Raw genomic sequence first — 66,156 nt, 5'->3', positions numbered from 1 at the left:
CTTCTCAAGCACCGCCTTCTCAAGCACCACCTTCTCAAGCACCACCTTCTCAAGCACCACCTTCTCAAGCACCACCTTCTCAAGCACCACCTTCTCAAGCACCACCTTCTCAAGCACCACCTTCTCAAGCACCACCTTCTCAAGCACCACCTTCTCAAGCACCACCTTCTCAAGCACCACCTTCTCAAGCACCACCTTCTCAAGCACCACCTTCTCAAGCACCACCTTCTCAAGCGACAACATCGCTAGCTGTGCAAACGATAGAACCACATCTTTCTCCGGTGACAACAACACCAACTACTGTGCAAGCGACAGAAGCAACACCTTCTCAAGTGACAACACCAAGATCAGTGCAAGAGACAGAAACAACACATTTCCAAGAGACATCCTCTCACTCTGAAGATGTGGTAGAAGATGAGCCAGAAATTTCTCAAAAAAGGAATTTTACATTTTGGGATGTAGAAGTCATTAGTATGTTATCTAATGTCTAATTATATTTATAAAATTTAATTGTTTTACATGATTGCAATATGACATATTTCATTGACTTATGTGTTAGATGAGGCGGGACATATTTCAAAGACACACTTAAGGGTATCAGACGTGCTTGAAGCTCCTCCTAATGTTAGCAGAATAATAACTAGATGGAATTCAAATGGGCAACCGGTAGGATCAGCTGCTGGTTTGTTAGGCGGTTTTTTGGGTGAAATTGCAAGGAAGTTTAAGGATTTTCCTATAATGTACGACAATTGGAAACTAGTTCCATCGACAAGAAAAAATGAAATTTTTAAGGATAAAATACAGGTATCAATTATAAACAACTGAATATTCTTTATTGTTTTGATTGTAAACTAATTTTTTTTTTTTTTTATGATTATGCTAGTCAAAATTTGTTGTCGATGATAAAGACAACAAAAAATATATCCTTTCAAGCCTTGGAAAGAAATGGCGAGATGCACGATGTAGGTTGTTTAAGAAATTTTATAAGTGGGACATTTCTTTGGAGGAAAATCTACAAAATTATCCACGTTCTATTAATCAAGACCATTGGACTATTTTTGTCCAATACAGGCGTAAGACAGATACAGTGGTAACTATTCTTTTCTTGCGTTGTCATTTGTTTTCTATTGTTTAGTTTTTTTATGTCATTTGTTATCATTGTAGGAGAAGGCTGATAAAAATGCTGCAAATAGAGAAAAGCTAAAGATCCTTCATACATTAGGCTCTAAGACGCTTGCAAGGAAGAGGGATGAGTTGGTAGGATTTTTTCAATCTACTATTGATTGCATACTTAATTGAACATGTACTTATTACATGTGTTTACTTGTAGGAACTGAGAGATGGTCGAAAATACAGTAGGGGTGAAATGTATTCAATTTGTCATAAAAAGTCTGATGGGTCATTTGTCAACGACGAAGCCAAGGAAAAATATGTAAGTGTAAATAATAGAAGTGTTATGTAATTGTAACTATTTGTTATTGACCACCTTATAAATCAAAGATGCAACTGTTAGTTTTGGTAATAGTGAGGAATTTAGTTTGCTTTATCTGTTTGCACAGGAACAATTGCAAGTTGAAATTGGGAAGACTCCTTCTCCAAATGAAGCATTTGTTAATGTGTTTGGAAAAGAACATCCTGGATATGTTCGTTGTATGGGACTTGGAATAACACCATCACAAATTACTACATCTACTTCTCACTCTGTAAGATCGATGTCTTCCTCTGAAGCTAATGAAAAGATGGAGAAAATGCAAGCTGAAATTGATAGGCTTAAGAAAAGGGATTCTGAAGTTGATATGTTGAAGGAGCAAATTGCTTTCTTGATGCAAATGCAAAATTCTAGAGACAAACATGTAAAATTATTTTCATAGCAAACATATTTAAAAATCTTGTGAGAGTTGTTTGTCTTTGATTAAAAATATCAATTGTGTAAAGGTTTCTTATAGCTATAAGAGAAATTTAGTTAATTAGTTTTGACAATATTTATCAATATTCATTGAGGTTAATATATACTTTTTTTCTTCAGGCAATGGACATAGAATCGCCAATAGATGGTAGACGTTCATCTGAGTCTAGCCACCAACCTGATGATCGTGGAACAACTTCATTAGGGACTAATTAGATATTTGGATGAACTTCTAAGTTTGATGGAGTTGTTTTGTATTGTTAGCTACTCCACTAATTAATGTTTTGAATATTTAAACTATTTTATTTGTTGTTTTAGTTAACTTCAATGTATGAATTGGTGTTATTTGTTTTGAAAAAATTATATAAATTGGATTTTAGGTACAATAGTTATTAATTATGTATTTAAATTATGTGGATGGTATTTATGAATATTTTTTATTTTAATTGATTAAAAATAGGAAAAAAATTGTATCATATTTTTTTATTTTAAATTATTAGGTTTGCGACGGTTCAAACTGCCTCAAAGTAAATATAGCGACGGTTGATAACTGTCGTAATTGTGCAGAAAAAAATAAATTTGAGTTTGTTCTAAGTGTCGCAAAATATATTTAGAGGCGGTTGTGAACCGTCGCAAAAGTTGGCGACGGTTGGAACGACGGTTTTGGGAACCGTCGCAAAATGGCCTCGCGACGCACGAATCTGCGACAGTTTCAGAACCGTCGCAAACATCAAATTGCAACGGTTAAAACCGCCGCAAACTCTTTTTTTAACCGCCGCAAAATGTTTTTTTTCTTGTAGTGCCAGGAGGCAATTCTACTAAATTTCAAGTCCTGTTAGATCCTTGAGAGAATATATCTCATTGTTTATAACCTCTTACCATAGATTGGCATCTAAAGACGACAAATCTTCTTGAAGATTTGCAAGACCCTCTTCTAAAGCATATACCTTATACTCGGGCGCATAATCTTTTGCAACTCTAGCCCTCTTACTTCTTTGATGTTCTATTTTTTCATGTTTGTTGCTTTAAGTGCCTCTTATCCCAAGAACGTGAATTGTTTCCTTGCCCCCCACTATTTCTCGATTTGAAAGGGAATCTGTTTTCATAAAAGTTAACATCATTTGACTATATGATCACTTTAGCTTGTAGGTCATAAAACCTATACGCTTTGATATTTATTACATACCCAATGAATACTCATTTAAAGGTCTACTGGCGAGTTTAACTCACTTGAGATAAGGGATACTGACATAAGCCAAATAATCCCAAGTTTGAAAGTAAGACAAGTTCGGTTGTATTTTCTTCAAAATCTCATGAAGTGATGTTTTGTTTTTAGATTAGGCAAATTTATTCAAAACATAGCAAACAATCAATAAAATTTCCCCCCATCAATGAGATGCAACATTAGAGTTAAACATGATAACAACTAGTTCAATAAGAGTTTCATTCTTTCTTTCAGCTTTACCATTCGTTTCAGGTGAATATGGTGTAGTTGTTTCATGTATAATTCCATGCAGTTTATAAAAGTCATTAAATAGACTAGAATCATATTTGATTCCTCTATCACTATCAAACCTCTTAATCTTTCTACTAAATTGATTTTCAGTTTCAATTACAAAGATCCTAAACATATCAAGCGATTCACCTTTATTTTCCATTAGATATACAAAAGTATAGTTAGAACAACCGTCAATAAAAATGATAAAATAACGTTTTTCATTTCTTGTTAAAGTTCCATCACATATATCAGAGTGTATTAAATCTAAATGCTCAGATTCTCTAACTACTGATTGATGCGAACTCTTTGTTATTTTAGCTTGACTACAAAAATCACATTTTTCAAAATCATATAAAGATAAATTTGGAATTAAGCAAAGTTACTTAAGTTTGAAATCACGCATTTGTTCATATGATAGAGTATAACATGCCAAATATTAAAATCATACAACATGTAAGCAAAATGAAACATTTTTTTAATTTAAACATGACATCAGTGGCATACCATTTCCCAAAAGTACAAATTTTAAAAATGGTGTACAAACTATAGACTATGTAAACCTTGCCTTATTGAGAAGAAAACTAGAAAGCAAATTATTTCTTATCTCTAGAGTGTGCATCACGTCCTTTAGAATCAAGGTCTTTCCATAGGTGAACTTCAACTCCACATATCCAATACCGACAATATTAGTGGTGTGAAAATCTCTCAACAATACTTTCTTATCTTCAATGGTAGTGTATGTTTTAAACATAGAACAACCATATCAAACACGGCGAGAGGCGCCAGTGTCTATCCACCATCCATCTGTTCCACAAATAATGTTGATTCCAGTTATCATAGCGATAAATTTCTCTTCATTCAGGTTAGCCTGCTGAGCAGAGCTTGGCCTTTTCCTACACTTTTGTGCCATATGACCTGGTTTCCCATATTTATGGCAGAGAAAGTGTGAGCCAAAGTCATTTATAAGAGGTGGTTGCAACTATATAATTGGAACCTTTCTAGGGTTCTCATTCTTGTTGATTTCCTTTAGATTACTGTTTTGATTCTTAAGTGGTTTGCCAGTTGGCTTCAGAACCGCCATATTGAATTTCTTTTTGTTTTTGAAACAACTAATATTTCATCTTTCTAGTCTTATAATTAGGGATGAGAATAGGTTAGGCCATCAGTTAGGGGTCTATGGTCTGACCTACTTATAACTTGGCCTGAACTACTTATAGATGAAGTAACAAGGGGGGGGTTTGAATTGTAAATACTCCTTTTTAAAATTCCTGTTAAAACTTAAGAGGAATAACTCAAGAATGATATTGGTTAAGAAAACAGAGAACGGAGAACGTTCTTGGTTTTTATTATGAAACAGAGAACGTTCCTTGATTAGCTTAAAACAAAAACTCAGTTTGTGTTTTATCTTAGTTAATCAATTAAGTTTAACAAACAAAGAGATAGGATATAGAATACCACACAAAGATATATCCTAGTTCACCCAACATGGGTTACGTCCAATCCTCACACTGTGAGATTTTCCACTAAGTGTTTAAAACAAAGAACCTTCTTGATATTACAGCACCTAGTCTAGATCAACCTTGATCTGTTTCAATCTCTATTACTTTCCACCCATAAAGTAACAACAACACATATCTAACTTTGATAGGATTCAATACAATCTAAACAAACTCTTATAGTTTGAGTTTTTACAATAAGATTGTTTTTTGACAGAATCTGAGATATCTCAACTCTTGTTCAAGATTTGATTCTTTACAAAGAAATCAATAATAATTAAGCAATCTGATATGGGAATTTAGAACTGGTTCTTCTTTGCGAAAATTGAGAACTTCAAGTATGTGAAGTGATTGATTATTGCAATTGACAACACTTTGATTTTTTTTTATTCTTGGATATTGGCCTTCTATTTATATGCTTTAGAAGCATTTAATGAAGGTAAAAAAGAGCTGTTGGTAGTGCTCTGTATTTTTGACTGAAACCAATATTTCAGAATAAAAATAATCCAACCTTGAATTAATTTAAAAACTGCTTTGACTATTCTGTTACAGCTTTGTTAAATCAGTTTTGTCTTCTAGTTAAAGAGCCTTTGAAGTTTCTCCCTTAATCTTGGATGGTATAGTTTCGATCTTGAGTCTTGAATGTAGCCAAAATAGTTTGGAGAACGATTATAAGCCATTGCAGAAGAGAACAGACTGCTGCTAGAGTTATGCAGTAAACGAAGATTGATTATCAATATGGATCTGTCATTTTGATCTTTCTGGAGATTTGATGATCAATTTGAAGTTCCTGTTTTGATCATTCTTAATGTCTTATCATATATCAAGGTTGATCGAACTTTCTTGACAATTTGATTTTAGAGGTTTCAAACTGTTTCACTTTGTCTGTTTCGAGTCCTTTTATTTTAGTGATCCGATAACCTTTTTGAACTGGGATAAATCCTAATTTTAGTGATCCTTTTTTATCCGATAACCTTTCCGAATCTTTGTTAAAGAGGAGGAGAGTGATTGGTCAATATGATGTGACGAACATTCTTGAAAATGAAGATAATTCTCTGTTTTTATGCAAAATGTTCTCGTTGTTGTTTTTTATGCTTTGCTTGATTCTGTTCTTAATTAAATTCACTCAAAAGCACAAGTTAAATTAACATAATATTTTAGAATCATAATTAACTTTCTTAATTAACCTTTGTTTATTTTCATCAAAACTTTAAATTTGGAGTTTGTCTCAACAATCTCCCCCTTTTTGATGATGACAAACATGTTAATTTAGATTTTAATTCTGATTCTAATATCAAGTATTTGAAGAGCTTAAAAGCACCCCCTCAATTTATGCAGTTTTTAATTTGACAGAATTTAAAACTTTATATGCGATAAACTGGTTTTTCATTTAATTGTGAGCAGAATTACATAACTATTTCTATTGAAACCTAGATACAAGATTTTCTAAAACAAATTAAAAGCTAACTTAATTCTCCCTATTTGTCATTCAAAAAGGCAAGAGAAAAACAACTAAGATGCTAAGGAGGGAGAGGATCCTTCCGAAGATGAGGGTTTTCTTGGTGGAGGAACTTCAGGAGGAGGAGTAACAGGATGAAGTGGTAGAGGTGGAATTCCCAGCTTGGGAGCAAGTTGCTTTGTGAGCCAAGTTCTCAGCAGAGTGATTTCCTGATCTTGCTGAAGCTGCCCAACCATAATGGTCTGTAGAGCTTCCATGATATCTGAATTGGAAGGTTCGGACCGACGAAGAGTAGTGCGAAGATGAGTTGTTTGCTGAGTAGTAGTGGCAACAACTGTTGGGAGACTCAAAAATAGATGGAAGAGTGCCAACAGATGTGGACATGGATGAGAGAGACACAAGTGGGGTAGACGAATTTCTAGATGGGGCAGCAGGTTCTATGAAGTTCAAAAACTGACTAATGCTAAAAATAGAGGAACTGGTTTTTTGTGGTGAAACAAAGAGTTGTGACATGGTGCTCATATTTTGATTAGTCAGAAATGTCCCAAAGTCTTGAGTTGGGGAACGAAGAAGTTGAGAAAACGAAATAAAGTCAGTTGAAGAAAAGATGGATGATGTAGGGAGAAAGGTTGAAGGATTCTGGTGTTTTGTTGGAGAACGTTCTTGAGGAGGTGAAAAACGTTCTTGAGTAGGTTCGGGAACTGCTTCTTGTGATTGGTCAGACGAGGAAGATGTAAATGGAATGGGAATTGTGGCAGCCCGGAGTCGAGTAGATCTTTTTCTTTTGAGAGAGGTGGGAAAGGAAGATGTGGTGGATGAAGGTGGGGCAGAAAAAGTCTTTCTCATATGAGAGAGATTTTTAGTGGAGAATTTGGAGATTTTGATTAGAGATTTTTCAGAAGAAAGGGAAACTCCAAAATACCTGAAGACTTTAGTCAATACCATTCCATAAGGAACATTATTCTTCTTGTAGTCTTTGGTTGCTGCACAGATCATGTGTTGGAGAATCACATGAGGCAGGTTCAAACGCTTGCAATTTAGGAGATGGTGGATGAGCAAGGCGTCATTGTCAAATACATACTCATGACTCCCACAATGAGGGATTAGAGTATGCTGGCACATACTGTTGAACACCTTAGGGAGGGGTTTGAGGTATGTTGACAAGTAGCGGGTTGATCCTTCTTGAAACAGATCAAAAAGTACTTCAGTCTTTTGAAGATTCAAAGCTGAGTACCAATTGTTGCCAAACACAGATGGGCCATCTGTGGGCAACTGAAGAATTAAAGCCAGAATGTCAGGGGTTAGTCTGATCTCAACTCCCTTTATCGTGGAAATGATAAGGGATTTGTCAGCAAAAGTCTTTGCATTGCAGTAGAATGCTCAAACAACATATGGGTAGTAGCATTTAGACGTTTGCAGGAGTGAGGTCCATCCAAGAGCATTTGTGTGATACTGGACAACATTGCCTTCAATGACGAGTTTGTCAAAGAAAAAAACTCGTCTGATCCCAACTGGGCGTTGAGCCCATTTGTTTTTGAAGAATTTGGATTTGTTGGGGGAAATCAGAGGCAAAGTATTTTGTTTGGATTTTTTAGGGGGTGGAGATGGTTCAGTTTCAAAAGAAGTGGAGGTAGAGGAACGTTCTGGAGTGGGAGAACGTTTGGCGTGTGTTGATGGAGAAGGTTGTGGACGTGGAGAAAATTCTAGAGGAGAGACGGTGTGAGCAGGAGAACGTTCTTGTGATGGAGGAGAAAATGGAGTTTGAACAGGAGAACATTCCAGAATTGGAGAACGTTCTTAAGGTTGGGGTGGGGAACATTGTGGAGAATGTTCTGGAGAGGCGGGTTGACAACGATTTAGGTTTTGTTTGGGAGCGAGGGTTTTTCTCCTTTGAGGATTTGGGAGATTCTTGCGAGCAAGGAATTACGCAATCGTCATGGCAGATTTTGTTTTTATGGGTTTTGGTTTTGGTTTGGATTGAGAGGGGGGTTCAGTTCGTTTAGGAAGAGGGGAGACAATCTCATTTATCGATCTCCGTTTTTGGTTTGGGGGAGTTGATTATGAGGGTTCAGAGGAGAAGGTTGATTTGGATGGTGTGATAGGTTTGGTGTTTGTTTGTGCCCTTGCTGATGTTGGAGGGGAGGAATCAAAAGAATCACCAGTCTTAGTATCTGAGATGATGAAGTAGTATGGTTTTAGGTTTGAGGTGTTGAGGTTCCAATTCCAGATTGAACCCTCATTGAGCATCGTTTAGGAATAGTTTGGTTACGCAAATGTGGAGGAACCTGAGCAAGGGTTGGTGTGGGACGAGTGTATAGTGGTGGAAGGATAGTAGACAAAGGATTGTAATTGAAGATTTCTTGGTTGTTGTCAGAAGAAGTTGAATCAGAGGAGGCATGTGGTGGTGTTGGTCGTGGTGGTGGAGAGGGTGAACGTTCCACATAAGCAGATGAAGGGATGAAGAGGATGGTGAGCAGGGAGAAGCATTTTTGCGTGCGGATTGTTTAATTTGCGCCATTTTTATCTGAGCGTAAATAATTTTGAGTGAGTGAGATGAAGAAGAAGACTGGTATTTAGAGAGAATGTTGTTGCTGGTTTTGAGGAAAAAGAAGGTGAAGTGGTTGAAAAGGATACTTGTAACACCCTGTTTTTCTAAGCGAGGGTGTATTTTTTTTTCAAAAGAATTAAAATAAAACAGAGAATTAAATAAGGTAAAATACATTTGGATAAATATTTAAGTCGTAACACAACGACGATTAAGTCAACCGAATTTACAAGCAGCGGAATAGTTTTTGAAATACGAATCCAAAGTATTTACACGTCAAAAGTTAGTACATGTAACCCATCGAAAATAACATGTCAAGCTGACAATATTAGTATAGGTACAGTCTTCCATTTTAAAATAAATACAATACAAAAGAAAGACATATGATCCCTCTATGTCAACCTAATCTGATCATTTTACAACACAACTAAACACCCTGAGTGATCTCCACGCGCCCCGTGAGATCCTCCTAACGTAGCTGCAGTCAAGCGTTCCTATCTCCAATACCGTCCGTAGGGTACGAACCGGTAGGATCGTCCTGACTCTCATCTGAGGGCAAAGCCCAGATTTCCACAATAATTGTAAAGGGTCACCAACCGAAAATAACAGTTAACACATAACAATTTAGTTTGTAAATGCTCAAAATAACTTTTCAACTAAGCATGCACCTTAACTGGATTTTACATATGCGAAAAGATCATATAATGCTTGCCAATTAAAAATGAAATCAAAATAAAGTTCTCAAAACATCAAATAATACATAACTGACCAAAGCATTGATAAATCAATTGAGCAATCGATTATCTAACTCAAAATAAGGACTTTTGCTGAGCCAATCGATTGCCAAATCGATTTGGTCAGTTTTTGTTGAGTTCCTGTGTTGCCAAATCGATTGCCAAATCGATTTTGTCAGTTTTGCTGAGTTCCTGTGTCACCAAATCGATTGCCAAATCGATTTTGACAGCTTTGCTGAGTTCCTGACTTAAGGGCCAATCGATTGCCAAATTGACTTCTTAAATGATTTTGAAAAACTGATTACAAAATCGATTGGCCAATCGATTTTGTTACTTTAGCCAAGTCCCTGTTACCCTATCCAATCGATTGGGAAATCGATTTCCCTGTGTATTCTTTCAAAAATTCATAACTAACTCAATCACATTCATACATAATCTCAAATCCTAACACTTAGCACTGATAACGCAATCACTACAACATCATTAGTTTCGAAATAGTATTGCAAGCAAACATGTTATCACCAAATTCCAAAACATAGCACTTAACATTTATAACACAATTAATACAACATCATGGGTTTCAAAATGGTATTACAATCCAACATGTTATCACCAAATTCCAAAACATAACACTTATAACACAATTACTACACATACCAAATGAACCAACAATTCACAATTTAACAGGGTGTAGTCTCTCACGGACAAACACCTGTGTAGTCTCTCATGGACAAACACAATTCTCTAAGGAACGTAAGTCGTAAACGTACTACCTATCACAGGTCCGTACTGTTTACCGAGGTGCCACCTATCCCGGGTCTGCACAACTTACCAATCGTAAACGTACTGCCTATCACGGGCCCGTACCGTTTACCGGTGCCACCTCTATCACGGGTCTGCACGATTTACCAAAACACACATAAGTAAACGAGACATTAAGAGATTCCCCATTCTTAACGCCCAGTTAACTTAAACGATTTTCAAAAACAAATATTAAGTAACCGAGACATTAAGAGATTCCCCATTCTTAACGCCCAATTAACTTAAACGATTTTCAAAAACAAATATTAAGTAACCGAGACATTAAGAGATTCCCCATTCTCAACGCCCAGTTAACTTAAACGATTTTCAAAAAAACAAATATTAAGTAACCGAGACATTAAGAAATTCCCCATTCTTAACGCCCAGTTAACTTAAACGATTTTCAAAAAACAAATATTAAGTAACCGAGACATTAAGAAATTCCCCATTCTTAACGCCCAGTTAACTTAAACGATTTTCAAAAAACAAATATTAAGTAACCGAGACATTAAGAGATTCCCCATTCTTAACGCCCAGTTAACTTAAACGATTTTCAAAAAACAAATATTAAGTAACCGAGACATTAAGAGATTCCCCATTCTTAACGCCCAGTTAACTTAAACGATTTTCAAAAAACAAATATTAAGTAACCGAGACATTAAGAGATTCCCCATTCTTAACGCCCAGTTAACTTAACAATTTTCAAAACAAAATATTAAGTAACCGAGACATTAAGAGATTCCCCATTCTTAACGCCCAATTAACTTAAACGATTTTCAAAAACAAATATTAAGTAACCGAGACATTAAGAGATTCCCCATTCTTAACGCCCAGTTAACTTAACAATTTTCAAAACAAAATATTAAGTAACCGAGACATTAAGAGATTCCCCATTCTTAACGCCCAGTTAACTTAACAATTTTCAAAACAAAATATTAAGTAACCGAGACATTAAGAGATTCCCCATTCTTAACGCCCAGTTAACTTAAACGATTTTCAAAACAAAATATTAAGTAACCGAGACATTAAGAGATTCCCCATTCTTAACGCCCAGTTAACTTAAACGATTTTCAAAACAAAATATTAAGTAACCGAGACATTAAGAGATTCCCCATTCTTAACGCCCAGTTAACTTAAACGATTTTCAAAACAAAATATTAAGTAACCGAGACATTAAGAGATTCCCCATTCTTAACGCCCAGTTAACTTAACAATTTTCAAAACAAAATATTAAGTAACCGAGACATTAAGAGATTCCATTTTCTTTCCTTCCTTTTTCCTTTCTTTGTTTTTCCTTCCTTTCTATTTCCTTCTTTCCTTTATATAACATTTTCTTTTCCTTTTCCTTCCTTCTAATTTCCTTTCTTTCTATTCTCTCCAAGCAAACATATATATATATATATATAGATATATATATATATATATATATATATATATATATTAAATATACCTTAGCAAATATCTCAAAATATCTAGATATTTGTTAAATTACCATTTCACCCGTAACACATTAAATTCTCCGTAAAGGATTTACCGCACTTAATTTAAATTTATTTATCGACGAGTAATTCTAAACGGTGTCAAAATAACTTTTTGATCCTATAAACTCCATAATATTATTAACTTTGGATAAAAAGCCTCCGAGCCAAAATCCAAAACATATAAAATACATAAAGTGTACTTTAAAATTATGGGTCTTACAATACTGTTTTCCTGACTTTAGGGGAAAAGAACAATGATTGTTGTGAACCTAGGGAAGGAGGAACAAAAAATTGGGGGCTATAAAGCTTGTGTCAGCAATCTATCTTCAGACAAAGAGAGACATGTATTAAATGCCAAGATTTCCCTTTTTTGGTTTGAGAGGGAAAGTGATGACTCAGAGGAGAATGTTGGTTTTTCAGAACGGAGGATGATGCTCGCGAAACGGAGACTGATAAACGTTCTTCGTTTTCTGCAGAAGCAGAATTTATCCAGAATTTTCTGGATTTTTCGTGATTTTTCAATTTTTTTTTGATCAAATTGAAACTATCCTCGACAAGAGACTTTGTAAAAATGTCAACAAGTTGATTTTGAGTATCAACAAAGATTAATTCAATATCTTTCTTATTGACATGATCACGAATAAAATGATGTTTTATTTCAATATGTTTTGATCTAGAATGCTGAATGAGATTTTTAGACAAATTTATAGCACTCGTATTATCACAATAAATTAGAATACTGGAATAGCTTACAGAGTAATCTTGAAGTTGATTTTTAATCCATAGAACCTGTGAACAACAGTTTGCTGCTGAAACATATTCGACCTCTATTGTTGACAAGGCTATAGTGTTCTGTTTTCTGCAAGACCAACTGATTAATGCTTCGCCTAAGAACTGACATGCTCCACTCGTGCTTTTTCTTTCAATTTTATCTCCGGCATAATCAACATCACAGTATGCTATAAGATCAAAATGTGAACCCTTTCTATACCAAAGACCAAGATTAGTGGTTCCAACAAGATATATAAATATGCGTTTTACTGCTGTTAAATGGGATTCTTTTGGTGCTGATTGAAATCGAGCACATAATCCTACTGCAAACACTATATCAGACCTACTAGCAGTTAAATAAAGCAAAGAGCCAATCATTCCTCGATACTCTTTCTCAGAAACATAATTGCCATTTTCATCTTTTTCTAAAGAAGAAGATGGATGCATAGGAGTGGTCATGATTTTTGATTCATTCATTTTGTATTTAACCAACAGATCTTTAATGTACTTTTCTTGACAAATAAAAATGCCGTTTTCATATTGTTTAATTTGTAAACCAAGAAAGTACCTTAATTCTCCCATCATGCTCATTTCAAATTCACTTTGCATAAGTCTTGAAAAACCTTCACACATTTTTTCATTTGTTGATCCAAAAATGATATCATCAACATATACTTGAACGATGAGTAAATCATTTCCCTCCGTTTTCTTAAATAATGTGGTGTCGATTTTTCCTCTTAGAAAACCATTTTTGATTAGGAGTGAACTCAGTCATTCATACCAGGCCATTGGTGCTTGTTTTAAACCATATAGAGCTTTGGTAAGTTTGAAAACATGATTTGGTTTTGATTGGCTTTCAAAATTCGGGAGCTGTTTTACATACACTTGTTCATTTAAGAAACCATTTAAAAAAGCACTTTTAAAATCCATTTGAAACAATTTGATAAGTTTATGAGATGCATATACAAGAAGTATTCGAATAGCTTCTAACCTTACAACTGGAGCAAAGGTTTCATCATAATCTATACCTTCTTGTTGATTGTAAACTTGAGCTACTAATCTTGCTTTGTTTCTGATAACCTTACCTTCTTCATCTAGTTTGTTTCTGAAAACCCATCGTGTACCAATGATTGTTTGATCTAATGGATCAGGTACCAGGGTCCAGACTTCATTTTTCACAAACTGCAATAGTTCTTCCTTCATGGCATTTATCCAAGATTGATCAATAATTGCTTCTTTGATTGATTTTGGTTCGATTTGAGATATCATTGCCATGTTGTTTTCATCATTCTTGAATGATTTTCTGGTTCTAATCCCATCAGCCGTGTCTCCAATGATTTGGGTTTGAGGATGATCTTCAATCGTTCTCCAGCTTTTTGGTGGAGAATGAAACGGAGATTGTTTATCAATCTCTGTTTTCTGCAAACTGTTTTGCTGCTGTATTTCGATTGGAGTTTCTTCTTCCTCATCCTTTTTACTTATATCTAAGTTATCAAACTCATCAAATAATATGTGCATACTTATTTTAACAATATTAGTTCTTAAATTAAACACTCTATAACTTTTAGAATCAGTTGAGTATCCAAGAAATATTGCTTTATCAGATTTTGCATCAAATTTTCCAATGAGATCTTTGTTGTTTAAAATGTAACAGTAACAACCAAAAATGTGAAAGTAAGAGATGTTTGGTTTTCTATTTTTCCATATTTCATATGGGGTTTAGTTGATGATCTTTCTTATAGATACACGGTTTAGAATATAGCAAGATGTGTTTACGGCTTCAGCCCAAAAATATCTTTCAACATTTGATTCTTCTAAAATAGTTCTTGCCATTTCTTGTAGTGTTCTATTTTTTCGTTCAACAACTCCATTTTGTTGTGGAGTTCTTGCACATGAAAGATTGTGAGATATGTCAAGTTCATCAAAAAAGGTTTTAAACGAAACATTTATAAATTCTCCTCCATGATCACTTCTTACAGAAATGATGCTGGATTCTTTTTCATTTTGAACCTTTTTACAAAATATTTTGAATGCTTCAAAAGCATCATCTCTTTGTTTTAAAAGCATCATCTTGAAAAGTCATCAACAATAACAAAACCATATTTCATTCCTCCTAGACTTGTTGTTTTGACTGGCCCAAAGAGATCTATGTGAAGTAGTTCAAAAGTTCTATTTGTTGTTATAAAATCTTTTGAGTGAAAGCTACTTTTGACTTGTTTTCCTTTTGCACATGTTTCACATATTTTAACTTTTTCAAAGTTAAGTTTGGGTAATCCTCTAACAAGATCTAGTTTATAAATTTTTGAAATGGTTTTTATACTGATATGCCCAACCCTTTTAGGCCATATCCATTTATCTTTATTGATTGATATAAAGCATGACTCATCAAGTAGTTCTTTAAGATATAAAACATATAAATTTTTCTTTCGATTTCCAGAAAATAGAATTTCTCTAGTTTTGGTTTTCCTAATTTCACATACCTTTGGTTTGAAAATGACTTCACATCCATTGTCACATAGCTGACTTATGCTTAACAGATTGTGTTTTAAACCTTCCACATATTGAACATCATTTATTTGAGCAGAGTTTGTCTTACAAATGGTTTCATTATCTTTAATCTGAGCTTGATTGTTATTACCAAAAGTGACTGATCCTACATCCTTCCTAATGAATGTTATGAAACAGTTTTTATCTCCTGTCATGTGTCTTGAACAACCATGTCCAAGAACTAAGGCTTTCTCTTTATATTTGGAAAACCAACCTGCATATGATATTATTTCAGACTTAGGTACCCACTTTGTTTTGGGTCCTTGAGAGTTAGTTTTGACATTTCCTTTTTCCTTAGAATAGTATATCATTTCTTTATTTTTGAAACCAGCTGAGTATTTAGTTGTTGATTTTGAAATAGATTTAACAATATGGGTTTCAGAAGGTTTAAACTTTGGTTTGAAAGAGTTTCTAGATCATTCTCTTTTTTTCAATTTTTCTTGAGAAGGTTCAGCTTTTGTTTTGGAACTTTCTCCGTTTAGAAAACATTCTAAAGATTGTTCTCTTTTTGCAGTTTTTTCCAAAATGTTTTAACAGAATGATTTCCTCTTTCAATTACCTTTTTCCTTTCAATCTTTTCATCTCTTTTTCTAAAATAGCAAGCAAATTGCAGATGTCCAAGTTTTTTACAATATGAGTATCTAGTTTTGCATTTTTCTTCCTTTCTTTCTGGGACAAAGAAATTTTCATATAGCTTGGTTTTTTGGGTTTGATTGAAACCAATGCCAGCTTTATAAAAAATTCCTATTTGAGATCTCATGATGTTATGAAAGGTTTCAGTGGCTTTAATGAAATTTAATAAATCTGTTTTGAGAAGTTCGTTTTTATTTTTTCAGTCGAACGTTCTCCGTTTTTAGTGCAGAACGTTATTGACCTTCTTGTTTTTCAAAATTCTGTTTTTTTGTTTCTTTCAACTTTTGAATGGTTTTTTTAGCATATTATTTTTAGCTTGACTTTCTTCTTTTTCTTTAAGAAATTGTTCTTTTAAGGAACTGCATTTTTTAATAAGGAGATTAGAGTCATTTAACAAGTTATCAAATTCTTTTCCAATTTGTTCACATAAATAACAAGGTTCAGAACTTATTACCTCTTCTTCCTCTGTTTTTGCCATTAAGCATATGTTAGTGCTATTGCCTTTCCTTTCTTGATTGGCTTGTCTTCTTGTAACAATACTTCATGTGCTCTTAATGTTCCAATTAATTCTTCCAGAGGCAGTGATTCAAGATACTTGGCTTGGCTTATAGCTGTTACCATGGAAGGCACCTCATGATCTTTCTTACTCTTTCTTGAACTGTGTAAGCTTTGCCAAGAGAACGCATTTTGTTTACTATTGTAGTAAATCTTGAGTACATTTCATCAATAGTTTCTCCTTCTTGCATTTCGAACAATTCGAATTTCCTTATGCCAATGTCTATTCTTGTTTCTTTGACATGGCTTGTTCCTTTATGATGAGTTTGTAGTGTATCCCAATCTTCTTTTGCAGTTGTGCATTCATCTACTCTTTCACTTTCTTCCCTACTTAAAGCACATGATAAGAATAACTAAGCTTTAGAATTTAAAAGTATATTAGTTTTATCATCAGCTGTCCAATCTGTTTCTTTCTTCATGGCAGATTTTGAGTCATCTTGATCAACCCTTGGTATGAAGTTGACATATGTAATGATGCGCCACATTCCTGTGTCTTGAGACTTTAGAAACAATTGCATTTTGTTTTTCCAAAAGTAGTAATTCGATCCATCAAAGAATGGTGGTCTGTTTGAGGATCCTCCTTCAACAATGTATTTTGCTTTCGACATTCTTCTAGATCTTTTCTCTAGCACTTGTTAGGTGTTTTTGTTGTTGTTGAACTTTCTAGAGACCGAGTTTTGATACCAATTGAAGTAACAATGTCGATTTACAAGGAAGAGGGTTTGAATTGTAAATACTCCTTTTTAAAATACCTATTAAAACTTAAGAGGAATAACTCAAGAATGATCTTGGTTAAGAAAACAAAGAACGTTCTTGGTTTTTATTATAAAACAGAGAACGTTCCTTGATTAGCTTAAAACAGAAAATCAGTTTGTGTTTTATCTTAGTTAATCAATTAAGTTTAACAAACAAAGAGATAGGATAGAGAATACCACACAAAGATATATACTGGTTCACCCAACATGGGTTACGTCCAATCCTCACACTGTGAGATTTGCCATTAAGTGTTTAAAACAAATAACCTTCTTGATTTTACAACACCTAGTCTAGATCAACCTTGATCTGTTTCAATCTCTATTACTTTCCACCCAGAAAGTAACAACATCACCTATCTAACTTTGATAGGATTCAATACAATCTAAACAAACTATAAAGAAACTCTTATAGTTTGAGTTTTTACAATAAGATTGTTTTTTGACAGAATCTGAGATATCTCAACTCTTGTTCGAGATTTTATTCTTTACAAAGAAATCAGTAATAATTAAGCAATCTGATATGGGAATTTAGAACTGCTTCTTCTTTGCGAAAATTGAGAACTTCAAGTATGTGTAAGTGATTGATTATTGCAATTGACAACACTTTGATTTTTTTTTTATTCCTAGATATTGACCTTCTATTTATAGGCTTTAGAAGCATTTAAAATGAAGGTCAAAAAGAGCTGTTGGTAGTGCTCTGTATTTTTTACTGAAACCAATATTTCAGAATAAAAATAATCCAACCTTGAATTAATTTAAAAACTGTTTTGACTATTCTGTTACAACTTTGTTAAATCAGTTTTGTCTTCTAGTTAAAGATCCTTTGAAGTTTCTCCCTTAATCTTGGGTGGTACAATTTCGATCTTGAGTCTTGAATGTAGCCAAAATAGTTTGCAGAAAGATTATAAGCCATTGCAGAAGAGAACAGACTGCTGTTGGAGTTATGCAAAAAACAAAGATTGATTATCAATCTGGATCTGTCATTTTGATCTTTTTGGAGATTTAATGATCAATCTGAAGTTCCTGTTTTGATCATTCTTAATGTCTTGTCATATATCAAGTTTGATCGAACTTTCTTGACATTTTGATTTTAGAGGTTTCAAACTATTTCACTTTGTCTGTTTCGAGTCCTTTTATTTTAGTGATTCGATAACGTTTTTGACCTGGAATAAATCCTAATTGTTCCTTGCCATGTACTGATTCTATTCGAATAAATTTCAGAAGCAGAATCTTTGTTAAAGAGGTGGAGAATGATTGGTTAATATGATGTGATGAACATTCTTGAAACTGGAGATCATTCTCTATTTTTATGCAAAATGTTCTCGTTGCTGTTTTTTCTGCTTTGCTTGATTCTGTTCTTAATTAAATTCACTCAAAAGCACAAGTTAAATTAACAAAACATTTTAGAATCATAATTAACTTTCTTAATTAACCTTTGTTTATTTTCATCAAAACTTTAAATATGGAGTTTTTCTCAAAAATAGATTGGTCTTGCCTAATAAAAAGACTAGGCTCAGGCTATTTTTAAAAGCTTGTTTATTTAAATAGGTCAGACTGAGGCTTATAAAAAAACCTATTAGGCCTAACAAGCCGACCTATATATATTTTATTATTTACTAATGCTATTTTTTATTATTATTTATTAATAATATTATTTCCTATTTCAAAGTCTATCAATTAGGTAATCACTCATTAGTCGTTCTATATTCGGTAGTCATTCCATATTCGGTAACGATTCTATATTCAGTAGTAGTTTCATATTCGGTAGCCGTTCAATTAGGCAATCACTTAGTAGTCGTTCCATATTTGTTTGAGAGATAATAATTGGTGCATTTGTTTTAAGAATAAAATCTATTCTTTAAAATCAAAAATCATTTTTTAGGGTTTAAAGGGTGTTTGTTTCATATTTTTTTATAAATGTGTATAGGGACTAATTATGGATTCATTTTTTTTTTTGTTTTCTTGAAAGGTTGTTGCAGTGCGTTAGTTATTATTTTATTAGATTTGATTATAATTTTATTAGTTTCTCTTTTATATAAAGGCATAGTTTAGCCTATTTAATAAAATGTAAAATATAAAATTTAAATGTTTTCATGTGAATAAGGCTTTTATAGGCTTTCAGGTCAGACCAGACTAGACTTTTAAAAAAATAGGTCAGGCCGAAAAAAAAGCCTATGATAGGTCGTAGGCCAGACTTAGGCCTAAAAAAATTAATCGTAGGCTAGACTCAGGCCTTTCAAAGCCTGGTTTGGCATATTCCCACTTCTAATTATAACAGCAATTTGAAATTTTTCATCTAAAGTCATACATTCTTAGATGATCTCATGAGTCAGCTTTTGAATTTCATGGGATATAGTCTCCACTGATCTATCATCGGTGATCCGATACTTGAGGTAACAACTCAGAACATACTTTTTAGCTCCAGCTTCGTTGATATCATATTTCTTCTTCAAAGCATCCCAAACATCTATAACAGTATTGATGGAACTCTAATAATCATACAAATCATCAACAAGTTCATTTAAAATATAATTCTTACAAATGTTATCATTATGTCCCCATTTGGTTAATTCAACAACTTTCTTATCATTTTCTGTTTGTTCATCCGTTTACTAGAACAATTGGAATATCATCTTTTAGAACATTGGCAATCTTTTTCATAGTTAAGAAAAATAACATGTTTTGTTGCCATAGTTTGAAGTGACATCCCTCAAATTGAAATGGTTTATTGAAATCAGAAGTAACATGATCAAATGTAGTAATTTTTCGATAGACATGATAGAAAGAAACGTCTTAAATAGTTGTTTTTGATTATTTTCAGCCACCGAAGATATGACAAGGTTGAGTCGCGAACTAAGTTGCTCTCTTTAAAACGTTTCATGATATTGCCCAAAATTATGCAAGAAAAACTATCAACAATAATGTCCCTAGGATAAAATAGCTCAATTAAAACTATATTGGTGCTCTACTGCACAGTAGAAAACCGTTCTAGAATTACATCCTCTGAATATTGTAGTTAAGGTCACTCGTAATATAGTATTATGATCACTCAAAATTTTGGAGGGACAAAAATATTTCGGTAAATGGACGGAAATAAAATTTGGGAGGAAGTAGAAAAGGAAGAAGAGAGAAAACTATGAATTTTTTGGAGTTTTGGAGAATCTTCTAAACTGAGCAGAATCCTCTATTTATAAAGGAATTATGCAACTAATAGGAGCAGAAAGTTCAGGCCAATTGATCGGATCTAAGCAAACTACTGCACACCCAATTCATACTAAAAAATAATATACCACTTAGCCCAAACCCATACATAAAAAACCAAGCCGCCCAGACGAACAACAATGAAGAAACACGTGTGGTGGTCAATTTGAATGCTTTCTTTCCCCTTTACAAAATTGGATACCCCTTGGAACACACCCTAAAAGACATACATCCACATTATAAACACTACTAGTGTGTGATATCTCTATTATGTGAGATTTCTTCAATTTTCAATTCAGTCTACACTGGCTCTATTGTTTCAACATCATTTCCAACAATCCCCCACTTGAATTTAATAAGTGTTTATGAAAAAGTGTCAAATGCTTTTATAAGATTGTGCATAAACAAAGTTGTCATCTAACTTGAACCTTTGCATAATAAGTGAGATTCAAATTCAAAAAAAGTGACTCGTAGTCTTGAACTCTATTTCTTACATCAAACCCACACGCAACCTTTTCATAGGGGTGTATTCTCAAAAGCTCGTGCGTTAATGAATCTGCACGTCTATCTCTGTATAATGAAAGCTCTAGGAATTCTGCCTTAAAATTCCATAGGAAACACTTCACTTCACATTAACATAGGTGTGTCTTTCAAGAGTACTCTTGTAGATAGTTACTCCACTCCACATAGAGTATATATCTCATTAAGAGTTTCTATTACCCCATCCTTTCATCGCTTTAACATGTTCATATCATATTGCTTCAAGACTTATTATTACCCAATGAACCTAATTCTTGGGATCACTAATATTTTAGGTCTGGTTTCCATTATGAGTGACTCATTAATATAACGATAATAGTCTCATCCTTTTGGATATGTTTAGGATTTTCTCTCTAGCTAATCATTTTGTTAAAGAATCTGCTGAATTTTCATTAGTGCGTACATGATTAACTCTGACAACTTCTCTTATTGTGTTATGCTTACAACATAGTGGATCAACACAACTGGCATTAGTTTTTCCCATAAGGGAATCTCAACTAGCAAGCATACCAATCAACTCATTTCTTCACTAGCAGTTGCTAGTGCTATCATTTCAGACTCCATAGTGGACTGTGCCAATATCGTATGTTTCTTTGATTTCTAAGATACATATCCACTAGCTAGGCTAAATATATAGCCAATGATTGCTTTGGAGTCATTGTATAAAGTGTTGCAACCAACATCACTATATCATTTCAAGGACGGTAGGAAATATTTAATAATATAATTCAAGACTCATGGTCCTTTTAAGGTATCTTATAACTCTCTCGGTAGCATGCCATTGCTCCATACTAGTTCTTCTGGTAAACCTGCACAATAGTCCCACAACGTAGGCAATTTCAGGTGTAGTACAGTAAGTGGCATACCCGAGGTTGCCAATGATGCTCGCATATTCAATCTGTCTAACACCTTCACCAATATTTTTGAAAAGTTTCACACTTGGATCATATGGTGTGCAAACATGTTTACATTCAAAGTATTTTTATTTCTTTAAGATCTTTTCAACATAGTGAGACTGATCCAAAGAAATTCCCTTTTATGACATATTAATCTTGATTCCAAGGATTACACTCACTTCTTCGAGGTCTTTCATATCAATGTTGTTACACAACAATGATTTCACAATATTTACAGCTAGAATGTTGAACCAAATGTGAGTATGTCATCTAAATAGAGACATATGATAGTGGAAATGCCATTTTCAGACTTGTAATAAATACATTTGTCATTTTCATTCACTTTAAACTCATCCGATACAATCAAGTTATCAAACATTGCATGCCATTTCTTAGGAGCTTGTTAAAGACCATACACAGATTTATCTAACTTACAAATCTTGTTTTGTTATTCATGAATTACAAAACCTTTAGGTTGTTCTATATTAATTTCTTTTCCCAAGTCACTATTTAAAAATATCAGTTTTAACATCCTTTTGGTGTACCACCAAGTTATATATAGCAACAAGTGAAATGAGTACCCTAATGGATGTTATTCTTGTGACCGATGAAAAAGTGTCGAAGAAATCTATATTTTGTCTATCTATAACCTTTAGTTGCAAGGTGAGCCTTGTATTTATCAACAGCTCCATTGGGTTTTAGTTTCTTTTTAAAAATCCATTTACAACCTATAGATTTGCAACTAGGAGGCAAGTCTACTAAATGTCAAGTTATGTTAGACTCTAGAGAATCCATCTCATTGTTTATCCCAAACTGAGACCCATGCCCAATTGCCTAGATAGGAGCAGTGGCGCGCGTGTGTGGTTGTCGATTTGAATGCGTTCTCTTTTGTTCATAAAATTTGTTGCCTGTTGGAGCACACTACGAAGGACATACCTCCACCTTATAAACACTACTAATGTGTGATATCCCTCATATATAGGACTTATTTATTTTTTCGATTCACACTATACTAACTTTATTGTTTCGACATCATTTCCAATAGAGCTTATAGTGGTTGAGCGTGAATCGACTCGTAGTGTACGTGCAATGCAAACAACAGAGAAACATAAAGGTTGTAGAGTATTTTGGTAAGAAAGAGGAAATCAATTGCTTTCTTAATAATACGTAGGGTAACACAAGGAGAAAACATAATTGTTAAAATTTATGTAAGAGTATTTTTGTCACAATATTACCTTATTTGTTTCTCTCTTATCTAAAAACATCAACTTTTAGAAGCTACTTAGTGGCTACAACATTTTTTTAGAAGAATCATTTAAAAAAAATATGTTTTTAAAAGTTTGCATATGTTTGTTACAGTTTTTTATTTAAAAATAATATAAAATTGATTTTTGAGAAGCGATTTTAAGCACCTTCTCAAAACATTAATTTTTATAATTGATTTAAAAAATAATAATGATTTTAGTTACATGAGAAAGACACAAAATAAATTCTCATATTTTAGAAAAAATTATTAAGAAATAATATCTAAATTATAGAATACCTAAATCATTTTTTTCTTCAATATATAACAAATGAAGGTTTTAAAATAGTTTTCTATTTTAAATTTTGTTTTAATTTCTTTTAAATTTTGTTTTAATTTCTTATATAATTTGATTTTTTTTTAAGTTATAACAAACACATACCATTATCTTAAAAGTGTTTTTTTTTTAAAGTGAGTATATTGTTTTAAAGAAAAAATGAAAAAAAAATTCTCCGAATATTTATTTTCAATTTCAAACGCTAAACTTTTTTCCTCTTTTCTTACTTTTTTTATAATATATATATATATATAGGAATCATAATTATCTAACATGGATTGAACGACCAACTCCAAAACCTCTTTAGTATTGGAAAACTTTGTCGTGGAGTGAATGGAATTATGGAAACAGTTCATCACAAATCTCTTCAAAAATAGGGTTTGTGAATTCTTAAAAAATTAGGAATTGACACAATTTTTTTTTGATTGGGTCTTTTATAGGCCAATTTTACTTTTTTTTTTAAAAAAAAATTGGTTATGCGGATTGCGGGATACCTGGTACCCATACGGGTTAACCATGGATAGCAGGTTTATTCGGACCGGAATCAAAAGCCCTGGAAAAATTTGGGCTGAAATTATTAAGCCCAACCCTTGTGTGTTAGCGGACTGACCCATTTGAACTATCCCATTTTGACAACTCTAATTGGCCCTAACAGGTCAGAAATTAGCTGACTTGGTCAGTCTATCCACAATCGCCTAGATGGAATCATACCCTAATTAGGTACGAGATAGTCCTACCACAAAGTCCCCTAAAATAGATGTTCTATCTTTACCTTTTGATAGGTTAGAGATTGAGCCACAAAGGTGGCCACATCATTTTTCATCCCTGGCCACCAACAGTTTTCTTAAGATCTTAATACATCTTTGTGGATCCAGGGTGAATGGTTAAGTGGCTCTTGTGGGCTTCCTTTAACGTTATCCTCTTTAAATCTTGATCATTTGGGATGCAAATTCTATTTTAAAAAAAGGACAGTTCCATCTAATGCCCTTGAAAATTTTGGGTGGTCTTTCTTGATTTGCAATTCTCTATCTAATTTTCGAGTTTGTCTAATTTGGGTTTTGAGATGACAAGAAATTTCCATTTGATTCAAAAGGGTTCCAATATGAAGATGAGTCATTTTAAAATCAAGGTATCTGAATTTCTCTATTAGATCTATTTCATGAATCATTAAATGGGATATGTGGAGTAACTTCCTACTCAAGACATCTGCTACCACATTGGCCTTGTCTGGATGATACCTCAATTCAAAATCATAATCTTTTAATAATTCCACCTACGTTGTCTCATGTTAAGTTCCCTTTAATCAAATAGATACCTCAAACTCTTTTGATCACTAAAGACATCAAAGTGTACTCCATAAAGATAATTTTTCCAGATATTAAGGGAAAACACTATGGCAACAAGTTCTAAATCATGGGTTGAGTAGTTTCCTTCACGTGGTTTCAATTGCCTGGAGGCATAAACAACTACTTGTTTATTCTGCATTATCACACCACCTAAGCCCTTCGAGGATGCACCACAATAAACCTCAAATTCAAAGGTTGGGCCTGTAATGACTAGTACAGGGGTTGTGGTTAGTTTGGTCTTAAGTGTTTGTAAACTTTTCTCACAATCATGGTCCCACAAAAAAGGTGATCATTATGCGTCAACCCTTCCAAAGGCAAAACTATTTGAGAGAATTTCTTGATAAACCTACAGTAGTACCCTGCTAAGCCTAAGAAACTTTTAACTTCAGTCACATTCTTAGGTTGTTCCCATTCTAACACTGCTTCTACCCTGGAAGGATCCACTGCTACCCTTCCCTTGGAAACCACATGGCTTAAAAACTTGATCTCTAACATCTAAAACTACATTTACTAGGTTTAGCAAATAATATTTTATCTCTCAGTATTTGTAGCACATGCTTAAGGTGTTCTTCATGCTCTGTAGGAGTCTTGGATTAAATCAAAATGTCATCAATAAACACTACAACAAACATATCAAGATAGGGTATGAATATCCTATTCATATAATTCATGAACGTTGTTGGGGCATTTGTTACACCAAAAGGAATAACCAAAAACTCATAGTGTCCATACCTAGTTCTAAATGTTATTTTCGGTATATATCCATATTTAATCCTAATTTGATGATATCCAAACCTAATATCAATTTTTGAAAATATGGTAGCTCTCCCTAGTTGATCTAGAAGGTCATCTATTCTAGGAAATGTATATATGTTCTTAATTGTTACTTTGCTCAATTGCTTATAGTCTATGCAAAATCTCATTCCACCATTCTTTTTCTTTACAAATAGTACAAGAGATCCCCATGGTGACTCACTAGGTCTGATGAATCATTTGTTTACAAGATCCTCCATCCGATCCTTAAGTTCACTCAATACTAAGGGAGACATTCTATAAGGAGCAATGGATATTGGGCCTAATCCAGAGGCTAAGTCTATGGAGAATTATACCTCCATCTCGAAAGACAAGGATGTTACATCCTCTGCGAAAACATCCTCAAAAAATCCTTAAAGTCATTTAAGATAACAATATATTGTTACTGTTAACTTGAAAGGTCTAATTCTAACCCTGAATTTAAAGATAATAGTAACAATATATCCTAACGCACATTGACTAAACACTAGAAGAGTTGTGTAGCAATACATAAGGAAGAGAGTTCTAGTTCCTATGGTTGGGGAATGTTTGGTGGAATTATGACTTCCTTACTATGACATACTAGAGTCACATAATTTTCTGACATCCAATCCATTCATACGATAATATCTAAGCCATTAAGGGTCAAGAAAATTAGGTCCACTAAAAAGATCATATCAAATAGGCTAACTGGACATTAAGGATATACTAAGGAAGTCTCAATCTGGTTCTTAGCTGCAATAGTTACAACTAAGATAGAAGGTAATTCAAACAGCGAAAGATTGAGTTGCAAAACACAATCAGGTGATGTGAAGTAATGGGATGCACTAGTGTCAAAAATAATAATTAAGGGGTTTTGGTTTATATAATAGGTACTTGTAATATGATTATTGTTCTTACCTTTATTTCCATCAAAAGCATAGAACCTTCCAGAGTTTGGCTTGTTTGAGATGGAATCACCTTGCTTTAACCGAGTTGGAGAAGAAACAACAATGTGTCCAAGCTGTTTTGCAGAAGTAGCATACCTGATTGTCCTATATACATTCCTCTATGTGCTCATGCCCACACTTAGAGCATCTGCTTGTCCTTGGAGAACTTGAAGTTCGCACCTGCTTCCCTTTCCTAGAGGAAGTCTTCACCCTTAACTTTGATTAAATTTGTTAGCATCATTCTTATATTACCATTTAGTCTCTTTTTCCTTATGCACTTTCTTCAAATTCTCTTTAATGATATAAATCTTGTGCACCAAGGTGGAGTAACTAATGGTTTCTAGATGACAATTAATGCTTCTAATATCAGAGCTTAAATCCCATTCAAATTGATTGATTTTCCAATCCTCATTTGAGGCGTAGTAGGAATGTGGGGATAATCTAGCTAGTTCCTCAAACTTTGCTACATATTCAGCCACAAACATACCTCCTCGTTGTAGATGAAAAAAATTCTAGTTCATTCTGTCTTCTAGCACTTTTTGGATAATACTTTTCTATGAAAGTCACCTCAAAGTGCTCATAGTCTAAGGGTGTTCTTAGGGTTAGTAAATGAGCCCTTCCACCAATGTTTAGTCTCACCCTTCAGTAGGTGAACAACAAATCTCACTTTTTGGTCTTTAGTGAATTGCAATACTTCAAAGGAATTTTTAATTTCCTCAAGCCAAGCATGTGCTTCAGTAGAGTTACGACTTCCTTTAAATATTAGGGTTACAGCTTGAGGAAGACATAAAAGATTATGTTAGCAATATGGGTTCCACCCCTTTGTAATGCCATTTGTTGGACAAGATCTTTGGTGGTTGTTGCTTGCACTTAGATTGCCTGCAATACATGCTTCCAAGGTTCTGCAACAGTTGGTGGAGGTGGAGGCACATTATCCTCTGGTGAAGCATTTCTATGTAGCCTTCCTCTTTTCCTAGGTCCCACTTCCATAATCATGCATAGCACACACAAAATACTTAGTTGATCAGATTTAATATTCGATGAAATGATACTTGGAACATATAGCAAAAAAGAAGATTATCCTAATTTCTAACCCACTACCCACATTTCAATTGGTTTGACCAACTCTAATACCAAAATGTAAAGCCCATCACCATGTGTCTAGAATATGGTAATAAATTCATACATTTTAATACGACAACGACAATCAATTTTAAGCAGCATAAGTGTCATCATTTAAATGACTTGTAACTATATAAAAGACATAGTTTACAAGTACATTTCAGTGTACCAAGTAGATTAAAATTACAATATTAGCAAATATTAAAGTCTAAGGAATTATCTTCTCATACATCATAGTTATACATCATCTTAATTCAAAATACATTCTTAACATAGGGAAATCCTCTCATATTGGAGTCCATTCGTTAGCCCATCTGATCTGTTATAATACATAAGAAAGTAGATGGTGAAATAATAATCTTAGTGAGTTCTAAAAAAGGGGAGGGGCAATTCAAAAATTCTTTTTCTTAAATGCAACATTCATCATGAATAACATGGAGTTCATGCTAAAATACTTTAACTTTGCCTTCACTTGGAAGTATGTAAAATAACATGTTCTTAAGTTTTCTTTAAGTATGAAAACATAATTTAATCATCTTTTCCTTAAAGTATGGAAATTAACATGTCTTATTTTTTTCCTCAGAGTATAGAAAAGTTTTCCAATTATCTTGATGTGGGTCACCAAGATAATTAGGACCTATTGGTAAAATTGGTTTGGGCATGACCCCAAGCTGGCGTCCCGATTCATTCTTCTTTTATCCATTGTTTCATACCTGAAATAATCCTAAAATGTCCCACCGTATACTTGGACCATGAATGCCATGATTAATGAATGTAATGCACATTTCATCAATATGATTAATGCAATCATTTGATCACTCGACAAGGTAGTATAAATGGATGGTAACTTAACTTCAATCGTTCATCAAGAAAATCCTAGTTGGTTGTTCGTTTAAATGGGGTTTTGTCTTTTAAATATCGCATTCTAATCAGGAAGCTTGGACCAGAGGCAACGTGATCAGAGGAAGTTTGGATCATAGGTAGCATGACCAAATGCATATTTCTAATTAGAGGTAACATAATTAGAGGATGCTTGATCAGAGGTAGACTCAGAGGAAGAATGATCTGTGGCATAGTCAAAGGAAGCATGATCAGAGGCAGACCCAAAGGAAGCAAGATCAGAGGCAACATGACCAAAAGCAAACTCAAGTGAGAGGCAACATTATTAGAGGGAACATAATCAGAGGCAACCAGAGGAAAATAAAATTAGAGGCAACCAAAGGAAAATAGAATCAGAGGAAGTCAGAGGAAAATATAATCAAAGGTAGTCAGAGAAAAATAGAATCAAAGGCAACTAGAGGAAAATTCAATCAGAGGAACGCGTCAAAGAGGGTTGAGAGAAAACACATTAATTCAGCACTTTGCCCCCCACAGTTAACTCCCATTTCTTAAACTTTTAACACATCATAAGCATCACACAAACATATGCAGAATGGGTGATTTTAAAAGAGCGAAATGCAGATTTGTAACATTTCTTATATGCTAACCATTACAGTTTTCCCCTTCTCTCTCTCTCTCTCTCTAAAATTTAAAGAGCCCATTATTCAACCCATAAATTCATTTTGAGCAGTAAAATAGAATATAAATCTAACCTAGAATCCACATGCGAAATCAGTTCTAGAAAAAAACTCACTATTTTCTAAGGAAATTCATCTTGATTTGAGGAAGTTATCTACTATTTCAGCTCTCAATTTCTCTAGTCTTCCCTCATTGCTCCAATTTCTTTGGAGTTTTTCCTGGTTGTCCTTGACTTCACCTTAGTACAATTTGGCTGATTACTGAAGATGGAGGGCTGGAAACATACATGCAAGCAGTTAAAGCTAGTATGAGAAACTTTAATGAGCTGTTGTATTTCAAAGATTTTAGAAAGAAAGGGAAAAAGAAAGAATGAGGAAGACGATGACCAATAATATGTTTTGGTGTTTCTTTGCAAAATGTTGTTTTCTGGAAGTGTGTATTTGGAATGAATGGATTGATAAAATGAATCATGGTTAATATTGGTGAATGAAAAACAAGGAGAGAGAAAGAAAAATGGTTTGGTCTCCATTTGACATTTGGGCAATTTTAATATTACCACTTTTCAATTTCTACTTTAAACTTAAGTCAACTATTACTAAATAGAAAAAATAATATTTGATAAATTTCTAATAATTTATTATAATGATCTAATTACTATCTAGTCTTCTGAGGTTATGAGAGGATTGTTACACAAATATGGCTTTGATATCAAATGTAAGAAAATTTAGTAACATCACTTAATTTTTTTGAAAACAAAACAGAAATGTTAGTCACCTAACGTGGAATAAATTTGACCATTAAAATAATTACTTCTTGCTATTTTTGCAAAGAGAAAGAACTTCAAACTTCTATGTTATGGTTTTTCAAAACTTCTCTCCCCCACTATAGATGGTGTATATAAAACATTGGGTGAGAAGCTTAGGGACCAATAACTTATAGCCATTCTACCGTCAAGAATGTATTAGGTGTCCATTGTTACTATCTTAATGTACATGAAAGCTGTGACATTTCATATGTATAACTTATGAACTACTATCATTATGCAATGGCCTTTTATTTGCATAACTCATGAACCATCATCAATTGGAATTTCCAATAGTTTGGATCAGTTAATGTAATTTTTATGATGAAATTGTTACAGTTCTTTCACTTACCTATTTGTGTCCTATATATATGACTTACCATATTTTGTAAATACACACTTGAGAAGAGAATAATACAAGAAGTTTTAATATCCTATGTTTTTATCTTGTTCTCTTTTAGTTTATTTCATAACATGATTCTCTTTGTTGATGATATATTCAACTTGAAGGTTCTATTCCGATAATATTTTTTCTTATTATTATCTATTTCTTCTCATGATTATAATCTAAAAAAAATTATTCCTTTTATATTATACTAATCTTTTATTTTTACATATAAATTTGTTGAGAAATCTTATCGTGTATAATTGTCATTTTTTTTTTTGTTTATTCTTGTTAAATTCTAGAAGAATTTAACATTAAAATCATCCATGAAGGATTGCTCAAATTATTTTTTTTTTCAATTATTGTTTATGAAGATCATATGTGATATTGTTTCTAAAGAACTATAAATTTAAAATCATATCATAAATTGAAAATTATTTCTTGATCAAGTCAAGTGTGGAATCTAGAAACAACGAGGGATATCGATTGTTAGAGTGTCTGTTCTAGATGCAAATCTTAGAGGGAGCATCCGTGGATTGTGTATCGAAGGCTGAAGAAGGTGTTCTTTAGAATATTCTTGATAAGTGTTTCTAGGTGGCTATCTTGCAAGAGTGAGATGTGATCTTCATTTTTAACATAGGTTTGTATTTTGAATTTGGAGAGTGTTCCCATATTCTGTGTAGAAGAGTATTTAGGAAGAAGTTTTTGTGTACAAGGTTTTGTGACATTTGTCAAAAGATCTTTTAAACACTCATAATCAACAATCAAAGGAAGAAAACTCTCATTCAATTTGAATGGGGACAAGATGTACTTTATGAGTGAAGACGAAGTAGAAGAACTTGTATAAATCGTCGTGTGAATATCTCTATCTCTAACTCTTTAATTTTCTGATATATACCTTGTTCTTTAATTTTACATTTCATTTGGAGTTTGGTGACATTTTATGTTTTGGTGCAAAATTGATAGAAAAATTGTTATTAGAAATTTCTAAATTAGAATCTTGTCTTGATTTTGTATGTTGAATGAAACTTTGATTTTAAACATTAAATTTTCCATCTTAGACTTGATTAGGGCTGACAATGGGTAGGGTTTAGATAGGATACTATAATATCCATTCCTATACCCGCAGTTTAAAAAAATATCCATACTCGTATTTGTACCCTCTTGGTATCAACTTTAATATCCATACATTTACCCTTTGGGTATCTAAGTGCATGTACTCATACTCACTACCCACATTTTAACTAAAATAAATCGATAAATAAATGATATTGTTGTGATTAAATTTAAAAATTATTCAAATATCTTAATTCAATCATAAAGTATTATAAACTAAAATATTTTTTAACTCAAAACATTTCAAATGAACACACATTACAATACACATTCAAATATCCATAATAATACTTTATAAAGTTGTAAGTCCTACAACGATATTATTCGAGATCTATAAAAAAAATTGAAAGGAAGTTGCAAATATAATTATAAAGTCACGATTATTAAGACATAACTCTTAGTTATAATGTCACAATTATTTGTCTATTCATAAAAATCAAATTTTTAAAAAGTTTGCAAACGTTTATCTTTCAATTATAAATATTGTAGTAGTCTAATGATATCAATAGATGCTGAAAGATAAAAGATAACAATTAATTAAATTAAACACTAATATAATAAATAAATAATATAAATAAATTATAAATAATTTATTTATATTAGTGCGGATACTATAGTATCTGTACCCGCACCCATATCCGTTTAATTTTGCGGGTAATTATCCGTTCATGTGTCCATACCCATTATGCAGATTTTTACCCTATCCATTATGAGTTTTTTTACGGATACCCACTGGGTTTGGATCTAATTGTCATCCTTAAACTTGATTGAAATTTTTTACCCTATCAATTTTTGTTTTCAAAACAACTGCAATACGCTTAATATCCAATACGCTTAATTTTTTTAATGTTTTTTTGTATAAATCTTTATTTGATTTGTGTTTTTATTTCAAATATCATCAACGAATTGATACAAATATCCTATACGCTTAATATTCGAGTCAATCGTATTAAAAGTTTTTCATTTTCTGGTGTGTGACTCAAATGATTTTTTAAAAGTATCAAACACTATTCAATCGCCTTTTAAAGTTCGCTCTCAGTTATTTTATAGTTTACAAGAATGTCCCAACAGGGTTTATCTCATCTTGATTGTAACACTCTATTTATCTTTGAATGAAGTTAATATACTAAAACACCATATAAATGAAGAAAAAAAATATACAGTTAACTAACTCATAAGCATACAATTAACCACGTCAAAATCATACAATTAAAAACTTTCATAAGAAAACAATTGACTAGTTGATTTATTTAATTTAAGCATAAACTCACTCACTTAAATAAATAAATTCAATACTTAAAGCTAATTAAAAGTCTTAAACCAAGATACATAATCTAAATACTATTTCTTAAACATTGATGAGGTTTTTATAAAGGTATATGTAGTCATAGTATAAGTGAGCCACTGACTAACACACAAGAAAAGTGTTCTAGAGTATTATTCTTATGTTTTCTTTTCAACAACAGCTATTATATTAAATAAATGTATAAATGATAAAAATACTAATATTGGATAAACAAACAAAAAATTATAACACTTATTTTGATTAAAAAATTCTATTTATTTCATTGATGTTGTTATTATTAAGATTTATTATGTGTCATTATTTGTGATTGTTTTAGCTCTTTAATAATATACGAGAAAGGTAGGAATATATTTTAGCATAATATTTTGTAGTGTTTTTTATCTTCTTCGCAACTCTTATAAACTATCTTGCTAAAAATTAATAGTTATTTTTGGATGTGTGGTTGGTTTCCATCATTCATTGTTGGATGTAATGTCTAAATCCGTCACAAATGTCTCTCTCTAAAATTCGTCAATTTTATATTTAGTTAAAGTTTTAACTTTTCGTTATTATTTTTGTCTCCATTAGTGAGGCAATCCTAATCTGTCACTAAATTGCACTTTTCTAAAAGTGGATAATTCCAAGAGGATTACATCAAAATTGAAACAAAAGTATTTTGATAGTCTCCTTCCATTTAAAATAAAAATTCTAAGATTAAATCATGACAAGACATAAGCATCAATAATGATTAGGAACCAAATTAATACAATTAAACCAACATTTAAAACATGACTGCCACCTTAATAATGTCTTTCCTCTAATCGGTCCTTTATTTTATTTTTTAAATGTTGATGTTTCAAGCCAGATGGTGTGTTAGGCCACATCTGACAATTTTTAAAGAATTTTTTAAAAATAAAAATTTATATATTTATCGTCTTCATCACCTTTACCATAGCCTTTATCGATATGTTCATCCCAAAAAAAATCTAAAAATAAATCCTAAATTTATCAAATTTAAGAAGAACCAAATCACACATTAAAAAAAAATGCAAATCTAGGAACAACAAAATTAAAAAAACGAATATCAAGACTTGGTTAATAAAACTTTGAATTTGGTAACTCATATGCCATGCCTCTCTCATTCTGGTTTTAGAATGCACAAAAAAATTCTCCATTTTTTTCATTTGTTAACTTCATAATATTGAGACTCATCTTCAAATCCAACATATGGAAAGATTGGTGAGTTATGGGATCCAAAATAGCAATTTTGTTTTCTTTTTACATTTGACCCAAATATGAGAAATAGTAATACGTGGATTTTAAATTGGAATGGTGAAGAAAAGGAAACAGTTTTTGCCTTTGACAATATTGTTGTTGTTGCTTCCTTTGGAAACTCTCAAGTTGGTCAATTAGAGAACTACACTTTCTTCCAAATCCAAAAGGGACAAAATTATCTTTATCATTAAAACAAAAGCATCATCCGAATTTTTGAACCGTTCGTCCCTCATATTCATCTTCTACCTTAGGAATTGTTGTTTGAATAGGTTTTTAGTGCAAATAAAACTGATTTTGTCAACATGGTTACTAAGATGAAACAACATTGGTGATTCTGAGTGTTTTCAAAAATCAGTAATGGTTAAAGATTTATGTTATTTCAATTTCAATATGCTTACGTAAATTGAGTTAATGCACACATCAATAAAAGTTATGTGACGTGAATTAAAATAATGTACACATACGCAAACTGAGTTTGCGTATACTACGTGAATTAAGATTGTGTGAATGATAAAAATTGAACATATGTGATATTAAAACACGTATATGTATACAAAATGAATTTGCATATGATATGTGAATTGAGTCTACGTATGATACGTGAACGAAGTCTGCATATGCTACATACTTGATTGTGTTTGATTTTGATTATGCAAAAATCGTACGCACTATGTTTATTGATAGAGTAGATCGAGTTCTAATTAATGATATTGATAATAATTAGGGAAATTATAATTAATGATACAAATAATAATTAGGGTCGTTGTGTTAGATCGACTGCTTGTGCATGGGTTCAACGTCTTGAGGAGCGGCATGAAGTGCAACGAGAAAGGCAGGCACAATGGGAACATTGACGATTACAACAACAACAACGAGTAGAACAAGAGCAACATGCCCAACAAGAAGAGTCAAACACAAGATACGGCCCAACCAACGTAGATGGATCAACCTCCATAGGCTAATGGATATCCTAGTGGTTCTATTGACACATATGTCCTTAGGAAAATTGGTGACCATGTGGCCCTCGACTTTGGGATGGAGTAGTAATTTTCTCGGTCATATTAAATTTTTAATAGTTGTTGTCATAATGTGTTTTAATAGATTAAATCACGACTGTTTCAAGAGGCTTCTTTATTTCGAGGATGGATACAGTGGGGGTCCAAAAATGTATGCTCATCTACTAGAAAATGTATTGTGTCAATACGGCCATGTCCAAACCATTATTGGTTCACCATTAGATCACGTAGGTGTATGTTATCTTAGTTCACGTATATACTGCCTCTGATTACTATAAAAAATTTCATGTATGTGAACTACATTGACATTTACGTGAACTGTATTTACCTGTAAATACTTAAATTTCATGTCATACGTTAATTCAATTCATGTAGGTGTACGTGAACTGTATTTGTCTACCACATGTAATTTCTTATATTATATTATGCATATGAACACATATCACGTAAGGATACATGATTTAAGTTTTCGTACAATGTATTATTTACAACGTATATGAACTCATATCACATAAAATTCCCATATTTTGAAAGAAAAAATACGAACTGAAATGCAGATCAATAAATGTACCTTTTTGGTGCCTTAAACCACTATATGAAGATGAGACTTCTAGGATATAAGTTATGAGTGCGGGGTGTGAGTTATGAATGAGTATGAATTATGATATGTGAGTTGTGAATATGCGACATGAGTGTGAAATATTATGAGGTGAGTGATGGTAATGAAGAGAGAATGATATAAAAAAATCCGGATTTAAGAATGAGGCAAATAATGAAGGGTATTTTGGATATTTCAATTTTATGAAAACTTTTTATAGAGTATAAGTAGCAAAATTAATATTTAAAAAAAAATATTCAAAAATTATTTGGTGTGGCATGAAACTTTTGAGACAAAATCTCAATTTAATGTTTTGATGAAAACAAACAAAAAGTTAATTATGATTCTAAATGTTATGTTAATGTAACTTGTGCTTTTGAGTGTATTAATTCAAAGATAGGATTTAAACAAAGCAAAGAAATCAACATAAAAAGGCAAGAAACTGAACAAACAAGAATTGAGAACATTCTTAACAAAATCTGAAAAACAGAGAATGTTCTCCAGTTTCAGAATGATCATCACAGCTCCAAAACCAATCAATCTTCACTAGTTAAAAGAAGTTTTAGCCTCTAGATTTTACATCTATATCATCAGCACTTGGCAAGGAACAAACTGAGATGATCAGATTCAAAGAAACTACTCGAATCAGAAAGAGAGAAGATCACGAATTAGCAAGACCAAGCAGATTTGGACATTCTTGACAGCATTCTGATCAATCTGGACAACAGTGGAATGATCGTCATAACTCCAAAATCAATCAACTCCATTAGTTCAAAGAAGATTCTGCCTCTGAAGTTCATGCTAGTGTTATCAGTACTTGGAAAGGAACAAGTAGAAACTATTCTGGTCAAAGAAGGCATTCGAATCACAAAGAGAGAAGATCACGAATTAGTAAGATCAGGCAGATCTGAACATTCTTGACAACATTCTGATCAAACTGGACAACACTGCAACACCAGCCTTCAGACTAATAAACATTCTCCAGCCTATTACACTTGATCTTCAACAACAAACATTTTTCTCCAGAATGACCAGACTAGTCTCTAGATTGATTATCAATCTCCGTTTCTGCAGAATTTCAGTTTTGATCTCCTTACTTCTGCAGAAGTTTATAATCATTCACCAAACTATTTTGGACAAAATCAAAGCTCCAGATCGAAGTTGTAACATCAATAATTACATATGAAGCTTTAAGGATCATTAAACACAAGATAAATCTGATCAAGAACAGAGAAACCAGCCCAGTCAGCAAAGTTCAAATTATGTTCAAAGGCTGGAATATTTTTATTCAAATATATTGGTTTTGGTCAAATCTGACAGAGCACTACCAACATCTCTTTTGACCAATATTAAATGCTCTAAAAAGCCTATAAAAGGAATGTCAAACTCAAGGAAAAATCAGAGGTTCAAGTACTAAGAAAATTCATTACTCATTTCAATCATATTTGAATTTCTCTCACTCACAAACATTGAATCAATTCTGTTTTTTCCCATTCGATTCCTAGAATCATTCTCTTGTAATTCTCTGTCAAAGAATTAGAACTCAAACAAGTGTTGAGCCTTCTCAGATTCTAACAAAACAATCTCATCATTATTGTAAAACTCAAACTATAAGAGTTTAGTATAGTTTGTGTAGATTGGAAAAAATCCTATCAAGGTTGATAGGTGACTTGATTGAACTCCTTTCTGGGTGGAAAGGTTTTAACTTTGTAGCAGATCAAGGTTGATCTGAACTAGGTGCTGTAAAACCAAGAAGGTTCTTTGTTTTAAACACTTAGTGGAAAATCTCACGGTTGTGAGGACTGGACGTAACCCGGGTTGGGTGAACCAGGATATAGCGTTGTGTGGTATATCTTCCCTTATCTATTTACTTTCAGTTTGATTGATTATCAAGTTAAATACATAAACTAAATTACTGATTTTAACTAACCAAAAACGTTCTCCGTTTTCTGGTTAAAACCAAAAACGTTCTCCGTTTTCTGGTTAAAACCAAGAACGTTCTCTGTTTTCTGTTTTCACAACCAAGATCAATCTTGAGTTATTTTCTTAAGTTTTTAACAGGTATTTTTAAAAGGTGCATTTACAATTCAAACCCCCATTCCTTGTAAATTGACATTGTTATTTCAGAAACATCAATAATTTTTAAAATAAATGACCGATTTGTGCAAATTTTAAAAATAAAGAATCAATTTGGGACCAAAAATAGATAAAAGACCAAACCCTTATAACTAAATAAAATAAAGGACTAAACATATGTTATTTGAACACAATATTTGACACATATGTATTGTTCACTGTATTAATACGGGGAACAGTGTTTTTTATATTTTAAATTAAATATATTTGTTTTTCAAAAAAAAAATATATTTTTTCAATTTTTTATTTATTATTGAAACATCTTTTTGTGACACAAATACAAGTTTAGGCCTCCAATGACTACAATCTTCATTTGTTCGTCTATTTCTGATAAATTTGACAAGCAAATGATTGTATGCCTCTCATAATTACATCAAACACCTATTTGTTTTCCTTTGATGAAAGTCAATACTCTGAAGAAAGTCAATGCTATGAAGAAAGTCTCTTATAATCACATCAAACACGTGTTCGTCTGTCTCTGATTTATAATGTATGCTCTGATCAAAGTCACCGTTTTGAAGAAATTCAATGTTATGAAGAAAGTCAATACTCTGATGAAAGCCTCTAACATTCACATCTATCACATGTGTTCGTCTGCCTTTAATTTATAATGCATGCTCTAACAAAAGTCAACGCTCTTAAAAAAGTCAACATTTTTTAATTTAAGTCAATGCTCCGAAGAAAGTTATTGCTCGGATGAAAGCCTTTGAGAAAAAATCGATTGACTCATATTTAGTTGTTTTTCCTTCGACTAACCCTAAATTTGATTATTTGTCGATCTCAGCTAACATGCCATTTATTTTTGTTAGTGTAAACAAGTAATAAACCTAAATATATTATAATAGAACAATGAATTAAATATTTAAGGTTTAAATATGTTTTTGTTTCATGCAAATATGTTTCGTTTTGATTTTAGTCTATGTAATTTTTTTTATTTATTTATACCTTTGCAAATTCTAACAAGTTTAAAAAAAATCTTCATTTTTTCAATTTTTTATTTATTATTGAAACATCTTTTTGTGACACAAATACAAGTTTAGGCCTCCAATGACTACAATCTTCATTTGTTCGTCTATTTCTGATAAATTTGACAAGCAAATGATTGTATGCCTCTCATAATTACATCAAACACCTATTCGTTTTCCTTTGATGAAAGTCAATACTCTGAAGAAAGTCAATGCTATGAAGAAAGTCTCTTATAATCACATCAAACACGTGTTCGTCTGTCTCTGATTTATAATGTATGCTCTGATCAAAGTCACCGTTTTGAAGAAATTCAATGTTATGAAGAAAGTCGATACTCTGATGAAAGCCTCTAATATTCACATCTATCACATGTGTTCGTCTGCCTTTAATTTATAATGCATGCTCTAACGAAAGTCAACGCTCTTAAAAAAGTCAACATTTTTTAATTTAAGTCAATGCTCCGAAGAAAGTTATTGCTCGGATGAAAGCCTTTGAGAAAAAATCGATTGACTCATATTTAGTTGTTTTTCCTTCGACTAACCCTAAATTTGATTATTTGTCGATCTCAGCTAACATGCCATTTATTTTTGTTAGTGTAAACAAGTAATAAACCTAAATATATTATAATAGAACAATGAATTAAATATTTAAGGTTTAAATATGTTTTTGTTTCATGCAAATATGTTTCGTTTTGATTTTAGTCTATGTAATTTTTTTATTTATTTATACCTTTGCAAATTCTAACAAGTTTAAAAAAAATCTTTTATGAATCTTTTTTAGTAAAAAAATAATGACATGACTAATTATGGATGAAGTGACACATGATGATTGTGTAATTGTTGTTGACTAGACAATATTTAATATTTAAATTCATTTTATTAACTCATTTAATAATTTAATTAAAAACTAATTAATTAATAAACCAATTAAATAATAAAAACTCAATAATCTTCATCTCACCCCCAATTTTTTTAATAAAAACTCAACAATCTTCATCTTCAACTCTAAATTTTTCATCTTCAAATCACCAATTTTCATCTATGGATTCAAATGTCATCTTGATGTATGCTCCAAAATCAAAACCATATTACATTATGAATTCTTAATACACTCAAGTAATTTAATGATGTGAATACACTTTAAAATATATTTTAAAATATATTATTATATTTTAAAACATTATTATATTATTATATTTTAAAATACACTTTTAAAACATTATTATATTTTAAAATTTATGCTCCAATAATTTATTATTAAAAAATATAATAATTAAAAAAAAACGAGATAAGTCATTTCATCAAACGAGATAAGTAATTATTGGTGAATTTATCACTATTATTAATATAAAATATAATAATGTTTTAAAAGTTTTATATATAGTAATTATTGAAAGATAATATAGAGAAACATAATAATTAAAGTTACATTGAAAATTGTAAATAACATCCATTTTAAAATATATTTTTTTGTTGCTAAAGTGACATTCATTTTGAGACCGAGTAAGAATATTAGTATATTAATATTTTAATTTGTGAGTAAAGTTAATTACTTTAATTCATCTGTTATCCATGCCCAAAGGTTCACGGAAAAGGCTGCTTTTCAAAATGAGAGGCTGCTTTTAGTTTGTGCATTATGAAACAAAGTATCTGAAATTAAATTGTAAAATAGTTTTGATTTTGGAGCATAAACCAGGACTACATCCAATTTCAACTGCTGTCTTCTATAAAATTACACTCCAATAACAATGTAAAAATTACTCCAACCGAGAAATATTACATGATTATTAAGTATTTTATACAATGGAGAAAATTTTTAGATAAACACATTTTAGAATAACAATTGAAGGTTCGATATTTGTCAAATTTTTTGCAAAATTATCTCCAAAAAGTTATTTTAAGCTAAATTCAAGAGAATTAGATTAATAGAACACACTATATGATCACCATTAAAATTGTTTTGGGAGTAAACCAGAACTTAGGTTCCCTAAAGGGAGTACTACAGGATTGAGTCACATACATTTAATTGAGTGTTGTAAGTATAATGAATCCTGACACAAGAATAGCATAAATAAAGAAGTAAAATTGAAAAGAAAAAAATGTTATACCAAAACTTGGTGTATTTTTTTTTTTAATTATTCAAATAAATATAGAAGGATTGCTTTTAGATCAAAATAATCCCCTCCTAAGCGGCAGCAGCCTCCCTTTTGTTTCTTTTTCTTTCACTCACTTTTTGTCCAACATCAACCCTCTAAATTTGTGTTCCTTCTCTCTTATTGAAATAAGTAATTTCCACATATATTTTTTCCTTCATTTTTTTCGTTATTTCGTCATCTTAGTTCAATGTTTTTTATTTATCACTTTATTACAGTGTTTATTTGGTTCAAATTGACATATCAACTTTGATTAAATGCATATTTAATAAGTAACTTTGGCACCTTCAACATTACATCTCTAGAGGCATGAATATTCTAACCACTTCAATTTTGTTAAATTTTTAAGTTTTATCACATTTGTATACATTTTACTGTTTCTTGCTATTAACTTGGATACTATAAATTTGTCTGCATATTCAACATCTTTGTTTTTGACAACTTTGAATTATATTGTATGTAATTTCTGCAAATTTAAATAAATGAATATTGTTTTTTAGTCAAAATAAATTAAATATAGAAAGATAAAATTGTATATGAAGTAAGTTTAAATGAAAGGTAAAATAAGAAGGAAAAAACCACAACAAAATCTTGCATTCCCTTTATATATAGGAATAGGCAGGTATAGGTAACAAAAGTATGGATACCAAACACCTTTCTTAAAAAGATGGTTTCATGATGTAGATATGGAAAGGCAAAAACGAGCAAACAATCCCATTAAACTAAATACTATACTTTACAAAGCAATGGAATTTATCAAATCACATTCCGGGTTTTTAAGAGATGTCCCCAGGGACGGGCTAACCATTAATTTCTTTTATCCTGCTAAGTCTATCGACCAATTTTCTTCAATATTTTACTTATTAAATAAAAGATCAATTTCTTATAAGATAATCTTGAAAATGGATAAAACCTGGGAATGAACTCGTCACCACCAAGAAACAGGGCCCAGACCATCCTGATCTAATGATCCCTGTAAAATTAACATTAAGGCAATCATCCATCAATATACAATGCTTGTTTATTTTAATGATGCTTGTTTGTTTATTAGGATTTTAATATATCTTCTTTATTACAAAACATATTGATATGACAAGTAGTTAAAAATAGTTTCATTATAATGCAGGCGATGAGATTTCAGTTCATAATCAATTCAATAGATATGTGATCGTAATTACAACTGCTTTAAAATATGACAGACATAAAAACAAAGAAGGGGGAAACAATGAGAAAAGAAAATCTTTTAAGAAATATAGATTTCTTAAGGGAATGGATCCCCTCATTAATTTTTCTCAGGTTGAACCTCAACCCCTCATCTAATAAGTTCAAAGAAAAAGAGAATGTGTGGAGGATAGAGGGATAGAATAGTGGGGACTAAAATATGATCCCTCATGTTTTTTTCCTGCATGAAAGGATCCACTTCCACCATGGAAAAGATTCATGGTAACACACCCAAATAAGAAAAGAGATAGAAAAAATTTCTGTTTGGCTGAAGATCACAGCAATTTATCATCAATTATTCATTGATGGACAAAACAAAAGGTGGACTATAACATAACATCTGAAACAAATTATTAAGATCACAAATGAAATAAACCATCCTAAATATAACATCAAAATAAAAAAAAGTAAAAACTGTGATTAAACCAAAATTTAAATTATAGTGAAATTACGATCTATAAAACCATAGTGATTAATTAATATAGTAAAATAAACAATATAAACTCGTAACACCCAATCTCAAAATGTTTACAAATTCCTCTATCTCAAATATTTTCATTTCATAATAAACATCATGATTGGTGAACATATAAATACTTTCAGTACCTACAATTCTAAAAGCCATATATATCATATATATCATGTAGTTTAAAGTAATCACAGAAATGCATGAACCAAGGCAAAGAAAAAAGTAGAGGCCCAAAATGGAGAACAATAAATACTTACATAAACCAACATTGGGGCAAATGGCTTTGATTCTTTTGGTTGCTCAACTGGAATTGGCGGGTAACTCACACTTTGAACTTGGAATTTGATCTGCCACATTGGTAACCAAAATTTTATTTAATTTCGTTGTCCAAGCATGCAATTGAGATAAAAGGAACAGGAGTCTAACCTCATCAGAACTATCAATAGGATACGATAATCCTTCTTCTTTCTTAAAATCCCAAAACCATACCACACTTTTATTGCTGTAAATTTCACCAACATATAAGAATGATGTTATAGCATAAATGATGAGAAGGAATATTGTATGAACAAAAAAAGATCATATGTGGATATGTTTCTGTATTATGTTCAAAGTTCGTCTCAAAAGTAAAATTGGATAGAGGCAGCATCACCTTTTTCCTGGCATGGGGTCAAAGTGGCTTGGGTTGGGCATGTGATGAGTAGGAATATAAATGTCATCAAAGAATCCAAGGGATACTGCCAATAACAAATTCAGCATTACTAAGCAGGGAATATCTTAAAATACATTAAATTTTGATAATCACCGATATTTTCAGAGGATGCAGATATTGGATAGCACTGTAACACTAACATGATGTAAATAGTAGGTTATTGTCAGTGTCACATCATGAATACAACAAAAAAATTAGATTGATGATGATAGAAACCAGAATTTTATTGACCGGAACTGATGAGCTCTAAAGCTCTTACAATGCTGAAAATCTGAAAATGCAGAAAAGGAACTAAACCAGAGTTCTAAGAACTCCTAAACCAGAGCACAGCTGCTCCTAATCCAGAGAAATATTCTCCTAACTGTTTTCTAACTTTATTTCTGAATGATTTTCTAACTACCCTTCCCTCTCTTTTATAACAGAAATTTGTAACAAAATTCCATAAAGTCAATTAATATACTAACTAACTCTTATTCTCTAATCAACCTATCTATTGGGCCAAGGCCCAATATCTAGTGTCCTATCAGATGACAATTCAACTTGCGTGTTCGCACACTCACACTATTCTTGTCTGGAAACTCTTGATAAGATTTGAGTTTAAACTATCAAACATTGACTCGTTAAGTTTTGAATGAATCCACACATTCCAATAAATGGAGGGTAAGAAAGCAGTCGTTTGGGCAGAATACAAACTAAATTAAGAATGGATACCTAACAAGTGTCAACATCAACAAGATGGGCTAAATCAACTGGTTGTGTAAAAACTCTGACTCTATCTTATATGGAGCTAAATTTAGTATATCAACTATCAAGAGATAATTACAATCAAGGAACCAGCTGAAAATCGAATACATACAGCGTAAGCCATCAGCATCAGATGAATGAAGTTTTGCAGTAATAATTTCCCCCATAATTGGACGAAACATAATCAAATTAAATACCACCTGCCAGAAATTCCAGAATACAGTTATTGCATAGTCAATAACAATCACACAACCTTCTGCCATCAAACAACAAAATATTGCCAAGTAGGCAAGTACATCAGAAAATTGTAAATGAACAAAGAAAAGAAAGCACATACTTTTTGTAGGTTCTAAAATTCCATAAAATAACTCATTATAACATATAGCATGGCATCAAATTTGTTATAATTTTGAGTTCAAATGAAGTTAAAAACTTAAAAATAAAGCTAAACAATTCAGTTAAGAGTAGAAAAATAGTTCACTAAACTTAAAATCCAGCATTCAACTTCATAGTCCCGTTACGTAGAATCCAAGTCCAATCACATGACAGAAAGTTCAAAACCAACCCATTAACTCATACCGTATAGGTTGGAGCACCATCACCAGCGAAGATAAACCCACCCTCAATGGAAATGATATCATAAACGCATGTGCAAAGGCCCAAGTTTGCAATAACCTAACATGATTACAAAAAACAAAATGAAGCCAGCTGAAATAAGTCAAATAAATTACATATAAATAGGTCATAAAGGAAAGTGAATGTTAGCAACAGAAAACCTTATCCAAGAAAAGCTTCTCAAGCTCCATGTGTATGGCGTCTCGAATAGGAAGGGAAAGAAGAGAAGGAGGCAAGCGCAATTTATGCTCAATCCTACTGAGATAGAACATTGAGCCTAAACCCTGTTGAGCCAAGACCCAGAAGAAATACAACTATAACAGAAAGTATTTGTTGCTTTGACCAACAGAACTGCAATGTCAGAGATACAAGTTCTTCTGATTCTAGTACAAGTGCCTTATGCTGCACAAAAAAATGACGTTAGCAAGTTTAAAAGGGGGCAATATGTGAACTAGAAACATGATGTCGTGAGTCTCGTGACTGTGATTGTAGTTAAAATTAATATAAATAAATTAAAACAAAAACGGTATGTCTTTTAGTAGTTGCCGTCATTTGCGTTTATTCATGAAAACATGAAAAATCCTTAAAAAGATTGAAAACCAATCACAAAAAAGAGTTAATTCACGATCAAGACTCTCAAACATCAATTTATCATGTCAAATTCTCCTGAGTAACCGAATTTCAAGTTTAACAAAGGCTAAAAATATTGATAGAGAAATGATAAATCATCAACCTACATTTCACCAAATATTTCCAATTTTTTACATCCAAACAGAAGAGGTAGCAAATCAAATATCTCCTATATAAACTTAATGCTACTTGACCTGAGATTCTTGGGCAAAATTAACGGGATAATTTGATTTCAGATACTCTATTTCATACTGCTTAAACTTGCCCGAACCAAAAGAAAAGGAAAAGTAACCTTCTCATTCTGAATAGTAGCTTCTCAATGAACCTTTGGGCATGGGTAGCAGCATTTTGAAGTACTGACTTAATGCAATAATTGCAAAACAACACAAATTTTTGAGAAATTTTCTGTAAATTCTACATCACAATACAACACAACTTTTGCCCTTTCTATTCCTACAGACCATAATTTATAATAAACTAATGTCAGTGTCACATATCATAGGTCAGGTACGGAAATTACCAAGCGTTGCGATTGAACAGTTGTTGGTGTTGAAGAACAGCGGCAAGGGGAGACCGGAGACGAAACGAACGGTGCCCGAAGGCACGAGGACAACACGTAGACGAACGCCCGATGAAGGTGAAAACTGAGACGGAGACGCACCACACACGGGTGAGACGCACGGCGGAGAGGAAAAGGAGCCGCAGGTTATAAGGGTAGAATGTGTAATTTGTAAATTTTACAAGGGTGCTTTCGTATTTTGATGCATAATATTTTTTTGGCACAGCTCTGCGATTTCAGTGACGGTGAAAGAAAGTTAGAGTCGAGAGGGAGAAAAGACGTCCATAAAGTTATATAGACTTTTTTTAATTATTTTTTAAATAATATTTAAGGTACAGATATAGAATTAAATGTCAAATATGAGTTTTCCTGAATTTGGATCATGAATTGGGATTTATGCACTATCTCTTTATAGAATTCAATATCAAATACACTAGTTTTATAAGTATCGATTTAGTTTATTGTTGATCCTATTTTGTCCATAAGTCATTAATCTTTGAAGAGTATTTTGCCTACTAATTGTAAGTTTTAGGGAGCTTTTTTTACGTATAAGTAATTAAAACCAATGAGCATTTGGCTTGATTGTTTAAACTTTTGATGGAAATTAGCGATGAACATGGAAATAGATCACTATTCATCAAATGTTATTTTTTGAATTTCGAAAAGCTTTTAAAAATCAATTTATGCCACTAAAAATATTACTAGGTTGAGTTGCAGATTAGGTCGTTCTCTTTAAGATATTTCGCGACACTGGCCAAATTATGTAAGACAAACTATCAACCACAAAGTCCCCATGATAAAACAACCCATATACATTGTATCAGAGTTCTACTGCACTGTAGAAAATCGTTCTAGAATTACACCATCAATATGTCAATCAGATGGTTGCCACTCGTAACATGGTACTAAGACCACTCGAAAGAAAAAGAAGAAGTGAGAAAGAAAGGGGAAGAAAAGAGAAAAGCCTCAGATTTAGAGAGCTTTTGGTGTGCTTTTTAAATTAAGGAGAACTCTCTATTTATAGAGAAAATCCGCAATTGGATAAGAGAAAACCAAGGATCCATCAAAACGTGTGCTCCAAGTTTTTTACCTTAGAAACGTGTGCTCCAAACTGCTTGACCACAAAAACGTGCACTCCAAACTTAGAGTTTTGACCTAGGTTTTTGATTGGGCAATAACATATGCGTAATTCAAAAGATTACTATGTTTGACCTAGGTTTTTGACTGGGCAATAACAGATGCACGAATTCAGGAAGAAAGACCGGATCAGATGTTGAATGTTGACTCGGTGAATGACAATTACGTAATTAACGTATCAATAAGAGATAAAAACGCAAGCATGCGTTTAATATAAAAATAAATAAATAATTTATTAATTTTTCATATACTAAAAAATAATACATCACTTAGCTCAAGCCCAAGGCCGACTCAGACCCGACCAGACAGCGGCGACGCGCGTGGGATGGTCAAATTTGGATGTGTTCTTTCTCTTATACAAAATTGAGATACCCCTTGGGATCAAGTTCCATACATCTACCTTATAAACACTACTAGCGTGTGATATCCCTCCTACGTGAGACTTTCTTATTTTTCAATTCACAACAACAGTAGCTCTCATTATTGTCATTATTATTTCCAACAATCTTTCATTAATATCATCATCATTTCCAACATCAAAAGACCAACACCTACCCTTGTTGTCCATTTTCCAGACTAATGAATAGGGGATTATAAATTTTAGAAAAGAAGTGATTTGGACAATGCAATTTATAGATTTGTTGATTTTCTAATTTGGTAATTTAAGGATTTATGAATTTATGGAAGAAAGTAAATAGAGAATAAATAGTAGTTGACATTTTTATTGTACTTGTTTATTGTTTAAATGTTCTAGATAACATGACATTCATGGTTATGTGTTACTTAACATGACATGTCAGCACCTTTAGTAGAATTTATTGATGGAGGGAATATTTTGACTGACTTCACTTGTCAGACAAAATGATGAGTTTTTCGATGTTGCGTAACTTTGAGGAACATGTTGATAGACATTTACAAATTGAAGGAGTTGATTGATAGTTTATTGTTCTTCAAAATTTTGATCTTTATGTTTTATTTATGGACTCAATAATAATATTCTTTTTTAGTTCAAATTTCAAAATATTTTTTTCTCTCTTTTCACACATTTCAAATTTCATTATCTTATACTATCTTAGCCCTAATATTAACTTGTTTATCAAATCAAAGAAATTAGAAAAATTGATTGTAGTTAGAGACAAAGCTAAAAAATAATCATAGACGAACTGAGTTTAAAAGTATTTTTTAATAAAGAAAAAATGAATTTTTAAATGCACAACATATACAATAAATTTAAAAAGTTATAAGATATATCTAAAGTTAATATTATCAGACAAATATAAAAATAAAGACTTGTTTTATATTATCCTTGGTTAAAAGATATTTAAGGCTCAATTTATGAAGTATAAAAAAATCATTATAAAATATCATATAAAGTTCATTAAAAAAAGAAATATTGATAAAAAATTATAAAAATATATTAATATTAAAAAAATTATAAAAGTTTGGAGGAACATCACCTCTACATATCACCATTCTAATTTAGTCCTTGATTATATACTATTAAATATATCGGTAATTTGAATGATTTTATTCAATGTTCTGAAAACCAGACCATTCGATTAAACCGATTCAACAAGAAATCGATCGTCAGACTAATCCAAACAAAGTTCATAATTGGAAGAGATAGAAACTAGACACGAACTGTTAAAACTGATAGTAAACCAGAAAAGCCATTAAAAATCGGTGATTCTGATGTCTGTAATAAAATATTATTTTTCTAAAAATTCAACCGTTTCAAGCTGCTAATTTCTAATTATCTTATTTGCATTAACTACCATTGTAAGCATATCTTTGATTTCCATGTTGTAGCTGCATAGTTGTATTGTATTCTACAAAATAAAAAATCAAATAAAAAGAGATAGAGAAACATGAGATTAAACAAACCCCAAGGAAAATTGAAACAAATGAATAAAAAGAAAAGTGGTAGCGGCAACTATCTTAAGTTCTTAACCACTTAGAGTTTTAAGGGATAAATTGTGTAAGGCCTTGCTCTTTTTTTTTGGGCCACTAGTAAACTAGACTAAATAAATCACATTTTGCTAAAAACAAAATTGTGAATGTAGATATATGACGGACTTATCTTTCAAATATACAATCACCAACCACATATAAAGTTAAAGAAAATATTACCTAAAAGGTATGTGTATTTTTCTAAAATTGTAGTTTGGTTGAAACAATACATATTTTGGCTTTTTTTTAGTATTTTGCGTGAATTTATATAATATTTATTGTTTAATATGTTATATTTAATATTTTAATATATTTTTTAATTTTCACCGGTTGAATTGCAGTTCAATTACGGTTGAACTATTAAACCTTAATCTAATATCTTTTCCGGTTCAATGACTGGGTCTGGTCATCAAAACATTGGTTACTAGCTTTCTTATAAATAGGGGGAAGTAGTTTATGTTTTAATTGTATTTTATTATAATTTGTAGAAAAAGATGTACTCTCTTCTATCGTTATTATAAATAAATAAAACTACTTCTGTGGACATTAAGAAATATAGTTAAGTGTAATTAATTTTTTAAGTTTCGTGTAAAACATAAGTTAAATTTATTAAATTGTTTTGATATTAAGAAATATAGTTAAGTGTAATTAATTTTCTAAGTTTCGTGTAAAATATAAGTTAAATTTATTAAATTATCATTTTCTAATGTCAAACATTTAACTGGTAATATTAAATATTTTGAATTAAATAAAGAACGTATTTAGAATAATAACATTAAATGAATCAAAAATAGTAAATATTTATTTATAATAATGAATTAAATTTAAGACTTTTATTTATTTAGGCTAAATTACATCTGTGGTCCTTTAACTTAATTTCAGGTAACGTTTTAGTCCTTTATCTTTTTTTTTTCTCCCGATTTAGTCCTTTATTCCTAAAAATATCAAATAAAGTATGAAAATATGAGTTTATTTGAAGATTTACATTACGAATTTGATGAAATTTGTATTATATTGAAGAATATAATTAATTTTATGAGTTTTGATTGAAATTTTTTTTGAATTTTTGTATAAAAAAGGATATCATTGTTGAAATTTTAAAACATAAAATATCAAATTGTCACTTAAAATTAAAATAAAGGACCAAGTCGGGAAAAAAAAAAGATAAAGGACTAAAACGTTACCTGAAATTAAGTTAAAGGACCACGAATGTAATTTAGCCATTTATTTATTTATAATAGTGACAAAAGGAAATACATAAATAAAATATGTTAAATAAAAAATTAAATAGACTTTTTTAGAATATTTAACAAACGGACCTTCAAAATAATTTTCCATAGACTTTTTTTTTAAAATTCTAATATTTCTTTTAAAATTTACATGACACTCGTGGTAAGAAATGAGAACTTTCAATTATATTTATTAGATGAAAATGAACACTTGTGATTAAAAAACTATAATTATAGTATCCGTGTTTGTTATAAAAAAATTAGTATTCGTGTTTCTCTTTTTTCTTTGTGCCATCGTCTTCATTCTCAATGAGCATCCCCTTTGCATTTGTATGGGAGAATGTAGAAGCAAAATTGACATTATTACATATTTTGGATCGAGTTTTCGAAGAATATAGAATACGGGTTGTCGAGAAAGATATCAAAATTGTAGAGAAATAATTGAAAGAGGATACCATGTGGGATAAATCCGAGAACGGAATCCAACGATATAAGGATAAGGAAAAAAGACATGTCGAGCTACTACAAGTGGAGGAAACAACTTGGAGACAAAGAAGTATAGCAATGTGGCTTAGAGATGGAGATAAAAACACAACATTCTTCCATGGGAAATCCAACCAGAGAAGGAAGGTAAATGAAATTAAAAAAAAAAAATAAATATTAAAGATGCCATTTGCAATTGGTGGCATAGAGAGGATAATGTCGAAAGAGGGTTGGTAGATTTTTTTTTCAAGGATCTTTGCGTCGTCGGACACGATTGGAGTGAGCCAAACTTGTGAGGTGGTTAAGGGAAATTGAATGAGGAGCACAAGAGGTGGTGTAGTCATCCATATTCCAGAATGGAAGGGGAGGAATCAATTCTACAAATGCATCCTTTAAAGGCTCTGTGCCTCGATGGGAACGCTTTTCTATCATAAGTACTGACATATTGTGGAGTAAGATGTTAGTAAACTTGTTCTGAATATCCTCAACAATGCGACATCCCTAAAGTCCATAAACAATACCTATATTGTGCTTATTACAAAGTGAAAAATCCCAACATCACCGAAAGACTTTCAACCAATTAGCCTCTGCAATGTAGTCATGAAGATAATGACCAAAACAATTTCTAATCTAATAAACGTTGTTGAAAATATATTTATGATATTTGTATTTATTTCATATCATACCATGTAAATAGGAGTAGAATCTCCTATTTTTAATTTGTATTTATTTCCTTGAGCATATATATATCAAATCGACTTTGTTGTGTAGTTCAAACACATGGTTTCACAACTGTTTCTGTTCGTAAATCTCCAGGTGAAGCAATGGTGGATGAGATGTGTGCACTTCAGAGTAGTGATACCTGAGAATTGGTTCCTATAGTAGGATGTCATTTGGTGGTAAAAGGGTATACTCAAATTTTTTTGCCTCAATTACAATGATATTTACTCACGTGTGGCTAAGATGGCCTTTGTTAGACGCATCATCTCTATTGCAGCCATCAGACATTGATATCTTCACCAACTTGACATTAAAAATGCTTTTTTGCATGGTGACCATTAAGAAGAAGGGTATATGAAGTAACCACTTGGGATTGTTGATTAAGGAGAGTCCTCTACCATGGTTTGTTGACTTCATAAGTCTCTTTGTGGTTTTAAACAGTCTCCTCGAACTTGATTTGACAGATTTAGCACAATAGTTCAACACATTGGTATGGTTCAAAGTGAAGTCGATCATTCTCTATTTTATCGCCACTCAGCCCAATGGTGCATTTACTTGAATGTCTATGTAGATGATATTGTCATAACTGATAGTGATCAATATGACATACTCCAGTTAAAACAACATCTTGATTGTCTATGTAGATGATATTGTCATAACTGGTAGTGATCAACATGGCATACTCCGCTACTTCTTGGCTATTGAGGTAGCTCAATCTAAGGATGACTTAATAATTTCACAAAGGAAATATGCCATGAATATTCTTGAAGAGAAAAGTTTATTGAATTCCAAGTCAATTGATACTCATATGGATTCAAATGTCAAACTTCTACCTAATTAGAGGAGTCATTTTTTGATTCAGTGAGATACAAAAAATTAGTTGGTAAAATTAAACTACCTCACAGTCACCCGTCCAAAAACATTGAGATAAATTGCATATTGTCTCTAATTTGTTTTTTCATGAGAGTACCAAACACATTGAGATAAATTGTCACTTCGTAAGGGAAAAGATCGAATCAGGTGACATCACCACTAGCTTTGTTAATTCCAATGATCAATTGGCATATGTCTTCACTTAGTCCTTGAGATGTCCTCAAATTAGTTATATATGTAACATACTTGGTGCATATGATTTATATGCTCTAACTTGAGGGGGGTGTTGAAAATATTTATGATCTTTGTATTTATTGCATATCATATCATGTAAATAGGGATAATATCTCCTATATTTATTTTTGTATTTATTGTCTTGAGCCTATATAAAACTGACTCAGTTGTGTAGTTTAGACATACGCTTTCACCACATGTCGCTCTTGTTTTGTCTCATTCAATAAAAACAATTTTACTAGAGATAATTGACGAGGAACAAAGTGATTTTCTGAGTGGAAGGTTAACTACAAACAATGCTCTCATAGCCATGGAATGTTTCCATTGGCTGAAGAAGAAGAAGGTGAAAAAAGGATGATAGCGATCAAGCTAGACACGTGTAAGGCATATAATATAATATAATGGGATTTTGTCAAAGTGATTATGGAAGCTATGGGGTTTTATGAGGAGATGTCAAAGATCATCACGCAGTGCATCTATACAGTGTCATTGGTAGTGTTTCAATAAGTGTACTGAATTGTTGCAAATAATAATTAAAACGGTTGTATCGAGTGTTAAACTCAAGGATTGCGTTTTACTATTGAATTTTATTTAATTACAAAAATTGAACAAAAAGTTTTCGATTTGATTAAAATAATATTTAAAACTAACAATGGTAATAAAATTGATCCTTTATAATAAGAAAAATGTCAGGGAAAAGTTTCGCTTTGAATTCAACCTTGGTGTCTAATTTGATCCTAGTTACTGAATTCCTTTATTGAATTATTACCGAATTCTCTTTATTATTCTTGCCCTAATGTCTTAATGACAAAAACTTTAATTAAAAAGTAACCCCTAATTCCTTAGTGGATTTAAGAGTAGAATTAAGCCTTACCGTACATGAATTCTCTTGTTAAACTACTGTCTTTGCAACTAATTAATTGGTTTCATGACCTGCATCTATCCCTAAACTACAATATCAAGAATTTCTCATCTCAAGCATTTGTAAATGTTGATCAAACATTAAATATTGATAAAGAAATAAAAAGCATTAAGCATAGAGATGAGAAAAATAATTCAATAAACTCATTCATATGACTAAAAATCAAATCGGAAAAATAAGGGTTTCATCTTGTTACATTCATCCCTAACAAACATGGTTTAGTTACTCATGACAAAGATGAAAAAGATAGAGATTAGAGAAGAATTATAAGAAAGATTCATGAATGATTCTTGATAAAACTGCTCCAATCATGTTAGAAACGTCCGTCTTTGAGTTTTTTTGCTAGGGCACAAGTCTCCCAACTTCCCAATAGTAAAAAAGATCCCTAGAAAGTGAAGAAAAAAAACGCATTTTTATACATATAGCCGCGTGCCACGCGCCCCAGATGTGGAATTTGCGCTTCAAGCGCAAGTGGACAGAGTCAGGAAGGCTGAAATGCACCCCAGGTGCAGGTTCTTATGCTTCAGGCGCACAACATCTGATGTTTGATTTATACTGCATGTTTCCCCTATTGTGAGTCTGAATTTTGTTCCAGTGTCTTCATGAAAGTTGTAGGTATGGATCTTAGATTTCGTTTTGACTTATTTTGACTCCAATTGGACATCTACAACTCCAGATATGACTGAAATACTACACATATACCATGTTGATTTCTCACCAAAATTCAGCATTGCACTAAAACAAAGTAACAACGCAAAACTACGAAAAATATCTATTTAATCAAGGAAATAAGAACATAAACATTTCATTACATCAAAGAACTAAAATCAACATAATATATCAAATAAATTCTTAAATGAACTAATGAATAAAAGATAACTTAGACTAGAAACAATGAAAAATATGCATATGATGAAGAGTCATCACAATCCCAAACTTAATCTATTGTTTGTCCCCAAACAACAATTAATTTCAAATTTGGTACCGTTAAAAGCAAACTTAAATTCAATTTCTCAAATCAAATCAAACTCAATTCTCGAAGTCCCAGCTACTACAAAACATTCATCATGCTCCATGGTTGCTTAAAAAACAAAAACGACACAATTTGTACATTTTAGCATTCATTCATCAAGTTCAACTCCCTCTTCACACAATCTCACCAAAATTTATGTCAAGTGTTTAGCAAGGGTTATGAATTTATCACTCATATCCTAGAACATGCATCACGTTACCATAGGCTTGAAAATAATTCTAGTTAGCAATCACAATGCAACACATATACTTTTGGAGGACTTTCGGGTTATAATGGAGCTTAGGCAAGGGTAGGACATTTTGGGATATCAGACTTTACTACTTGGAGTTAGACATACATTTTCAAATTATTCTCCCTCTTTTATTCTATTTTTCCTCTCCACATTTTATGGTGGACATTCTCAACCATTAACAAAGAACTAAGAAGATGTTATTTGTCAATGTACTAAAACTATATTTTTTTTTCTTTTTTGTTTGTTTGTTTTGCTTTGAATTTTTTTCTTCTTTTTCTCTTTGTGAGAACCACCACCCTAAACTTAAAAGGTTGCTATCCCACGAGCAACCCCAAACGTAGAAATTTACCAAGATGATAATTTTTGTTTCTACCTAACTCCAAGTAAGGTGATTTAATTAAAGTCATGCATTTGGCTTGGAATTTGGTTAGTAAACAAAATAAAGGGCAAGGCTCAAAGGGGCTAGCAAAGGGTAAAATTTGCATAGCGTAGTTAGAAAAGCTAAAACGACCAAAAAAAATTGTCTCAATGTATGCATAAATTACAAGTGATGCAAGTTAGAATTAGTGCAAGTTTCGAAGGGATAACACATGTCTGGATAATCACACAACAAAGAATTAATGTGTTTAGACCCAAAAGCTCACAGTTAGGATAATAAGAGAGAGTATGAACTATCTAAATGATGTCAAATATGTCACTACAAAATTTATTTAGTTTTTTTTTTTAAAATGGAAAGTGAGACTTATACAACCAATAAATAATCAACAATACATGCATTAGTGAAACTCGTCGAATTGAGCAATGATATGAGCCAATAAATAGAGTTTAAATTTCAAAATCTGAAACAAATAACTTAAGACTAGCTTCAAGTTGTTAAAAATTCTTCATCACAGTGCAAGTTTACACACAATTAAAAAGAAACAAATTCAAAAAAAAAAAAAAAAGATTACAAAAAAATAAAAGTTACCTCTACCTATGGGTTGCCTCCCACGAAGCGCTTCTTTATGATCATTAGCTTGACGCCTCAACCATTGTCAAGGTGGCATATATGACAGAAAAAACACATCATCCTTCTCACCAAGGAATACATATTTCAAGTGAGGTGGTAATTGCTTGAGCTCAACCAGTGGCGTCTCTTTCTTTTTCTCTACATACTCGTCTTCATTCCCGTTCAACTCCACCCATATAGTATGGAAGCGGGGGGAGTGAGATGGTGATGCTTCTAACATGAATAAAACATCTTTTAATCTTGGATCTTCACTATCTTTAACAACATCTTGGGGTAGGCATAACATTATTTCTAACGGTAGAATGGGTCCTTGATGTTCAACTTCTTCCTCGACTTTCGAATTGTAAATCACAATTTGGTTGCACCCTTCTCTTTCGTTTGAATGCTCTATGACTTTTAGAATATTGAATGTAATTGTTTCCTCATTTACCTTAAAGGTTAAGGTGCCATCTGCCACATCAATCATAACTCTCCCTGTTGCTAAGAATGGTCTCCCCAAGATCAAGGGGAAATCATTGTCTTCCTCCATGTGTAGTACCACAAAATCCACTGGAGAAATGAACTTATCTACTTTGACTAACACATCTTCCACCACCCCATATGGGTGTTTCATTGAACGATCCACAAACTGTAACATCAGTTATGTGTCTTTGACTCTTCCAATGCCTAACCTTTTGTATATGGAAATGGGCATAAGACTTATACTAGCCCCAAGATCACACATGGCCTTCCCAAAAGTTCTATTTCCAATAGCACAAGGGATAAATAAGCTTTCAGGATCCTTGAGCTTGGATGGCAGCTTTCTCTGTAGGATAACACTACACTCTTTGGTAAGCATCATTGTTTCACAACCAATTTTTCTTTTCTTTGACAGAATCTCCTTCATGAACTTGACGTATGTCGACATCTGCTCTAGTGCTTCTGCAAAAGAAATGTTAATGTGCAATTTTTTAAAAACATCAGGAAACTTACCAAATTGTTTATCAGTTTCTTCCTTTTTTAATCTTTGAGGAAACAGAAGTCGAATTTCTGGTTTTGGCAGTATCTCATTTTTCTGTAACACAGGTTCTTCCTCCTTTTCAAGAGCGATGTGCTCCTCAACTAATGTTGGGGTGACCATTTCCTTTTAGTGGGTTGAAGTTGGAGTACTTCCACTTTGTTTGGCTTTATATGGTACTTGTTCACTTACCATGCCACTCCTCGTTGTCACTTCATTGACATTATTTCGCAGATTCAGAACTGTCACTAGGAAAATTTGCAAGCGCTCTTTGTGCTATTTGTTGAGCAAGTTGACCCAATTGGCTCTTTAGATTCTTTATTGATGCTGAGTGATCTTTTTGGATGATTATTGACTTTTCAACGAAAGAACTTGTGCTTGTTACTAACTTCTCAATGTCACTCTCCAACCAGGATCATACGTACTAGAGTAGGGATTGTTCTTCTTCCCGATGTTATCCATAAAATTCATCTCTTCTAGTTCTTCTGTATCATCTTCATTCGGTGCTTCACAAGATCCATTTTTATATGCTTCCCCACAAAAGTCACAACTAGTATGTTTCAATAATTTGACAGGGGCCACTTGGGGTTCTATATTTAGAGCTGCCGTCCCCTTCTTTATCTCAGCGGCGATAACATTTTCTATCTGTTTCGACAGTAACCTCCCTTGAGCCAATCCAACATCCATAATATTCAGTTCTAGTATACCGCTTGTTTACCCACTACCTTTGTCATACAACATCATCTGTTCATTTGATGCCATGATCTCGATAGTTTTACGTGCTTTTGATGCGGTCTTGTAATTCAAAGAACCCCCTGATGTAGCATCTAACATAATTCTAACGCTAGGCCTCAAACCATTACATAATATTTGAATCTAAGCAGTGTCGTCATAAGCATGATTGGGGCATCCTGCTAATAAACTCTTGAACCTCCTGTAAGTGTCACGAAGAGACTCTTCTTCTTTTTGTTTGTAACTAGAGATCTCTTGTCTTTTCAAACGAACACAACTAGGGAAAAGTATTATTCCCATGTGGTGATTCTACCGGCAGGAAAGGAACTAAGCCACTCATTAACATAATCTTTTGATGATAATGGAAATAGTCTCAACTTCTTTCCTTTTTCAGAACTGTAAGACCCATAGTTTTAAATTCTAATTTATGTATTTTGGTGTATTTTGGTATTGAACTCTAAGGCTTTTTAGCCAAGTTATTGATATTTTGTGAGTTTAATGCCCAAAAATATCTTTTGATGCCCCGATTAAAAGTATTCGTCGATAAATAAATTAGATTAAGTACAATGAATCTTTTGACGAAGAATAACTTATTTATGTTAAGAAGAATTTAATACCGGACAGTTTTGTTAAAAATATATCAAGTTGATGAAAATTTTATTTGTCAATTGAGTTGCGACGAGAGTATATATTTTTAACAAAAAGTGGTTTGGGAAGTGATGGGTGAAATGGTAATTTTATGAAATATCTAGATATTTTTAGATATTTGTTATATATATACATATATACATATATATATATATATATATGTATATATATATATATATGTATATATGTATATATATATATATATATAAAGAAAGAAAAGGAAATAGAAAGGAAGGAAAGAGAAAGGAAGGAAAAAGGAAGAAAGGAAAACAGAAAGAAAACTAATTTCTCCCAGCCTTCGCGAAAACCCTTCTTCTGCTTCTCTCTCTGTTTCACAAAACCAAACCCGCCATAACTCAAAACCTCCATTTTCTTCTAAATCTAACCTTCGTTTCGCAAAGAGATAGAAGGGAAAGTTACTCATCTCCACGTTACGGTGCTAGTGAGCCATCTTGGAAGCGATTATTTGAACGAAGATTTTACCAGAATTAATTACGGTACCGTAATCGCGTGTTAGAGCTATCGTTAAGGTAAGGGCTCCTTCCAAACTTTTAGTTTTCATTTAGGAAATTATTTTTGATTTTGTGGAATAGAAATTTGATGTAATTGAGGGGTAGATTTATGGAAAATAAATTTGATGTGTTTGAGTTTTTAAATAAATGAGTTTGATTTGAAGTTGAAATTTATGTTAATTTATTTATTTATTTTTCTTCTCCTTTTTTTTTCTCCTTTTGATTCTTGATTCTGTTTTAGTTGCTTAAATTGATTGGCATCTTGAATTTATGTGTTGATGGCTTCATCAATTCATTTTTTTATGGAGAAGAGATTGAAACAAAATGTTGCACTCAAGCTGCTTGATGTTATGTTTAGCTTGATTGAATTTTGTTTTTCATGACTAAACTTGATTTTATTGGATGCTTAATTCATTTGCCTTGGTTAATCCTTTTCTAGATACATTTCCAGTAGCGAATAAATGAATTTCATTTAAGCTTTTAAGTGGAATTTTAAATCAAGAACTAAATTAGCATTGGATGTTCCTTTGAGATTAATGATAAGTTAAACCCAAGAATTGTTGAATCCCTTGGATTGTTGTTATAAATCATTGTTTTCAATTATATCTGTTTATGTTTATGTAGTTAGCTCCTTGAGTCTCAAAAAGGAATCGAGACCGTTGGCACCGAGTTAGCGGTGGGGAGAACTCTGTTATATTAATGTTGTTGTGGTGATTTATGGTTGAAAATTTTGGAGATTGAATATGGGTGATTAATGTTTGAAAATTTGTGGTGATTGATGATTGAACTTGGTATGGATTTTGTGGTTTTTGAATTGATCGAATTTAATATAAATTGTGGATTAAATTTGATGTGTGTGGTGGAAAATAAATGTTTGAGTATGATCTGTGTGGAATTTGAAAATCGTTAAAGTTAAATGAGCATTAAAAATGGGGAATCTTTTAATATCTGCATTTACTTAATGATTGTCGTGAAAATCGTTAGAGTTAAATGAGTATTAAAAATGAGGAATCTTTTAATATCTGCATTTACTTAATGATTGTCGTGGATAGAGTCAGAGTATGCTAATGCATTTCATTGTACATGGCGACCGAATGAGCCATGGTGATAGTGGTGACCGGATGGGCCATGAGATGATGCCATGTGATTTTTTGGTTCATCTTATCCTTGCGGAGATTGTCGCGTCCTGTAAGGTCCACGATAGACTACACATTTTTGGTAAATCATGTTGACCCGTGATAGGTGGCACCTCGGTAAATAGTACTTTGGCCTGTGATAGGCGGTACATTTACGATTTGCGTTTTTAGTAAATCGTGCTGACCCGTGATAGGCGACACCTCGGTAATTTAGTACTTTGGCCTGTGATAGGCAGTACAATTATGATTTATGGTCTTTCGAGGAGGGTTTTGATTGGAATTCCGAGTCCATGCATTTTGGAATATACACATTGCATTAGGGTGCTTGGCACATGAGTCATGTTTGATTCAAGATTATGATTGAGTGTTTGAACTCAAGTTGTCATTATGATTGTGCTATAATTGCTAAGTGTGAATGTTTTGGATTTGTGTGTAAGTGTGATTGATTGCAAAACCTTTTCGAAACTCAAATTGTCATTGTGCTATAATTGCTAAGTGTGATTGTATGGATTTGTGTGTAAGTGTTGATTGATTTCGAAACCCTTTTAAAAGCTGAATTTTGTTGTTTTTTGCTGTTTTTTTTGTTGTTTTCTGATGTGTATTCGAACACAGAAGGTTGTATTCGAATACATACATCCTATTTTAGTTACTGACTTATATGTAGTCGAATACAAAAGGTTGTATTCGAATACATACATGTTGTTTTTGCTGCTGACTTCTGAAACAACCTTATATTCGATTACAGAGATGTTGTATTCGAATACGACAATGCAGTTTTGTTTAAAACTTCATTTTTCAACTTTTATTATGCATGTTTAACATATGGAAATCCTTTCAAGGTGCATGCTAAGTTGAAAGACCATTTTATGCATTTGAAATTTAAATGCTATGTGTTATTTGTTAATTTCGGTTGGTGACCCTTTACAGCTATTGTGAAAATCTAGGCTTTGCCCTCAGATGAAAATTAGGATCTTCCCACAGGTTAGTACCCTATAGATGGGAAGGTAGTTGGACACGCCTGACTGGAGCTGTGTTAGGAGGATCTTGCGGGGCGCATGGAGATCACCCGGGTTGTAAAGTTTTTTTGAGTCAAGATCAGATTAGACGGTTGTATAGGGACTAGAGGTCTTTCTTTTGTGGATGTATTTACTGTATGTTGGAAGACTGTACCTATACCAATATTGTCAGCTAGACTTTTATTTTGATAGGTTCATGTACCCCTTTTTGATGTGACGTGGGGAAGTTAAGATTCTTGGGCAGTGCTATTGTACAGGTGTCTGCCAAGAATACCCCAGGGGTATGAGCTATGTCTGATAGGTCTCATAGCCCCGATGCATTTGCTGTTTTAAATACTTTGGATTTTTATTTCAAACTATTTCCGCTGCTTGTAAATACTGTTGACTTTTGTCGTTGTGTTACGACTTAAATATTTATCCAAGAGTATTTCTTTCTTTATTTCTTTGTTTTGAAAAAAAAAATACACTCACACTGTTAAAAATTTGGGTGTTACAAGAACAACATCCACCTTAACTGTTTCACATAGATCAAAGAAGTTTGTGAGGTTTTTATTGGCGTCTTCATTATGTTTACCGGCAAAATGAATCTCCTTCAACTCTCGGTATAAAGCGAAACTCACTTCAAACTTGTTGACTGTAATTGGTGGGTTATGGATGGCCAACCAAACTTGTTGACTATTTCAATTCCCATACTCGCCGAGGGTGCATTCAGATGGTGGTGGATTGACCATTTCCGCAAATATGAAGAAATCCCCCAAATCCTCTTCTTCCACTACTAATTGTCTTTCCCTTTTTCTCCTTTCTCGAACCACTTTTCGATTTGCTTTCGCAATTTTTTTGATTTCTGGATAAAAGAAAAGTTCAGTTGAGGACTGGCCTCACATACAAGGTTAGACAAATTTTGAGTAATAAAGAATTTTAATATAAAGAAAAATAAATAATTAAGTAAAAATAAAATAGTTTAAAACATATTTTATTTTTCAAAATTAAAAATAAAATAAAAGCAAAATTTTTATTGCAGAGCAAACAATTTCAATTAAGTAAATAAATTATAACTTAATAGTGATATGACAATCCACGACAACGACGCCAAAAACTTGGTAGCGTTTCAACAAGTGTACTGAATCGTTGCAGCTGTGAAAAGCGCTTGGGCGCGCTTCAGGCGCGCAGTTACAGTGGAAATTGCTGGAAAAAGCGCTTCAGATGCGCTTGGGCGCACTTCAGGCGCGCGTTGGCAGTAGCATCACCTGGAAAAAATGCTTCAGGCGCGCATCGACAGTGACAATACCTGGAAAAAGCGCTTCAGGCGCGCGTTATGTCATTTGGAGCTGTACAGTCGCTTCTCAACACATCTTTTTGATTCCTTGCTCATACCAAACATCAAAACTAAGAGAACTAGCAATTAGAGACTAAAATTGGAACTAAATGGAGTAAAATGAATCTGAATTGCAATAAATAAATACGGTGCAAAGGATATAAAATTGGGTTGCCTCCCAATAAGCGCTCGTTTAGTGTCTTGAGCTTGACATTCCACCCTTCAAGTGTTGATTAGATGGATGGACTCCACCAAAGGTTTTGACTATGCCCCTAAATAAGATTTGAGCCTTTGTCCATTCACCTTAAAGTTCTGATTTGAGTGTGTGTCTTTCAACTCCACAGCCCCGTATGGAAATACCTTGATTATCTTGAAGGGGCCTGACCATCTTGACTTTAGTTTTCCTGGGAACAACTTCAATCTTGAGTTGAATAGAAGAACCAGCTCACCTTCTTGGAATTCCTTGAATTTAATTTTGTTGTCATGCCATTTCTTGGTTTTGTCTTTATATATTTTCGTGTTCTCATATGCGAAATTCCGGAACTCCTCTAACTCGTGAAGCTGCAGAATTCTTGATTCGCCTGCCTTAACCAAGTCAAAATTCAAGTATTTCGTCGCCCAAAATGCTCGATGCTCTAGTTCGAGCGGTAAATGACAGGCTTTACCATACACGATTTGATAAAGCGACATACCAAGGGAGGTTTTAAAAGCTGTTCGGTAGGCCCAAAGTGCATCATCAAGTTTCGTTGACCAATCTTTTCGTGAGGCATTCACTGTTTTTTCAAGAATTTGCTTGAGCTGCCTATTGGATACTTCAACTTGCCCACTGGTTTGTGGGTGATATGGGGTTGCCACCCTATGACGCACATTATATTTTCTCAGAAGGTATTCCATTTTTCGGTTTAGAAAGTGAGTGCCTTGTGGCTAATCAAAGCTCGAGGTATGCCAAAACGGGCAAATATGTTCTTCTTGAGAAATGTGATGACCTGTTTTGAATCATTAGTTTGAGCAGCAACTGCTTCAACCCATTTGGAGACATAATCTACTGCCACCAAAATATAGACTTTTTTGTATGAGGATGACACGTCGAACACTTCTACTTCTAATATAGGATTTTGCGGCATCTCATCCCGTTTTGAAATATTACCGGTGCGCTGGCATCAATCGCACTTCTTCACGTAGTTGAATGCATCTTTGAACAATGAAGGCCGAAATAATCCCGATTGGAGAACTCTTGCTGCAGTTCGATCACCACTGAAATGACCCCCATAATCAGGGTTGTGGTAGTGCCACAATACCTTTTCTTGCTCCTCCTCGGGCACACACCTTCGCAACAAACCATCTACTCCTCTTTTGTACAGGAAGGGTTCATCCCATACATAGAATTTGGCATTATGGATGAACTTCTTTCGTTGTTGGTACGTGAAATCAGATGGAATTGTCTCACCTACCTTAAAATTAGCAAAGTCGGCGAACCAAGGTGCCATGACCATAGCGAAGATGTGCTCATCGGAAAACTGGTCTTGAATTGGTCTAATGTCCTCATCCTCCTCGACATTCTCCAATCGAGATAGGTGGTCTGCTACAGTATTCTCTAATCCCTTCTTATCTCGGATCTCAATGTCGAATTCTTGTAGTAATAGGATCCATCTAAGTAATCTTGGTTTCGATTCCTGCTTAGTAAACAAATACCTCAAGGCTGTATGATCAGTGTAAACAATAACTTTCGATCCTAGTAAATAAGATCCAAATTTATCAAAAGCATAAACTACAGCTAATAATTCTTTTTCAGTTGTGGCATAATTGTGTTGGGCCTGATTTAAAACATGGCTAGCATAGTAGATTACATGCAACATTTTATCTTTTCTTTGTCCCAGGACTGCCCCAATAGCACTGTCACTTGCATCACACATGATTTCAAAAGGTAGTGACCAACCAGGTGTAGTAATAATGAGAGCAGTTATCAACTTATTTTTCAAACTGTTAAAAGCATGCAAACAATCCTCATTGAATTTGAAGGGTGTGTCTTTCACAAGTAGATTTGTGAGTGGTTTTTCAATTTTTGAAAAATCTTTTATAAATCTTCTATAATATCCAGCATGGCCTAAAAAGCTTCTAATGCCTTTTTTGTTGGTAGGAGGGGGGAAGTTTTTCAATAATTTCAACTTTGGCCTTGTATACCTCAATCCCCTTGTGGGAGATTCGGTGGCCTAATACAATTCCCTCTCGTACCATAAAATGACATTTTTCCCAATTTAGGACCAAGTTGGATTTTTCACACCTTTCTAATACAAGAGATAAATTACTCAAACAATTATCAAAAGATGAACCAAAGACAGAAAAGTCGTCCATAAATACTTCGATATGTTTTTCAATCATATAGGAGAATATGGACATCAGGCACCTTTGAAATGTGGCCGGTGCATTGCACAGCCCAAACGGCATTCGCCGATATGCAAACACCCCATACGGACATGTGAATGCAGTTTTCTCTTGATCCTCGGGTGCCACAACTATCTGATTGTATCCCGAATAGCCATCTAGGAAGCAGTAATACTCATGTTCGGCTAGCCGCTCCAGCATCTGATCAATGAAAGGGAGTGGGAAATGATCCTTCCTCGTTGCGCTGTTCAACCTTCTATAGTCAATACACATTATCCATCCTGTAACCGTTCGTGTAGGAATCAACTCATTCTTTTCATTTGTGATGATGGTCGTTCCACCCTTTTTTGGTACAACTTGGACGGGACTCACCCAAGGGCTGTCTGAAATAGGGTAAATGAGATCGACTTCTAGGAGCTTTACCACTTCTTTCCTAATCACTTCTTTCATTGCCGGATTCAATCTCCTTTGGGGTTGTACTACCGGTTTGTGATTGTCCTCCATTAGGATTTTGTGCATACAAAAAGTCGGACTTATTTCCTTCAAGTCCTCAATGGACCAACCGATGGCCCCCTTATGCTTCTGTAGAATTATCAACAACTTTTCTTCTTGCAATTCACTCAAGCTTTCACTAATTATGGCTGGATTCTTATCTTCTTCATCTAGGAATACATATTTCAAATGAAGAGGCAACTGCTTGAGTTCAATTAGTGGTGTCTTTTTCTCTGAGGGCTTATCTTCATTCCCTTTCAACTCCTTCCATCTTGTAGGAAAACGGGGGGAGTAGGATGGTGATGCCTCCAACATTGCCAAAACCTCTTTCATCTTTGGATTTTCACTTTCTTTGACAACATCTTGGGGTAGGCATAACTCTCTTTCTAACGGCAAACTAGGTGTTTGATGCTTTATTTCTTCATTGATTATCTCATGTAAGATTTCGATTCGATTGCACCCTTCTCTTTCTTTTGAGTGTTCCATGGCTTTCAGAATGTTAAAAGTGACGGTTTCCTCATTTACTTTTAAGGTTAAGGTGCCATCTGCTACATCAATCATAGCTCGCCCTGTTGCTAAGAACGGGCTCCCCCAAATCAAAGGAATGTCATTGTCTTCCTCCATGTCTAGTACCACGAAATCCACTGGAAAAATGAACTTGTCCACTTTAACCAACACATCTTCCACCACTCCATAGGGGTGTTTCATTGAGCGATCCGCAAATTGTAGCATAAGCTGTGTGTCTTTGACTTTTCCAATGCCCAGTTTTTTGTATATGGAAAGGGGCATAAGATTCACACTAGCCCCAAGATCACACAACGCCTTCCCAAAAGTTCTATTTCCAATAGCGCACGAGATTGAGAAGCTTCTAGGACCCTTGAGCTTTGGTGCTAGTTTTCTCTATAGTATAGCACTACATTCTTCCGTAAGCATCACTGTTTCGCCGCCGATTTTTCTTTTCTTCGATAGAATCTCCTTCATGAACTTGGCGTATGTTGGCATCTGTTCTAGTGCCTCCGCAAAAAGAATGTTAATCTGTAATTTTTTAAAAACATCAAGGAACTTACTGAATTGTTTTTCTGTTTCTTCCTTTTTTAACCTTTGAGGAAACGGAAGTCGAATTTCTGGTTTTGGCAGTGGTTCGCTTTTTTGTACCACAGGTTCTTCCTCCTTTTCAAGAGTGGTGTGCTCCTCCACTAAGGTTGGTGTGACTGTTTCTTCTGAGTGGGTCGAGCTTGAAGTACTTACACTTTGTTTGACTTTAAGCGGTACTTGTTCACTTACCTTGCCACTCCTTGTTGTCACGACATTGACATTA

The 66,156-nt window shown here is 32.8% G+C and overlaps 2 protein-coding genes across 3 annotated transcripts in view; one reads left to right on the top strand and one right to left on the bottom strand.

Annotated features, from left to right (window-relative positions):
* LOC101505980 (uncharacterized) overlaps window positions 1-2,122 on the top strand; it is a 10,367-nt gene extending 8,245 nt beyond the window's left edge. Inside the window, exons 2-8 of the mRNA XM_012720212.3 lie at window positions 10-471; window positions 560-804; window positions 884-1,090; window positions 1,165-1,257; window positions 1,331-1,432; window positions 1,560-1,853; window positions 2,027-2,122. Coding sequence (XP_012575666.2) covers window positions 10-471; window positions 560-804; window positions 884-1,090; window positions 1,165-1,257; window positions 1,331-1,432; window positions 1,560-1,853; window positions 2,027-2,122 — 1,499 coding nt within the window. The remainder of the gene's footprint in view (window positions 1-9; window positions 472-559; window positions 805-883; window positions 1,091-1,164; window positions 1,258-1,330; window positions 1,433-1,559; window positions 1,854-2,026) is intronic.
* Window positions 2,123-27,676: 25,554 nt separating this feature from the next.
* LOC101505320 (uncharacterized) lies at window positions 27,677-46,060 on the bottom strand. Of its 2 annotated transcripts, XR_012161459.1 has the most exons (10): window positions 45,748-46,060; window positions 44,759-44,999; window positions 44,562-44,657; window positions 44,095-44,182; window positions 43,179-43,263; window positions 42,953-43,028; window positions 42,784-42,873; window positions 41,750-41,809; window positions 29,221-29,379; window positions 27,677-27,906 (listed from the first exon to the last, which is right to left on the bottom strand). XR_012161459.1 is itself a non-coding variant. In XM_004515114.4 (9 exons), the coding sequence occupies exons 2-8, from the start codon at window positions 44,867-44,869 to the stop codon at window positions 41,765-41,767; spliced, it is 591 nt and encodes a 196-aa protein (XP_004515171.1). In that variant the 5' UTR covers window positions 44,870-44,999; window positions 45,748-46,059; the 3' UTR covers window positions 27,677-27,906; window positions 41,750-41,764. The 2 variants fall into 2 exon arrangements, 1 of the variants encoding a protein (XP_004515171.1); XM_004515114.4 differs by lacking the exon at window positions 29,221-29,379 and having other exon boundaries at window positions 45,748-46,059.
* Window positions 46,061-66,156: the final 20,096 nt, after the last annotated feature.

The sequence above is a fragment of the Cicer arietinum genome, chromosome 8 (genome assembly GCF_000331145.2).
Source record: "Cicer arietinum cultivar CDC Frontier isolate Library 1 chromosome 8, Cicar.CDCFrontier_v2.0, whole genome shotgun sequence".
Classification (NCBI taxonomy): domain Eukaryota; kingdom Viridiplantae; phylum Streptophyta; class Magnoliopsida; order Fabales; family Fabaceae; genus Cicer; species Cicer arietinum.
Note: the sequence above shows the minus strand (reverse complement) of the source record. Positions and strands in the feature narration are given on the sequence as shown.

Bases quoted from the DNA above. Each gene is read 5' to 3' on its own strand.
- LOC101505320 (XM_004515114.4), bottom strand. From the start codon at position 44,869: ATGTTCTATCTCAGTAGGATTGAGCATAAATTGCGCTTGCCTCCTTCT. The intron at 44,183-44,561 runs GTATGAGTTAAT...AATTTCTGGCAG, and splicing joins ATGGTGCTCCAACCTATACG to GTGGTATTTAATTTGATTAT. The intron at 43,264-44,094 runs GTATGTATTCGA...TGTTATTGGCAG, and splicing joins TGATGCTGATGGCTTACGCT to TATCCCTTGGATTCTTTGAT.